General features: G+C 34.7%; 1 protein-coding gene and 1 pseudogene across 1 annotated transcript; both read left to right on the top strand.

Moving 5' to 3' along the window:
• Nucleotides 1-31,230: 31,230 nt before the first annotated feature.
• On the top strand, nucleotides 31,231-34,767 carry LOC149896055 (uncharacterized; annotated as a pseudogene).
• Nucleotides 34,768-67,198: 32,431 nt separating this feature from the next.
• LOC149896054 (uncharacterized) lies at nucleotides 67,199-70,256 on the top strand. The gene is made up of 9 exons (XM_090117792.1): nucleotides 67,199-67,856; nucleotides 67,934-68,003; nucleotides 68,087-68,199; nucleotides 68,421-68,497; nucleotides 68,848-68,916; nucleotides 69,003-69,181; nucleotides 69,274-69,467; nucleotides 69,783-69,849; nucleotides 70,117-70,256. Exons 1-8 carry the CDS (start codon nucleotides 67,668-67,670, stop codon nucleotides 69,825-69,827), a joined length of 936 nt encoding a protein of 311 aa, XP_089973918.1. The 5' UTR covers nucleotides 67,199-67,667; the 3' UTR covers nucleotides 69,828-69,849; nucleotides 70,117-70,256.
• The last annotated feature ends 1,833 nt before the right edge of the window (nucleotides 70,257-72,089 follow it).

The following is a 72,089-nucleotide window of genomic DNA, read 5'->3' as shown; positions in this document are numbered from 1 at the left end:
ATTAGTAGAGTTAATTTTCATTTGTTAAGTGATTATTCGAGAGAATAAATAAATTATTAAAAGGAAGGGATGCAGTGATTGTATCTATGGAATAGACAAATACATACATACAATATGTGGGAAACGGAACGGTGACGGGTGAAAGAGAGGTATGAGGTGTGCGACAGGGAAGAAAGGCTTATGGCGGAGGATGTAAGACGAAGTGTGCGTGCGGAATATAGTAAAATTATTTAAAGTATTAAAAGACGTATTTACAAGCAAACAACCATTTATTTATTTCAATCCCACAATTTTGGAAGCTCGTCCGGGATTGAAATTGTTGAAGAAGATTTATATTCCGCAAAAAGACGAACTACGATTGTGCCGGCAACGTGCTAACGCGCCATTGTAAGAAGACGACAGGACGCGGTGTGTTTTGCACTATTTTACGACGTATACACGGCAAGAAGACGACGACGACGACGACGACGATACATTGTTTGCTTTAAGAAGTATTTTTCAAGATGACGGAAGTAAAAACGACGGGTGCTGAACAAACCACGATGTCCGCGCTTTTCCTCGATGGCATAACCAAATTCAGTGGGGACGATAAGTCGGTGTCATCAACCAAATGGGCACAGGATGAAGACAATAGCGAGATTTTCAACTGGACGTCTCAACAAAAATTAATATTTGCCCGAAGGTCACTAGTAGGTACGGCGGATTTATGGTTGAAGAGCGAAAAAACATTTAAAAGTTACGATGAACTCAAGACGGCGCTTCAAAAGGAATTCCTTGACACCGCTAACACCAAAGAAATGCACGAAGTTATGTCGTCGCGTTAGAAACAAAAAAATGAATCATACTTTGAATACATGTTAATTATGAAGGAGTTGGGTCGCAGAGCTATATTCCCGGATTACGTTTCAGTTCAATATATCATCGACGGTATTAGCGATTATGAACCTAATAAATCGATATTGTATGGCGCCAACTCTTACGCTACGTTAAAAGAAAAATTATCATTATACGAAAAGATGAAAGCAAAGATGAAGAATAATGTACAAGAATTTAAAGATAATGTCAACCGACGTGTAAGTAGACCTCAATCATCCCGAAGGTGTTACAATTGTGGCGATTTGAATCATGTTGCAAGTATGTGTCGCAGTGGCATTAAATGTTTTCGCTGTAATAAGTTTGGTCATAAGGGTTTCTCAACCCCATAGAAAAAGGAATCGTGCCATTAGATACACTACACCTAGATCACGTTGACCTTTGACTCAAACTACGAAGCAGTACAATCATATACTCACCATAGTAGATGCATTTACAAAATTTGTATGGTTGTTCCCCACAAAGAGTACATCAAGCAGAGAGACTTTGAATAAGTTAGAAATCCATCAGCAGACTTTTGGTAATCCACGACGAATAATAACAGACAGAGGTACAGCTTTTACTAGTCACGAGTTTACAGAATATTGCAAGGAAGAAGACATAGAACATGTGAAGATTACAACCGGCGTTCCTAGAGGCAACGGTCAAGTTGAAAGGATTCACAAGATAATAATACCTATACTTACAAAGTTGTGTATGGAAAATTCTGGTCTTTGGTACAGACATGTCAGTCGAGTTCAAAGAGCGATTAATAGTACATATCAACGGAGTATTAATTGCACTCCTTTTGATCTTTTGATAGGAACAAGAATGCGAGTGAAAGAGGATATTAAAATTCAAGAATTGTTACAGGAAGAATACATATTACAATCATTTAATGAAGATAGAGAAGAATTGAGAAAACAGGCTAAGGAACAAGAATTTAAGGTTCAAGAAGAGAATTCTAAATATTTTAATAAGAATAGGAAAATCAGCTCGCAGTACAAAGTTGGAGATTTAGTGGCCATAAAGCGAACCCAATTTGGTTCAGGTCTCAAGTTGAAACCTAAATATCTAGGACCCTACAAGGTTGTTAAGGTAAAGAGAAATGATGGTTATGATTTGGAGAAGGTTGATAGTACTACTGAAGGGTCTATAAGTACATCCAGCTAAGCTGATAATATGAAGCGTTGGCCTTTATCTAATGAAGAATTGAGGGATGGTAGATGATGAATGATAAACTTATAACTTTACTTGTGTCTTACTTGCCCATTGTCATGGATTTATTTTCCTAATGTGTTGATTATATTAAGATGGTTAAACTTGTATTTGTGTGGTACTATTTACAATTTAGTACTTATTATTGTTTTGGTTGAATTTGTGTTGAGTACTGTTCAGAATTTATTATTTTCACGGTTAACCTATTGTTACTATTGAGTACTTGTTGTTGTAGCTAAAATATAAAACTAAGATTTGTTTCCTGAATAGATTAAAGATGAAAGGTTTGTTTTCTAAGTAGATGTTTATAAGAAGTGCAGAATTTAATAAGAAATACCTATTTTTGTTTATGGTTATTAAATATTAAGGTTATTTAGCAGTGTTTATTAACTTAAGATTTCAGTTTGTAAAATATGTTAAGAGAAGTGTTATGACAGATGATGTATTGTTTTGAATGAAGAAATATAATGAGCGAGGATGAATGTCTGAGGATAAACTTTTGTTTTGGTAAATAAATTAAATTAGCTTTTTCTTTTGTTTGGATGTTTTTAACATGATGTGTCATTGAAACCTAGCTATGTAATAGATGCCTACTTTAGAGGACAGACATTGTTGCAGGACGGCCGAATGTGGGAAACGGAACGGTGACGGGTGAAAGAGAGGTATGAGGTGTGCGAGAGGGAAGAAAGGCTTATGGCGGCGGATGTAAGACAAAGTGTGCGTGCGGAATATAGTAAAATTATTTAAAGTATTAAAAGACGTATTTACAAGCAAACAACCATTTATTTATTTCAATCCCACATACATTAATATTGAATATATAAATGATGTTACTTACTACTTTTGAGGGAGTTTACAATGAAAAATTATTGGTTAGGGATAGTGGATATTCTCAGACCAGATATACGATGACACCACTGCCTGAAAATACACCTATTACTAGATGTGAAAAATTCTATCAGGATAATTTATTAAATTAATTATCTCAAATAAGAACTCGTAATGTAATAGAGAGAACATTTGGTATTTAGAAGAGAAGAATTCCTATTCTTTCAAAAGGAATAAATGTTAAATAACGAAGATTGCCTGGTAAAACTATCTCCATACCTTAGCGGGTTGCAGACCAAGAGCTAAAATCAAATCAGCTTGGTTTGCTTAGCCGAGTTTTATACATTTGTAATTGCAGTCTGCTGCATCTATGTTACCTTGCTATACATTTTTTGACCTTTATTGAAAGGGTTACGAAATAATCTTATCACAAAAAATTTGAAATACTCCATGGATGGCCAAGAAAAACTTGCAGAGTGGGAAAACATACAATTATTATATAGAAACAACCCAACCTACAAAGGATTGAACCTAATAAAAAGATTGTCTGAGAATCACTGCAATAAATAAAATGAAAGTAAAATTTGCATCCCAATTGTTTAGCCAAACAGTTGGCAAAACCATGGGTTATTTAGCTGGTAAGCTATGTTTTATTTTTGAATATTTAGTATGATTCCTTCTGTTTTAAACAGAGAAATAATAATGTGTCCGACAAGCAAATTAATCTCCAGCAATCTGCGTCTGTGTGTGCGTAATTCTCAATTTTTTGTTGGTACTTTTATTACTACCCTTTTAAAAATGAATGAATACTGTTGCGATCTTTACTAATATTATAAACCTGTGTATTACGCTTCCATGGGAAAACGGCGAGTGCGATAAAATTCTATGTAGAAATAGATTGAAACCTGGGGTACATAGGATGGTTTTCATGCATTCGGGTGCATGAAGTAGTTGGATGCAATTAAAAATGTGGCAGTAGTGTAGCTTTTTTAAATTTTGTTGTTTTTTTTTCTTCAACATACAAGATACTCTTTACTGCAGTTAATAAATTAGTTGGTCTACTTAAGCTAATAAACTTGACTCATTGGGTAACTAAATATTTTTTCATCAATTTTTTCAGAGAATGGAATTCTTCCTGAGGATTACAGGTGGTATAAAAAGATTGCTGTCGACGTTCTGTTTGAAGTAGGTTGTCATAAATTCAGTTTATTTGTTCAATAAAATAATAAAAGTACGATATTACAGGCCCAAATGTGTATTATTATAATTTTTTTGGGTATGAACATTGTCCAGAAACCGGCCATACCAGCGTCGGCGCCGTCTACTTCACAAGCACAGCATTTTCTCAAACAACTGGAGAGAAAAGATGGCAAAATTACTAGACGTAGGTGTGCCGGATGTTATAATGAATTTCGCCAAAAAGGGGAAACATCAGCAGCTGCCAATAATAAAGCCAAAAGAGTTTCACAAATATGTAACATTTGTACCAAACCGTACTGTCTACAATGTTTCCAAAAAGAACATAATAAAATGAACATTTATTTTTTTCGGTACTTTTTTCTTTTTTAATAAATAGCTATTTTTCTTTACATTTTATGTTTTATTTTACACGTCCGTTATTTATTTAGCAGTGAAAACGCAAAACAATGTATATGGATAACTTTAGTTTTGATATAATTATTTTTTTAATCGCAATTACGATAAAACGGTACATCTGTTACCTATGTCCCTACACAATTTGTAATATATAGGTTATGTTCTGTCAAGTCCACGTGAAATAAACGACGATCTCTCCACGTTCACTGTTGTAAACAGCCTGGAAATCGTATGGACGAACAGACCACATATTGTCTGTGGACTAGTAGTGCTATATTAGAGCGGGCTCCAAGGAGATGTTCGTTTGCATAAATCGCGGACCTAAATCTGACTTCTGATATATATTGTATAGATCCCAGACATCCTATAGATAGATGTTGCCAACCAGTTTTGTGGTCCCCTTCCCCGTACCCCGGTAATTAAAAATGGCATACAAAGAAAAAAATAAACATTTCCAAAACATGCCGCGTGGGGTATCAAATGAAAGAGCTTATTGAGTAGATCATGAATATATAGCATACTATAACATTCCTTACACTTTCTCCAAGATTTTTTAGAAAATTTACGAAAATGGTCCATTTTTGAGTTAACTTTAAACCACTATGGATTGAAAACTCATGAATATATTTTTTAAATTATTATTTTAAATAATTAACAATAGTCCATTGTTTACGATTCAATAGTTCGTACAGTGAAATAGTTGCATGGGGGAGTGGGGGGAGCATTCAAAGATGGCGAGTATATTTTCAAGTTTATGCCAGAAATAAAGGCCTAATACAAAAATATCGGTGTCAGGGCTTAGAATAATTATCTCTGCACTGTCTTTGTGTTTGACTGAATGAAAAATATGGCAGAAAATTCTTGAATCAGCCTCTGTGTGATTAGATTTGGCATAAACTTGAAAATATACTCGCCATCTTTGGATGCTCCCCCCACTCCCCCATGCAACTATTTCACTGTACGAACTATTGAATCGTAAACAATGGACTATTGTTAATTATTTAAAATAATAATTTAAAAAATATATTCATGAGTTTTCAATCTATAGTGGTTTAAAGTTAACTCAAAAATGGACCATTTTCGTAAATTTTCTAAAAAATCTTGGAGAAAGTGTAAGAAATGTTATAGTATGCTATATATTCATGATCTACTCAATAAGCTCTTTCATTTGATACCCCACGCGGCATGTTTTGGAAATGTTTATTTTTTTCTTTGTATGCCATATTTAATTACCGGGGTGCGGGGAAGGGGACCACAAAACTGGTTGGCAACATCTATCTATAGGATGTCTGGGATCTATACAATATATATCAGAAGTCAGATTTAGGTCCGCGATTTATGCAAACGAACATCTCCTTGGAGCCTGCTCTATATAGTCTACAGACCATATGAGGTCTATGGACAGTGAACCTGTGGCAATTGTATTGTGGCAATTTACGACTTACAGACTGTGCTACAACTTCCATGAGGAAATATGTCTATTTTTTACTACAAATCCAAGCTTAATACTTTGAACTTTACTATTTCACAAATAGGTAATGATTAAACAGATTGTTTCTTTTGGTATGAGGGAGAAGCGAACCGCGGGGCTGATGAAATAGGATCTTGTGTATACAAGTTTATCGAAAATACACTGCTAAATTACGATGGACCCGGACTAGATCTGATATTCTACTCCGACAACTGCTGCGGTCAGAATAAGAATCGGTTTATTGTTTCTCTTTACTTGTTCGCATTATTTAAATTCCCTAAAATAAGATGTATTACGCACAAGTAACTAATAACAGGCCACACACAAAATGAAGGGGACTCCGTGCATTTTACAATTGAAAAGCAAATTCAGAAAAGACTGAAATCGGGTTCAATTTATGTAACCAGTCAGTACGTGGAAGCGATAAAATGCGCTAAGAGAAAGGGCAGACCCTACGCCGTAACAGAAATGGCATGTCGTGATTTTAACTCTCTGAAGCGTCTATCTGAGGAAATTGGAATGACAAAAACATTTAAAATTTCCGAAATAAAAGTTTTTAAATGAATGCAAGATGATTCTACCAAGCTATTTTTCAAAACTTCTTATAAGGATGATCAATATTCCGAAACAGTTTTAACACTTAGAATAGACGAGAGACTTCACGAGTGGCGCAGAGCTAATATTACATCGCCTTTTGCAAACGTAAAAAAAGAGTAATTAGTGTGAATAAAATCAACAAAAATGCTTCAGGATGATTTTCATTTTTAGTATGTATTAAAAACAAGCCTTGCTAAAAGATGAGGCTGTTAATAGGCATCTTCGGAGCTCCAGCCATAATGCGCTTTCAGCTTGTAGAACTGTGTCTCGTTCTACCTTATGTCGCTTTTCTACCAGGCCTTTCAAGTTTTGCAAAAATATATTTTTTGCAGTTTGAATGAATGAATGAATGAATGAATGAAAACGCTTTATTGTACACCATTACAAACAGGAAAAAGACATACATATACAGAAGAGAGACATGCACAAATGGCGGCCTTATGGCTTTAGTAGCCATCTCTTCCAGGCAACCAAACACAAGATAAAAAACATAAAATCATGACAGAGGGTTGTGGTAAAGCTGTATTAGATTAATAATTAAAAACAAATTCAAAAAACAACATACATAAACATACACATACATAAGTAGGTACATAAAAATTATTATAAATATAAACATACATACACACATACATATATATATATATACTAGCGGTCCGCCCCGGCTTCGCCCGTGGTACATAATATTTACGTTTTCTCTACATAAGAACCATCCTCGTACTTCAAGGAATATTATAAAAAAAGAATTATCGAAATCGGTTAAGCCGTTCTCGAGTTATGCGCTTACCAACACATTTTGCGATTCATTTTTATATATAAGAAGATATATACATAAAGCATATATTAAATAAATATCATATTAAAAATATATACCTAAATACAATAAGTTATCACTTTTTAATGTAATGATTATTCAGTAAACGTTTGAAAGTCTCGAAAGTTTGAGCTTTCAGCAGCAGTTTCATATTGGTCTGGCGTTAAATCCTTTTGGCATCTCTCGCCATAGTCGTTCCTTTCATTTTGAAACACAAGCTTTTTTTTAAAGCCTGGTCTATGGTTACGATTCCTCTTACAATGTCTCGACTCCAGTAGCTTAATTGATTTCCTCGGGCTTTTTGCAAAGTTTGATTTGTACAAACTGTACTGAGCTTGACCAGTATTGAAAGCTACAACTGCAGCGTGACACCGAGATGTATACGAATTTTTCAAGGAAAAATTTATGCGTTTGCCACCTACGTGCTTTGCAACAATACTGTTAAATTGTTCGGCTCTATTATTATTTAAATTATATAGTAAGCTTTTTGAATTTAGAGCAATTTGTGTTGTATGAACCATTACTTTTCTAAATAGTGTTTTCGCCAAAGAAACCGATTTTGCTCTTCTTTCTTATCATCTGTACAATAATAAGTAAGCAGAAAAATCTTTAAAAATTTTAAAACTTGTGAGAAAACATTATTTGAAAAAAAAAATGAAAAAGAAAAGATGTAAGTACATATATAAGTTGTCGAGAATTTATAAAAAATAGAAAATTTTTGTCGTACCCTAGTGCGAATATGACAATATTTTTTTCATGTTTACAGGATGTATCTTAATACTATTATAAAGGCGAAAGTATGTATGGATGTTTGTTACTCTTTCACGTAAAAACTACTGAACCGATTACAATGAAATTTAGCACACATATAGAGGGTAACTTGGATTAACACATAGGATAGGTTTTATCCCGGAAATCCCACGGGAACGGGAACTATGCGGGTTATCCTTTATAAACGCGGGCGAAGCCGCGGGCGAAAATCTAGTTAAAAAATAAAAGTCATATTGTAAACACAAACAATTACATTAAAACTTTGTTACATTGTGTAATAGCAGATACAAAATTGATTGAATGTCCAAATCATAAAAGAGATTTAATAGACTTCTTTTTTGATTTTACGTGCAGATTTTTTACATTTAGTTGGTGTAAGGCCACAAATAAATTATTAAGCGGTATCAATAAACACTTCGATTCTGAAGACTCCATTCAAGTAGAATCTTTTAATTATCGCAATAAAGTGTGTTTTAATTGTAATAATTTAAGAGTGTTTTAATTGTAATAATTTAAGAGTTTTTCATGGCTGGTATGATTGTTAATGCGTGTGCTGTTATCCACAATATGCGCATTATCAATCAACTTCAGCAACATGATTATACTAAATCTGCAGACGTTCCGTGTGAACGTAATGATAATTATAATATGGGTGCAAGTAACTCATCTTGAATTAAATGGTTATATCGAATTATTAAATAACTATAGTTTTTGTACTATTATGTAGTTGCTCTTCGCTCAATTTTGTATCTCTAAAACAGTAAGTAAAATACAAAGACTATCACTACATAGTATAAAACAAAGTCGCTTTCCCTGTCCCTTTGTCCCTATTTCCCTATGTCCCTTTGTACGCTTAAATCTTTGAAACTACGCAACGGATTTTGATGCGGTTTTTTTTAATAGATAGAGTGATTCAAGAGGAAGGTTTATATGTATAATAACATTCATTAAATAGTGGAGAAGTACTGTTATTTTTGAGGTTTCTAATGTGATGTCGTAAAAAATTACATTTTTTCCGCTTACATTGCAAACGCAGGCTGAACCCTACGAGTTTTATCAAAATAATGTACTAAGTATTATACACATTGAAAAGGTCTACAGAAAAGTCCGTGATGGTATATGTCTATCTCTTATGGATAACCCACAATAACTTTTTTTTTGTCATTTACTTTTTACGACAAATAATGACTAATTTTCGAAGCGATTTTAACCAATACAGCATTAATCCTTAACCAATTAAATACCTTGAATACATTGTTAATTTAATATAGATCTATATGGCCCTTTACACCGTATGATTTAAGTGAATATTTTCGAAGATATTACAGATTTAAAAATTGCGGGACGTAGCGTTTGCGTTTGCGTACCGGCCGGCCGCCCGGCTATCTATTTTATACCCATGCAAAGCCGGAGCGGGCCGCTATGTTTTTATATACAACGTTCACAGTTTTCTTAGTGTATTTAGTATCAGCATTGCACCCGTGCGAAGCCGGGGCGGGTCGCTAGTATTATTATATAACTTTATGTTGTATAAGTACTATGTTAATGTTAAATCCAAGCACTATCAGTATATTTGGAGGTGTATTTTGAAATATAGTTGGTATATATTATTTGGTAATAACGTAAAAATAGTTAAAAAATATACAAATCATAAATTTAAAAAAAATCTATTAATTATTCTTAAGCAGTTAGATTACGAAGCCACAGAGAACTTATTACGTTCATATATTTAAAAGAAATTATTATTCTATTACACACACATACATACACACACACACACACACACACACACACACACACACACACACACAAACATACATGCATGCAATCTTTTTTTTTTGTTTAAATTGTAAAATTATTTAAGTTGAAAAAGGCAACCAATATACTAAGATTGTGAGGGGATTCTAAAGCCTGTAACACAGTTTTGAACTAACACAGGCTTTAATTTCCCCAAATTTTTAACTGTATTATTTTGAAACTTTTTCAATAAAGATTTTTTCTATTTTTCTATTTCTATTTCTATATAAAAATTAACCTTAATGAAATAACTTTTAAAGGTATATCTGAGCTAGCTGTTGCGGAAGAAATACGCAAGACTCTCATTGAAAATCATTTTAGATAAGGTGATCGTATGTTAAAATTATCATATTTTATAAATAACTAGGTTTCCGTCCGCGGCTTCGCCCGCGCAGCCAAAGAAAAACCCGCATAGTCCCTTGGGATTTCCGGGATTGCGTCATTTTCCCGGGATAAAAAGTAGCCTATGACCTTTCTCGGGTATCAAAATATCTCCATATCAAATTTCATGAAAATTGGTTCAGTAGTTTAGGCGTGATTGAGTAACAGACAGACAGACAGATTTACTTTCGCATATATAATATTAGTATGGATGATACACTATAATCCTATTTATATTCGAAATATGACTTTAATGGAATATTTAAATTTTCAGATGCTGCAACATTTTTATTTTTTTTTTAATCTAAATGTAGAGTTTGGCTAACGAAAGATGAGACTGGCTTTTTATTTCGAAAATTTATATGGCAACACTTATAATTACGTACAATTGTTATTAAAACCTGAGTTGTTGATGTGTCAAAGTGAAAATTATTTCCGCGATTTTAGTGATTTCTAATTAGAGCAGGCTCCAAGGAGATGTTCGTTTGCATAAATCGCGGACCTAAATCTGACTTCTGATATATATTGTATAGATCCCAGACATCCTATAGACAGATGTTGCCAACCAGTTTTGTGGTCCCCCTCCCCGCACCCCGGTAATTAAATATGGCATACAAAGAAAAAAATAAACATTTCCAAAACATGCCGCGTGGGGTATCAAATGAAAGAGCTTATTGAGTAGATCACGAATATATAGCATACTATAACATTTCTTACACTTTCTCTAAGATTTTTTAGAAAATTTACGAAAATGGTCCATTTTTGAGTTAACTTTAAACCACTATAGATTGAAAACTCATGAATATATTTTTTAAATTATTATTTTAAATAATTAACAATAGTCCATTGTTTACGATTCAATAGTTCGTACAGTGAAATAGTTGCATGGGGGAGTGGGGGGAGCATCCAAAGATGGCGAGTATATTTTCAAGTTTATGCCAAATCTAATCACACAGAGGCTGATTCAAGAATTTTCTGCCATATTTTTCATTCAGTCAAACACAAAGACAGTGCAGAGATAATTATTCTAAGCCCTGACACCGATATTTTTGTATTAGGCCTTTATTTCTGGCATAAACTTGAAAATATACTCGCCATCTTTGAATGCTCCCCCCACTCCCCCATGCAACTATTTCACTGTACGAACTATTGAATCGTAAACAATGGACTATTGTTAATTATTTAGAATAATAATTGAAAAAATATATTCACGAGTTTTCAATCTTTAGTGGTTTAAAGTTAACCCAAAAATGGAGCATTTTCGTAAATTTTCTAAAAAATCTTAGAGAAAGTGTAAGAAATGTTATAGTATGCTATATATTCGTGATCTACTCAATAAGCTCTTTCATTTGATACCCCACGCGGCATGTTTTGGAAATGTTTATTTTTTTCTTTGTATGCCATATTTAATTACCGGGGTGCGGGGAGGGGGACCACAAAACTGGTTGGCAACATTTGTCTATAGGATGTCTGGGATCTATACAATATATATCAGAAGTCAGATTTAGGTCCGCTATTTATGCAAACGAACATCTCCTTGGAGCCCGATCTAAATTGAAAACGAGACGAAAACATTGAAATGCGACTTAAAAAAGGTTCTTTTTACTATTGTTCGGAATAGATAAAATAATTAAATGGTCACACTGATGCGGAACCGCGATGTATTCAATTGGCTAGTCGACTACATCACCTGGTGAGGGAGCTGCATTCATATTAATTGTTTGTAGCAGTCTATCGGGGTCCGCCAACCGCGCCGCTAGCGAGCAGTCTATCGGAGTCCGCCAACCGCGCCGCTAGGGTGAAGTCGTGTATTTAGTGTTTTATCGGCCATCTCGGAAGTTATTTACGCGCGCATCGGAGTGTGTCGTCGATTGTTTTACGTGCTGAACACGTAGTAAATTAGTAAAATCGGCCCGCGGAATTGTTAATTGTACTTTTTATTGATATTATTAATCACGCGCTGACCGCGAGTTTTATGTGACAAGTGAGGTGTAATGGCGTCGCAGCGAGCCTGGCAGAAGTGGTGACTATACACATCGTAAATTGTCTCTTTTGCATTATCTTTTATTCTCTATTATTCCCGTAAATATAGTTTTTCCTCCCCAAAGGGTACCCTATTGTTTTGACTAATTGACTGACCGACACACCACATATTATGTGCAGTTTATGTTCTACGCAACGTGGTAATCTCAGGTATGTATCTAGGTTTGATATTACTATTGTAGTATAATGGTAGCAGAGCGAAATAAATAACATACATAATTCGTACGTATACAGAGAGTGGTTCGGGTTTTTTGGGTATACGTAACAACTATGATTAGTAAATTTGAAAAGAAACAAGTTGAAAGAGATGTAGTTTTCAAGGAAAAACAAGAGTGTTTACGTGAAATATCTCAATGCATTGTTAATTGTGACTTTGATATTTTGATACTATTCATTTTGATTGCATTGTTTAATATTTATTATTTTGCAAGTAACATGGATGATACCAATAGTCCAGTTATAAACTATTCAAGCAATAATAAAAAAAAAATTGAATGATCTGTTTCGTTCAAAATGTTTAAAGACACAAAATCAGTATCTTGACGAGATTTCTTCTATGACCGGACCATGTTATTCGTGTTGGAAGATAGTATAAAAAACGAGATGGAATAACTGCAGAAATGGAAGGGTTCATAATAAGAGTCAGAGATAATGATAGTGATTCTTACTATTCACTCGCGGTTGAATTTTTAGATTCATTAAACAAAATTTAATTGTATTTTTATTGTGTTTTTTCTTGCTTTCATTCGGTGTTCTTTTTTGTATATCACTTAACTGTACTAAGTATATTATATAAAACAATATTATAAAGATGAAGAGTTTGTTGTTTTTTTTTGCTCGTAAGAGAAAATAATAAATAAAAGTATTAAAACTATATTTCCAACTATAACCTAAGTTGCCATATGTTGATTTTTTGAATTTGCCGCCTTTTTCCAGTCTCATCTTTCGTTAGCCAGACAATACCTACAAAATAAACACCATATTACAATTTTCTGTCATTTTATTTAAAAAAAAACACCAAAAAGTTTATGCTTTCTTTTTCTGTTCATCTGCTTTCATCATAGCACAAAATTTATTTATGTGCTAAGATTAAAAGTGCATCTCCTATTTTATTCATGGCTTCAGCGAATGAGGCGGCTGCTTCTGCCATTTTTTGAGTAGCATTTGCCAACGTCTGCAATAAGAAAAACCATTCCTTTATTTCATTAATTTTATATTTTAATATATAGCCAAAAAATAATAAATTGTCAAACACGCATACCCTCATTGCTTCTGCGTTTGATTTTGCGATGGATAAGAAATCAATCCGAGCTGCAGCGAGCTGCCGATTAATGCTGCGACGAGGAATGGCTCCTGAAAATCGCGCAATTCAACAATTTATTGTTTCTTTTTATCTCACGTTGCAATGTAGCAATTTTATAATTTCTGTATATGAAGATTTTTCAAAGGCGTAAGGCGTTTTTCCAAAGTGGCATAAGTAACTTTTTTACGCGGTGAAACATCCTATTCCTATAACAATTTCGTTTGACCAATGCGAGCACGTTATTCGCTTATTACTTTAATATTGCTCATATTATGTTTATACAATACTAGCTTACCGCCCGCGGCTTCACCCGCTTTGTCTAAAACCTAATAAATTATATACTAAAACCTTCCCCTCTCTATCTATTAAAAAAAAGATAATTTAAAGATTTAAGCATACAAAGGGACATAGGGACAGAGAAAGCGACTTTGTTTTATACTATGTAGTGATTGATGATAAAACTCACGATTCCTTTCATGGTTCTGACGTCTTCTAGAACCTGTAAATTTAAAAATTGTATATTATGATATATTGTTACAAATCTATACAGTTTTTCAGTACAAAACTACTACAATATAGTAAACAATATGCGAGACTCACGCACCTGCAGTTTCAGATCTATTATTATTGGCAGAAGTATTGTTTGGGCCAGCACTTGCATACAACTCATTGACTGAAAAACGTATTAGTCTTATATATAAAAATGAATCGCAAAATTTGTTGGTAAGCGCATAACTCGAGAACGGCTGAACCGATTTCGATAATTCCTTTTTTATTATATTCCTTGAAGTACGAGGATGGTTTTTATGTATAGAAAACGTAAATATGTAACACGGGCGAAGCCGGGGCGGACCGCTAGTTATTATAATGATTGTAGCAGGTAATTAATTAATCTCTGATTTTACCTTGGGGTTGCAAAAGCTCATTTTCTAAGTCTAATTCGATAGAATTGATGGAAGCAGCTCCAGATATATTTGGAGCTGCTTCCCCCTCTTCCTCATCTACTATTGATGACAGTGACAATTCTGCGCCCTCGAATAGATCTTCAGTCTGTAAAAAAATATTTATTAGACATCGTCTTGTTCCTTTGAGCTTATTAATTTGAAAATTAATTAGAACGCATCATGATTATCTAATACTAGATTTCTAGATTTTTAAAGGAAAACCCGCATAGTTCCCGTTCCCGTGGGATTTCCGGGATAAAACCTATCCTATATGTTAATCCAAGTTACCCTCTATATGTGTGCTAAATTTCATTGTAATCGGTTCAGTACTTTTTACGTGAAAGAGTAACAAACATCCATACATCCATACTTACAAACTTTCGCCTTTATAATAGTATATTAAGATTAAGATTGAAAATCAATTAGAACCTAATGAATAAGATAAAAGATTTTAAAATACACTTACAATTCGAGGAGATTGTACCACAGACATTGAATCGGGACAGCTTGTTCCAAAACCATAATCTGAACCGGTAATAGAGATAATTCTTCTTTCCAATTCTGTCAATGGATCAGAATTTATATCTCTATTACCGGTAGCTGTTCTTTCTCTGCGCAAACGAGTGGCTTTATTACATGTTTTATACTTAAGGTCCCTCCAAACCTAAAAAAAATATTGTTTATTTATACTTGTTACTTATAATATATATTATATATAATATTATAAAGCTGAAGATTATGTTTGTCTGTTTGTTTGTTTGAACGCGCTAATCTCGGGAACTGGTCCGATATAAAAAAATATTTCGTTGTTAAATAGCCCATTATCGAGGAGCGCTATTATATCATCACGCTAAAACCAAAAAGCGCGGAGCACTGCAGGTACAACCGCGGCGCACAGCTAGTTGACTATAACATTAATTACTTAGTCCCTAGAAACAAACAAAAAAAATTGAAATTTAAAGTGTGTATTTAATTTGACGAGCGATTATTTCGCTCGTTAGTTTTTCCATCGCATTTAAACTCGATATTATTAAAAAAAGTTACATCTACTCAAAGCAAGTTCAGCAAGAGAGGGCATAAAAAAGGATGTAGAAATGTATAAGAATGATGAAAATGTATGTATAATTTCATTTGATCTAATGAAGACCCTACCAACTCCGGTAATAAGTACAGGAATATGCTATTACAAACGGCAACTGTGGACATACTGTCTCGGTATACATAATATGAAAACAAATGATGTGTATAGGTTTATGTGGGATGAAAGCATAGCTTCTCGTGGCCCACAAGAAATAGGTTCTTGCATAATGTATTTCCTTAAAAACATTGCCAAGTGTGAGCATTTGATTATGTACTCTGACCAATGTGGCGGCCAGAACCGCAACATTAAAATGGCAGTTATATGCCAATACATTGTTTCCAATCCTGAGTTCACAACAAAGAAAATTGACCACAAATTTTTAGTAAGTGGACATTCGTACATGACTTGCGATCAAGATTTCGGTCTAGTAGAAAAACAAAAACGTTTTTTTAAAAACATTTATGTTCCTCAAGATTGGAACCAAGTGATTTTGGCTGCCCGGAAAAAAAAACCATTCATAATCATTAATATGACAAAAGATAATTTTTTTTCCACTCAGTCACTTGAAAGAAACATAACAAACAGAAAAGTTTCTGTAAGCAAGGGTAAAGTTGAGTGGCTAAAAATGCAATGGTTAATGTTTCATGAAATGCATCCATTCAAGTTTTTTTTTAAGTACTCCAATAATATTGATGTTCGCTTTGAAGAGGTTGATTTGAAGAAACGCAATTCTGTTTTCATCCAGAACCTAAATATTTTATAGCCTGATGGTCATGCCGTAAGTGATAAGAAAAAGAAAGATTTAATGGACTTATTACATTTTATACCACCTGTAAATCATTGTTTTTACAATGAGTTAAAGACATCAGCAGCTGAAATTGATATAATTTTCAATGATGAACCTATCGATGACTAGTATAAATTCCATTTAAGTACTGTTTAAATTAAAATGTAATTTTCTATTAATTTGAAAAATAAAAAGGTGATTTCATTTACATATTCATTTTATTGTTGGCCTAACCTTCTAGATAGTAGTGAAAATATATAGTTTCTTTAAATGCAAAGGTGGCCTATGCCACAAAAAAATATTAATTTGTGATTATTTTCCAAAAAAATCTTCTTCATCACAAAGAATGTACCATAGTAACTAAATAAAACACACCTGCAAACTAAATTCAAATATAATATAATTACTATGTGTTCAATTTAAATTCATTAAAATTCAAACCTCATTATCTCCATACTAACTATGTTGAGCTTAGGCCACTTTTGCGCTGACGGCCTCATTTTATAAGGAACATCTATAGTTATTTCTCCCGAATAACCAACCATACAATAATAATTTCAAACGGATCCGGCAGCGTCGGACTATATTGGTGAAAACTTATGAAAATTCGTTTAGTAGTTTTATAGTTCATGGATAGATTCGAGGAATGCAGATATTATGTCTGAAAAAAAAATACTTTTTTCCATTGGTCCGGTGTCTTAATAGCTCCATTCTGCAGGGAATTTAGACTCAAGGCCAATTCAGTCCAAGCAGCCTCATATCTTTGTCGGCCTTGTGGACCGCTAAAACGGCGAGTAACCAAAAAGGGCTGCACTTCAATATGGGCGATTATTTTTTTTATTTTATTTTATTTTATTAACGCTCATTAGCAGCAGTACATCGATTGTTTTACATAAAAAGTACACAAAAAATATAGGACATGATGTACAACTAATAAAAAATGAGCACTGCATGCACTACAAAAATTAATTACATTAAAAAAATAATATTAATATACACATTAAATACATTTTAACTTAATAAAATACATTTTAAAATAATCACTAGATAAAATTAAAATAACAATATAATAATCAAAATGGAATAAAATTAATTGAAATTTAAACAAATAAAATTAAAAAGTTACTTTAAAAATGACTACATATATAACATTCAAATTAAATTAATATAAAATGCAGAATTAATTCATTTTCCAACATAAATAAACAAAAAAATCATGTATAAAAGAGAGGTACCTAGTATAATAAATAATAATTAAACACTGACATGGTTGATCGCTTGCAACGTCTGTTTAAATTTTCCAATATTATCGAAATGTATATGTTAGAGCGTGGTTGTATTACGTAATTAAATACTGATATAATACTTATTAGACATCTTGACTCGACCAAAGTCGGTACAAGAATGACTCGCAACTGCAGACGACCGTTATTTATAGGACGACTATTCGAGTGGCGTGACTGTGTGAGTCAGCGCAGATGTTATTTGTGTTGTTTTGATCGTTATTTTGAATATGACATGTAATATTATTATTATTTGATAATTTAATGATTATTAATACTTTTATCCATTTGATTATTATTAAAATAATTAATTAAGTTCATCAATTGATTTACTTTTAAAATATAATTTTATCTTTAAATTAAACGCGCTAACATATATCTAGTGTATGATTTACTATTCGATTGTAATTTCTACATATTCGTGGTATGGGAGAGAAGGAACCCAAAGTGGTCCTCATGACAGGCACCGATAATAGTGGGATCGGTTTACGTGGGAATTTACTAGGCGTCCGGAATCCAATCAGAGAAAGCAATTGAGGATTAGGGCTTCCACTTGAGAAGGTGATGCCCTCGTAGGTCTACGACTTAAATTTATAGCAATACTAGCGGTCCGCCCCGGCTTCGCCCGTGGTACATATGAAAAATAGATGTTGGCCGATTCTCAGACTTACCCGATATGCACAGAAAATTTCATGAGAATCGGTCCACCCGTTTCGGAGGAGTATGCAGACTAACATTGTGACACGAGAATTTTATATATAAGATTATTGAAATATATAACACACAAAGTCACAAATAAATATAACTAAAATAACATATCATAATATATTATATTATGAAAATCATTAATAAATAAGTAGATAGTTAGGGTACTTACTTCGTAATATTATTCTCCGTCATATTATGGTTGGTATATTGATCGTTGACCAACAATAAATTATTATTTTATACAGCTATGAATTAAAATTATAAGAAATATATTATAATATCTTAGACAGTGCGCGCACGAGCAACTTTGTCTCCGCAACTATTTTGTCTCTCCCACCTATGGGCTAGTATGAAAGTGCGCGCACGTAGCGACGCAACTCCACATACAAATTGATGGGAGAGACAAAATAGTTGCGGAGACAAAGTTGCTCGTGTGCGCTGGCTCTTACTATATTTACTATTGTGATTGATAGGTGTCATGCGTTGATGATAGGAGTCAAAATTAATAAAAATTGTCGTAGATGGACTTTCTATTTCCACGAATAAGTAAATTATTCTAAAATAAATCAAAAATTTTACTTAAAAAATACAGAATCGCAATATATCAATATTAAACGGCCCGTTTATTATGCAAAGCATGTGATACCCAAATATTAAATAGTAATTATATTAATATATAAATATAAATCATTAATTTGCACAGGGTAAATTTTCCATAAAACTACGGTAAATTACTTAGAAAAACAACACTAAAAATTTTAGGTCCATACTATAGTTACTGAACATCGTTAGTTACCGACAGATTTCGGTCGAGATCGATGTCGATTAATGTGTCGAGACTACAGGTACTGGATGGTACTACTTCTGGACCGCGAAGCTTTATGGGGCCAATCGGTAAAGATTTAAAAGATTGTGAAATACGGCTATTAATAAACTATCAATCAATTAGTTGCATACTGCCAGATATTTCTAACGTACAAGATTTGAGCTCCGATCAACAGTACCTGTATGATATTTGTATGGCTATTAATTGCGGTCATTGTAGTATAAGTTTATCCAAAAAGAATCCTGGCAAAATTGTTCATTCCAGGTGGCTCACGATGGCAAACAGACTACTTAGATTATACGTTTCGACAACGTCTCCTACGGAAAACCTGATACACTTGGTAACATTTATTTTGAATGTTTACGCGCATAAGTGGTTTTTCATCAAAACAAAACCAACATGTATTTATGGTGCAAAACATTTGCATAAAACCATTATTCTTTCAAGGTACCTCCCCGAACACCTGAAAATGATAGTAGATCCAGTCATACAACGAAATGGTTTCTTTGGTCATACAGAGAATATTTTGTTGGCTATGTTGGCTGACGAAAGAAAAAATATAAGAGTTTTGGCACTGCGTAAAATCCTTAAGGCACGTGATTCAGCAGTTAGGGGCGTGAGAGAATTTAAGGTTCCTCAATTAAATTTCAATGCTGTTGACTACATTGACATGGTCATTTGGAATGATGTGGTCGTCACGGAGCCTCCAATTTTAAAAAAAACATAAGCACAAGCATAATACTCGAGTGCATTGAGACGCCTGAAAAAATTGATCATTTTATAATACCTCTTCTAAAAAAGTACCCTTGTCACACCCAAGCTACAGAGAGGTGTGTTAAAATAGTAACAGAAGCCTCTGCTGCAGTATGTGGTCCAATAAGAAGGGATGGATTCATACGAACCCGCCTTCTATCACGTAAAATTATGCCTGTTTTTGAAACAAAAAAAGATTACAAAACACATTGATTTTTTTATTTCTTGCAATTTTTTTTGTCGAAACACCAGTTATAATTTTCCATAATTTAGTTCCATGTTTTTATAATTATGATAATACGGATAGTTTCTAAGCTAATAAAAGTAATTTTTATTGAAAATTTACTGTTTTATTGATCTCCATCAAACATCTAAATATGTATTGTCTAAAAAGTGTATTTTCTCAAAATATCAGAGGGTATTTCCATAAATATATCAAGAAATTTAAATATACAGTTTTAAATGTAATCATATCTGACAACTTTTGGAAATAGTTCCATTTCGAAATTCCAAAAATAAAAATTACGATCCACCCTAGTCTATACCGATCACTATTAATATCGTGACGATTGCTTTTAGTAAAAAAAGGTCCCACTTTATATAGGCGCTAGCTTCCAAATAATCGGACATTCTAATTTAAGCAAATATTAATTGCACACGAAACACGTCCAAACCGCTATTGAAATGAGCGTTTTCCGCTCGACGCGTCACCCGCTCATACGCCCCGCCCGCTTTCACTGTAATTTCACACTTAGAGCTGGCGCACACGAGCAACTTTGTCTCCGCAACTATTTTGTCTCTCCCATCAATTTGTATGGGGAGTTGCGTCGCTACGTTACATACAAATTGATGGGAGAGACAAAATAGTTGCGGAGACAAAGTTGCTCGTGCGCGCTAGCTCTTAGTCTTAATAATGTACTCTGTGGTCGTCGTCGTTCGGCGAAGTGAGACGAACGGCACGTGTGCTGCTCCGGCGCGCTGTTTGTTTTATAAGGAACGAAATTTTGGTGAGCTATAAATTAAAGTATATCTTTATATATGTATATTGTATTATGTATTACATAGAATGAATGAATGAATGAAAAATTCTTTATTGTACACCATATAGGACAATTTAAAACACATAATAACTTATTTAAGAATGTACATAGCATGACCTTGAAATAAAAAAGCTATTATCTGACGTGACAAGTCAGATTTTAGTTTTTTATGACCTAAATTTATATTTATTTTGGCCGCCACAAGTAGTGAGTAGAAAATTATCTCCTTCACATTTGGTGGCAATCTATTGCAAAAGTGCCACAAACATGATCCAATTTGATTGAAAGAAGAAAGAAAGAAAGAAGAAAGAAAAGAATGATTGGCTCCTCGAGCTCCTATGGTCTCATCCCACATGTAGCATGTAGGCTCAAATTGCTTACTAGGTCATGGATGGTTAAATTGAAGGACCAAAGCTGTCGTTTTTAAAGGATACCGAGGTTGTTAAATAAGGCGTTGGCAAGCATTGTTAAAGTTCAAAAGTAACCCAACCGAAGAATCATTCTTAACTTAACTCTGTCAAACCTTTTTTTCCCTATAAGCTTGTTCAGCTCGAGATTGATGTTCGGCTAACTCGGCAATCAAATTTATTTTGTGATCGCCGCCTGCTACTTTAATTTTGGCATTGAAGGCATCGCATGTGTTGCAGGTGTTTTTTGAGGGTTGTTTAAATGAGAGATTTAGGTCATGGAAGCATTTAGCATATAGTATCAAAGAAACAGGATTTAACGTAGATTTTTTATATTCCCTATGTATTTTTGCAATCGATAAATCGGTAGCAAGGTATTTCTTGCCAGTGCATTTCCTGCAATAGTGTCTTTCGTAGCTTGGGAAACTGGATTGTGGAGTCTTACAACCTCTCTGATCACTGTCTATGATGCCCGTGAGGGAATGTTTTTTCTTTTCGACTATCACATTCAGGGGCGCCGGGTTTTTAAAATTCTCGTGGGTGCTCCTGGAGCTGGAGTCCAGCTTTTTAAATGACATACCTAGCTTCTCATAATTTTGTTATATACCTAGGTGTCGCCATTTTGTATGGCGATCAATCCATCGAGATTCGAGAAGTCAGAAGTACTTACAACGGAAGACTAAATCTATGAAAGCGAAGCTGCGTACGGTAGTCTAGCTAGTAATTACTAAATGGACACAAGAAAATACAAGATTATTTAGAAAAAATAATTTTTAATCAATGCGATGCGAACTGTTAGTTTGTGGTGTATTTGTGTTTAAAAAAAAACACAAAATTAGTAAAAATTATTTATTTTCACAACACAACTTTTATACACACACAATATACAGGGTTACTGGTAATTAGACCGGATCCTTTTAAGAGGTGGTAGGGGAGGTTATTTGCAACAATTAGTCTGTATATTGTTATATCCGAAAATGGCTCATTTTTGAGATATTATTTTTTTAATATTTTTTTAAGAAAATCCAGTTTCACTACTTTAAAATTAAATTAAAAAAAAAATTATGAATCGATTTTAATTTTCTTTACAGTTTTAGAGAAACCTTGTTATAGCTCTTAATAATAAATAATAATAGCGTACTAATGTGGATCCATCTAGAAACTAGAGGCGGTTTTATATTTTTTTTTTAATAATTTTCGGAACTTGGTTCACAAAAACATTTATTTTCTCCAAAAAAACGCTGACAAACTTAGTCTGCGTTTTACTTAAAAAACATCTACAATTCTTCAGCTATCCAACGACGTAAAAAAATTGGCCCTTTGTTGCACAGTTGCAGAAATAATGCGATAACAAAAGATTCAGGTAGAGACATTCCGAGAAAGGGTTATCTTTGTTGAATGCGCCGTTTCGCTCTCGCTTTTGTTTGTTGAACGGGCAATGAGAACCCAGTTTGCTCAGGCGCATCGTACTGTTCAGACGCTCTTTTCAACCCTCTATTACGATAAAACTTCGACCTTGATAACGTTATTGGACTTGTGTGATTTCTTTTTTCTGTGACTTGGCTTGTGAACTGGACTTTGTGATTGATTGCTTACCCGAAGACTTGGCTTGTACTACCTGATCATGGCTGCGGAGCCCCACGACCATCTACCTCGTCTTCGAGAATTCACAAACGAAGAGTATGCAGACATACTATTTTGCTATGGTTTTGCCAATGGCGTCGCTACTCATGCTCGAACGGAATATCAGTCTCGATTTCCACAGCGCCGTTTACCCCATGTGAGTGTGTTTGAGGGAGTGTACCGGCGACTACGAGAAACTGGTCAAGTTCAAAGACGGCAAAGCGATGCTGGAAGACCTCGTGTTTACCAGTCGGAGGAAGAGGAACAGATAATTCACATGTTTGAGCTAGATCCGACGACCTCAACAAACATCATTGCACGACGTCTTGGCATGTCACAGTGGAAAGTATGGAACACAGTGCACCGCTCAAGACTCTACCCGTATCATTTGACACCAGTACAAGTAATTCATGCCGGAGATCCTGCACGCAGAGTCGAATTTTGCAGGTTCATGTTGAACGCCGATATGGAAGATGTCAATTTTTTATTAAAAATCTTATGGACCGACGAGTCTAAATTTGATCAAGATGGAATAACAAATTATCACAATATCCATTATTGGGCCCCAAAAGTAGACGGTAATCCAGACAAGAAAAAAACACAAGGATCACAAAGAAGGTTTTCCCTAAATGTGTGGATGGGCATTATTAAGAATAAATTGATTGGTCCTTTCTTCCTACCCAACAACCTTAATGGTGAAGCATATGATTTTTTTTTGAGAAACGAACTTTATGAGCTACTCAGTGAGGTACCCCTTGAAAACCGCAGAAACATGATTTATCAACATGATGGTTGCCCCGCACATTTTTCTTTAAGCGTCCGGGAGTGGCTCAATTGTCACTATCCCAACAAGTGGATTGGCAGAGGAGGACCCATTCCGTGGCCGGCCAGAAGTCCCGATTTGACCCCCGTCGACTTCTACGTATGGGGTCACATGAAAAGCTTGGTGTATGACGAGACTCCCGGACCTGTGGCAACCATCGAAGAATTAAAACAGCGCATAATAAATGCAGTAGAAAAAATGAAAATTAATTTAAAGACAAGCGTTGTTAAAAGCAATTTACGCAAACGTATGCGTCTCTGTATTCAAAATAGTGGCTCACATTTTGAAAATAAGCTGTAAAAGTAGTAAATAATACAAATTACAACTTCTAATCTTTTATTTATTCAAAATAAAATAAGTCACATTCAGAAAGTATTTCTTTCATAACAACCTCTCATGGATACCTTTCTTTAGACAAAGTAGCCCTTTCTCGGAATGTCTCTACCTGAATCTTTTGTTATCGCATTATTTCTGAAACTGTGCAACAAAGTGTCAATTTTTTTACGTCGTTGGATAGCTGAAGAATTGTAGATGTTTTTTAAGTAAAACGCAGACTAAGTTTGTCAGCGTTTTTTTGGAGAAAATAAATGTTTTTGTAAACCAAGTTCCGAAAATTATTAAAAAAAAAATATAAAACCGCCTCTAGTTTCTAGATGGATCCACATTAGTACGCTATTATTATTTATTATTAAGAGCTATAACAAGGTTTCTCTAAAACTGTAAAGAAAATTAAAATCGATTCATAATTTTTTTTTTAATTTAATTTTAAAGTAGTGAAACTGGATTTTCTTAAAAAAATAATATCTCAAAAATGAGCCATTTTCGGATATAACAATATACAGTCTAATTGTTGCAAATAACTTCCCCTACCACCTCTTAAAAGGATCCGGTCTAATTACCAGTAACCCTGTATATATTTCACTTTACGATTCACAATATAGAATTTAACGAATTCTATAATATAGAATAGGGATTCGTCCCCTGCACCCCGCCCGGTTACTGATACTGGTGCTCCTCTCAGGCTAAGCCGGTGAAACCGTAGCTTAGGTGGTTATGCGACCATTAAGAGAGAAGCCCCTAAAGTAAGAAATAAACGCGTTATATACATACAATATTGCTGACACCGCGATATAGGCCGGTGGGGTTTATAGCCCAAGTCAGCAATATTGGACGGTGTAACAGAACGTATTTTGACGAACTACTGCTCTCTTAATAAATATGTCTGCAATATTTTCCAGTTCTAAATCATCTGCTATTTCTCTGTTTACATGCACTACCATGTAACTATTCAGTCTTTGCTGAGTCATAGTACTCCTCAAATAAGTCTTTATTCTTCGTAATGCGGAAAATGACCTTTCAACGGTGCATGTCGATACTGGAATAGTTAAAATGATTTTTAATAATTTGATGACTTCTGGTATCATATCTTTGGTAGATTCGCAATTAGTAGTTATAAAAGAAATAACATCCTCTACACCAGTGGTTCTCAAACTTTTTTGGTGACGGAACCCTTTTGGGAAGCAAAATACTTGGTGGAACCCTACAATAAAACAATAGTTTTTAAAAGTGTATTCTTTATTAACAAGCATAATAAAAGTACAATGTAACAGTTAGGTACTAATTATTACTTACTTTACCACATGGCAAATATAATAATAGAAAATACATATACATAAATTCTAATAAAAAAGAAAAAATCTATCTAATGGGAGGTATGAAACTGTTTTTTATTTTTCATCAATTGGTTGATATCAGGTTTGATAGAAGAGTTGAAGTCTTATATCATGTTCGGCGTCCAGTCTATTCCGATATTTTGTTTTCGTGGCTGCATAGATTGAGAATGCTGTTTCGCACAAATAGTTTGTTGGGGACGGGAGAAGAATTTTCAGAGCCATTTTGCCAAGCATTGGATATTCATCACGGATTTTGCACCAAAAATCGTTGTGAGGCGTCGTTTTGAACAGTGACTCCATACTTGTGTCTGATGACATTTCTAAAAGAGATTCATATATCTCGTTTGACATACTTTCGGGCTTTTGCAAGTCGGGTAAAAAAGGATTATGAATCCATGAATTCAGTTTCATTTTTGTATTCTGTTCTTCGGGAAAATACTTTTCAAAAGATGCGCTTATTTTATTGTTCGTAATTCGTAAATAAAAATAGGTACTGGATCCCTACTACAATTTAATATTTTCTTGTGTTTTTTTCCCAGAATTTACTACGGAGTTGTGTCGCCGAGTTTGTGGACGTTATAGAAAATAAAAATACCGTCACAAATACGAATAAAGCCAAAAACGCTGCTTGGAAGAAAATAACAGAACGGTATGTATTACAACAACAATTTATATTCTGTTATCTAGGCAATGAATAGTGATTGCTATGTGTTATAAGCAGAAACGAGTCATCGATACAGCAGTCTGAGCGCTGAACTGGGTGTGCAAAATGAACAGAACATAAGGCTAAACTGTAATGAATGAAAAGTTTATAACTGTGTTTATTCTTTATTGGCTGATATTCCAGCTTCCTTCATATGCATTGCGTAGACGCACCACAATAGGGAATGTATAAATAAGCCTATGTGTGTACAATGAAATATTTTAATCACCTGTTTTATTTCAGATTTAATGAACTTAACAACAAGCCTCGTACTATTATAGAAATAAAACAGCAGTGGCGGATAGCGAAATCAGATGCAAAACAAAAGTTTTCAATTTATAAAAATGCACGTAGCGAAACTGGAGGTGGACCGAAACCGCCTAGCCCAGACCCTGTAACTATTCAAATCATTGACATGATACCTAAAGAGTTTGAAGTAGACTTTAATCACTTTGATAGTGATGCAATCATAGTGGAGTTACAAGTATGTAACAATTAACATTACAGTTGCTAATGTGATACTAACCATATTTTAGTTGCACTTATTACTTGTGGATAACTTTTTTATATGTAATGATTTGTTTGTAAATTGAAACTTGACATATTTTTAATAAAAGGTTGCACAATCACATAATTAATGTGTATTCGATTGCAGGACATTATAAAGGTGCATGTGAAGCACCCATCCTTGAAACTGGAGACAGTGTTCCGGGCTGCAGTAAGATAAACAATCAAACCCCCCAACAATCAATCAACAACATCAAGAGAACAGTAAAGAGAAAGTTTCCATCTGTGGTAAGTACTTTGAGCTTTTCTTTCTATGAAATGTAATATAAGATCTACTAGATTGCCGCCCGCGGCTTCGCCCGCGTTTTCAAAGGAAAACCCGCATAGTTCCCGTTCCCGTGGGATTTCCGGGATAAAACCTATCCTATGTGTTATTCTGATGTATAAGCTATATTGTGGTAAAGTTTCATTCAAATCCATTCAGTAGTTTTTACGTGAAAGAGTAACAAACATCCATACAAACTTTCGCCTTTATAATATTAGTAGGATGATAAAATAAAATTCAGTGTAACTACTGCATTTTATCTTGACTTTCAATGAATTCAGACTTGTTTAATTTTTTTCAGGTTAATGAATCTACAAAACAAAGAAACCAAGCGCTGATACATTGTATGGAAGAAGAACACAAATTAAAGATAGAGCAGATGAGGGAGTCCCACGAATGGGCTAGACAAGAACACGAATTAAAATTAAAAAATTTAATATTAAAAAATAAATTAACCCATTAGTGCATAAAGTTTATTAGCGCCTTTTTCATTATGATCACTATAATATATCATCTTTTAGAGTGTCTTTAATGATTAAACGACCTAAAATATTTAGTTTATGTAAAAGTTCAGATTTTATAGCCCGTCCGATAAATCGGACGTTATGCATCATGCAAATGTTGTCATGTCATGTTAAAAAGAGGTTGAAATAAAAGTACGGATTTTATGAAGAAATTTATTATAAAAAGCAACAGAAGATAAACGTATTATAATGTACGATGTGATATGCCATGTGGTATTTCGGGTGAAGACCTACATCACATTTCTGACACTGAAATTTACTTTTGCTCCACATTGGTTTGCACACCGACGTTCAGTACTTATTGGGACCAGCCAATGATCTTTACCGTCGTACCTCATTGTACATAATGGCTGGCTTGCGACCTTGATGTGGTGGTGTGCCATGTGACGAAAGTAAGCGTATAGCGTAAGAGTATAGCTGCTCTACACTATTGAGTTTGCAATTTTTTGTTTGCGCGATATCTAAAAGCATGTTTCGATGAAGAATCAAACGATTTATATCAAAGTCATCTCCATAAAAGATTTTCACATAATCGCTGCTTGTGTCATTATTTTGCTGAGTAAGAAATAGTTCCATGTTACTAATGCTGGCCATACACCATACTTCCTATCGTCCCTTCGGAATGACGCTACCGATTGGATCAGTTAGAACTGACCATGTGTGGGAGTGGATTGGCATTATTTGGCATGATAGTTATACTTGACGGAACAATCGAATTTCGATTCTTTTGGCTTGATCATGGCGATTGGATCATGTCGATTGGACCGTGTATGGCGGTATGCGATCGTCACTTCAGTCTGGTCAATTTTCTGGTCATTTTTCGTCCAAGCTGAAGCATAGGCGCTTCGCTCGCTTGGTGTATAAATATGAAAGTATATGGATGTTTAGATGTCAACGGTTACGGATTTGAATAAGATTTGTTTGGGAGATAGATGAAGTACCAGATTACTTAACACATTGGGTACTTCTCATTAAATAGGTACATATATATTACAATAATCTTCCTAAGCTTCCCGGCATGTAATCCTTTTTTTGTTTCATTTTTACGAATAAAACGCCCAAAACGGCTAAAACATCGTCGTCTGTCACCGGTGACGCCATGGCTTCAACTGAACGTTGCTGCCGATTGGACAATTCAAACGTTGTGTGTGTGGTCTCTATGGACAAACTGCAGATTGGATCAAGCTACAGCGTCATGCTGATTGGACGATAGAAAGTATGGTGTATGGCCAGCATTAAGTGAGCCATAGTATCTATAGTAAAGCGCTGTTCAATTCAGCCTATGACTTTATCTAACACTTCAAAATACATTTTTCTATAAAAGTCAACTGGACTAGAAAAATTGTGCGGTTCACTTGGTGTTGGCTCCGTATTCTTGGTGTAAAACACCAAGAATACGGAGCCGGTTCTTCGTTAAGTTTAAAGTTGTCATTAATAGAGTATAAGTAGTTAAAGTTATGTAAATAAGATACATATACAGGGTGTCCCGCTTTCGGTATACTAAGCGCGAAGGGACTTGTAGTTTTGCATACACTGATCACATAAAAAATACTTAAATAACAAAATTACGCGAAAAATTTTTTGCTAAATTTTTCCTTAAAATCCATGTATTCGTCTCTAGCTTCGCGCAGCCGGCATATACCGCTTCGCTAATGTGAGTATTTTGTCTATGAAAACATAATCTTAAACGATAGCTCACATGCGGGTGGCAAAGTTGGGCGGTTTGCTTGTTGGGGGTGTACACATGGAATTTTAAGAATTCCTCTATTTTAAAAAAAAAATGCGTCTGGAATTTTATAATTATTTTTTACGTACTCAGCGAATGCAAAACTACAAGTCCCTTTGCGCTTAGTATACCGAAAGTGGGACACCCTGTATATTTAATAATAAAATAATTTTAAAAATTAAATCATAATTTAGGTTCAAAGTACAAGTGCAATTCAAAGTAAATAATGGCCGCGCAGTATACATGTATCAGATTGTAATTTACTTAATGTTATGTATTCTAGTATAAGATCAAAATAAAAACATAAACACAATATAAGGCGACTATATGGACACATTAAAATGTAACAAAAAACTATATTATAAGTAAAAAAAAAGTAACACCTGACAATACAATATTGCATGTTATACTTATAGTTATAACTAAACAAAATTTAAACTTATAACTCAGTATATTATAACCGATAAAGAATTTGTACAATAGGTCTCGTTGCACAAATAACAATTTTAAACAAGAACATAAAGACAATATAAGGCGACTACATGGACACATTAAAATAAACAATAAAATATATTATAAGCAAAAAAAGTAACACCTGACAATACAATATTGCATGTTATACTTATAACTAAACAACATTTAAAATTATAATTTATATTATACAAAAAAACCGTGACACAACCGATATAGGATTTGTACATTAGGTCTTGTTGCACAAAAAACAATTTTAAGCAAAAAACTTTCTGACATCTTGCACCGATCTAATTATATGCATCTCAGACGTACTATCTCGCCTAGCAAATATACGGCCTTTTTTTGTCCACACAAGTTGTTGCTCACGTGCTAAGTGGAACAGTTTGCGATTATCATAGGTAAGTCGCTCGTTAATGTAGATGCGCTTTGTTGGGCCGCCGATACCTGTCCCCACTGTGTCCGCGCCGCGCCGCACCCGCGCCGCATGAAGCAGCTCGTCTCGCATGCTGCGCCGCGTGAGGCGGACCACGATCGGGCGAGCTCGCGCAACACTCCCCTCCTCCGCCGCGCGCCGTGCCCCGCGCCTTTCCGCGACCACGATATCATTTGCAGATATCGTAACGCCTACTTTTTGTGCAAGAGCAACGACGATGTGCATGACATTTTCGCCACTACTTTCAGATATCCCGGATATTTCCACATCATTGAGTAATTTTTCCTGCTCGGAGTCGTTTAATTGTCTTTTTAATTCTTCGACCGTACATATAAGTGCCTCATTGTGCTTTTGTTGTGTCTGTATAGATGCGGGAAACTCTTCCAATTGCGTGACTCGCTCTTCAATACCGTCCAGCCTCGAGCCAAACTCATTAACCAACGCCGATAAGCGCGTCATCTCCTGCCGAAAACTGGAGAGCTCAGTCCTTAGTAATTTTATTTCCTGCACTAGAGAGAGCGATTCCCGTTGTTCGGTATCCTGGAAGTCATCGTCGCCATCGTCGCGAGAACGTTCGCAGTCAACCGGTCGACACAGCTTTGGCTTACATGACTTGCAGATCCAGTGTTTATTTGTTCGTGCGTCGGGGCTTAGTTTGTGACATAGATGGTGATATGTAACATTGCACTTGTTGCATTTAACGCCATCAGCGCTAGCGTAGAATTTGCCGCACGATTTGCACTTATTCGTCATATTTATTAGGTTATGTATATGTTTCAAAAAGTATCCTTCAATATCACAAGGAGGAACTATTATATTTTAGTTTTATTCAATCTTTCTTTGAATAGTAATTACAATGTTGCAGCGATTATATTATCACAGGTTATTTAATATGCACAGAATTTTTACTGTTTAAACAATGGTTAAACCTTGGTTAAAAATTCACCGCGATCACAATATGGCGGGTAGATCTGTCAGCCGTTCTTTTGCCGTGCACTTTAAACTGATTATTTGCACTGATACGAATATATTAGACGAAGATAACACTTTATGTGGAAGTCTTGCTATAGTTACACAATATTTATTAGTTTCCGTAATACTTTTCGAACTTTATGAATTTAAATTTCAATATAATTGTGAATTGTGTACTGTTCCAAAGAACGAACTGTCACCTTCACCACACATTGAGATTATTTTCTATTCTGATAACTGTGGTGGACAGCAGAAAAATAAATACTTACTATCTGCCTATGCTTATGCTGTTGTTACTAAAAGAGTAAAATCAATAACACATAAATTTCTTATATGTATATTCTCTTATTAATTTCTTATGTGTATATTCTCAAAATGAGGGTGACAATGTTCACAGCGTTATAGAGAAACAGATCAAAAGACACATAAAATCTGGCCCAATATATACCCCGCAACAGTATTGTACTTTGATTCGGACAGCGAAAAAAAACCGGAAGTCCTTACCAAGTAGAATGGAAGTAGTTACCAATAAAATTTAAAACAAAAATTTGTTTCTTTTCATTTAAATACCAATTTATTATTTTTAACCAAGAGGGAAAAAGATCCTTTACAATTACAAAAGGATTTATTTTTCATTTTGGAAGACCTTTTTTTATGAGATTTGATTGTCCAGTCTCGTTATCAAAACTTACCAAAAATAGCATGCATAATATAATAAAATGAAAGAAACTTGTTCGAAGAAATTCAAGGATGTATTAGTTGGATCCACAGATTTGGTTGAAGTACCAAAAGTAGACAGAGGTCCACTAGATGCAAATAGTATTACGGGCATTGTATTAGATACGAAAAACAATTTATTTAAAATCGGTACTTCAGTTGGCATCTTAAAAGATTGGCTTCCAAGAAACGCTCTTCAATTGTCTACAGTTACATTAACCGATTCAGTTCCATCGACTACGCTGAGTTTGCGTGAAATTGCAGGAAAATTATCTTTATTTGGAGGAAATCCGGAGCTGCTACTTCAAATACCAAGCCTTACAAATTTCATAATCAAATGTTATTTTTGAAAAAAGTTGTCACCCCTGGTGAAACACACGAGAACGTCCCAGATAATATAAATGAAACAAATAAGTCAGACAACACAGAAACAGAAGATATTAATAAAGAAAACGAAGAAGAACCTGATCAAATTATGGAACAAAGTATTAGTGACAGACAAAATTTAGCCCCTCCGAAAACGCAAGGCAATCAAAAGAAATTTGAATGAAGTAGATACCAAAATGATTGAATACATGAATGATCAGTTAAAAAAAGGTAGAAATGAGCCTGAAAATCCGAATCTATCTTTCTTCAAAGGTATTTTGCCGCAACTATCTTCTCTTAATGAAGATCAAATGTTAGAATTTCAGTCTGGAGTGTTAAATCTTTTACAAAATATTAAAAGTAGGAGATATGGTCAGTCAAAATACATATATCATGTGAGCCTGCGGCGCACGATTGTAGGAAAACAACTCATGTCATCGAAAAAGAAGCAAATTTCAGTGATCAAGAAGAATCCTATATATGTATGGTTAGAAAATTTATGGCAGAGCGACATAACACTTCGCGTAATGAAACCATGGCTACAATTAATCAACAAAAAGAGTTTAGCGACGAAGAATATGAAACTATATCAAGTAGGCCAAATAATAACAAAAATAATGAAGGAGTTTTTGATTCACGCAAAAAAATACGAAGGTAAACTTGACGAACTGTGGCTTCGGAGTTTTCGCGGAGTGAATATGCGAAGAAGGATTATCCACGACATATGGGAAGCTCCAAGCGATGGATTGGGACGAAGGTTTGAACGCGATATTATTCGACCATTATTCAGAAGCAGTAATGGAGTTGGAGAATCGTCAACAAGAAGCAGAGGACGAAATGGAATATTCATCATCGGCGAACATGAAAGACATCTCCATGTCATCCACGACTGCCAATATTCAGGAAGCACATGCAGGTGCATCCACATCCAAAGGCTCAGAGATTATGTCACTGAAGACATTGAAGAAGAACGAATCTGGATAACGAAAACGAAAAACAAAGTAACATTCCAGAAGGAGAAATCACCCTCGAAGAGGCCGAGGAAAGTGAGCAGCGACGACGAATACACTCCGGGATCTCTATTTCAAGAAGTACAACAAACACAAGGGAGTGTGGAGGAGGAAAGCGAACCCGATGTGGATATATGTCCAGAAATGCCGAAGAAGAAAAAGAAGGTTACATGGAACAACTCGGACTCGGAGAAAAAGGATGTGGACGAAGAAGAGGATTACGCTTGTATGGTCGCAAATCTTGCTCAAGCTCATTCATTAGTACAGACTACTGGAAAAATCTCGCAATCTATCTAAGTAAAGGATGCAGAAGGTTATATCAATATAACGTCGCCGGGAGAGCGTGGGTGCATGCTGGTGAAATTAGAGCTTTACCCATTCAAGGACTGTGTCAAATTAGCGAAAAATCAATATTGGACGAAGCGAACCTACAGCTCGCTAACAGTGATCTCTTCGCCAGAATCCCCTGCATACGATCTGGTAATGAAACTGAGACGCCAGATGACAAAGGACGTTATGAAAATCAAAAATGTAAAGACCGAAAAGAAGGTCGCCACCGGTTGGAGAAGTGGCTAGAGTCGTTTATTATAACGCCAATGAAAAATATTATATATACCGGGCATTGGACGAATGGTCCTTTTAAATATCTTCCAAAAAATAAGCAAATCCTAACAGTATGCTTTCATAATATTCAACAGAGACTAGTTGACATGACTTATAGAGAACTATTTTTAAAAACAAGAGAGATCTATGAATAAATTGATATATGTAGCACCATGGAATGCTGTATCAGATTATTATTATGATGCATATAATAGCGTATCTGTTTTAGAGGAATTGTTAAAATTTCAATTTGAAGATGATAAGTATCGTATATATAATTTTTTAAAATCTTTATATTATCTTATTAATAAAAAGGTTCCTAAAAAAATTGTATTTGTATTGTTGGACCTTCGTGTAGTGGTAAAAATTTCTTTTTTGATTGTGTTCACAGTTGTATTAATTTTGGACAAATTAGTAATTTCAACAGGTATGTTAGGTTTTCTTTTGCGGGATGCGTTACAAAGACGCATATTACTTTGGAATGAACCAAATTTTGAACCTGGTTCTGAAGAGATATTAAAAATTCACAAAGTTCTAGCACTCTTCATTACCAAACCCAAGGTTATTTTAGTAGGCCACATCATCTTGACTCTACACCAGCAGTAGAAGGTTCGCCATTAGTAGAATCCACAGTGAGCCAGGAGTCAGACTTCCCAGATCTAAGTAATTTTTAAAATAAGTCTTTGTTTTTGTAAAAAAATTGTAAATAGTAAAATGAATATTATACATAGTATAAGTAACACAGTGATTACTTATCCTTCACGGGAACTCATATTGATGGAATTTCACTTATTTCGATGACATTTAATTTATTTTGAAATAAAAAATTGCGTATGGCACCTATTTAACAACGAAAAAAAGGTCTTGCAATAAAAAAATGTATGTCTGATGGATTTATCTAAAGGCGAAAGATTAAAAATTACGCGTTAATTAAGGATATTTTCCTGTGCAGATAAGATGCGCACTAATAAACGCAACCACTGCAGCCAGCCAGACAGCCCGGACTCTAACCGAAATAGGAAGAGAAACAGTATATAAAAGAACCAAGTATTCTAAAATTCTCTCTTGTCAACTTTGCTACCTCCTACACGATAAGGGCCGATTTTTCAATGCTTGGATAAAACTTATTCGTCGAATAATGTATAAAACTACCATTTTAAAAACGTATTCTAATTGCCCGTATTTGACAGTTTACGTGACATATTAATATCATCGTGTAATACTTTATTGGTAAACAAAAGCACGAAGCATTTTTTTTTTCTTTTTACAATGACAAATAAACATAAGAAACCCACATTTTGAAAAATCTCACGTGAGATGGGGGTTCAATAAAATCTCATGATATCTCACCAGGGGGGGAGGGAGGGTCAAAAAATAGACAAAAGCACCTCACATAATTTATGGACGCTCCCTTTCGGGATTTGTTTTATTTACTTATTACAACAGGTTTGTTTTTTGCACTGACACAGATGAAGAGAATTAACTGGGAGGTCACGAGACATCGCTCAGCTAAAAGGGTTCTGGAGGAGAACTAAGTTGACAGCAAAGAAGAACGTGTCGGAGCACAAGAGGGCTGTACAATCCACTGGTGGGGGACTTCAGCCCCCGTCTCCGTCTCAAGAGGATCTAATAATAATGCAAATATGCCCGACAGACTTCACTACATAGTATAAAGCAAAGTCGCTTTCTCTGTCCCTATGTCCCTTTGTACGCTTAAATCTTTGAAACTACGCAACGGATTTTGATGCGGTTTTTATTCATAGATAGTGTGATTCAAGAGGAAGGTTTATATGTATTATAACATCCATTAAATAGTGGAAAAGTACTGTTATTTTTGAGGTTTCTTGTGATGTCGTAAATAGTTACATTTTTTCCGCTTACATTGCAAACGCATGCTGAACCCTACGAGTTTTATCAAAATATTGTACTAAGTATTATACACATTGAAAAGTTCTACAGAAAAGTCCGCGATGGTATATGTCTATCTCTTATGGATAACCCACAATAACTTTTTGAAGTGAAAACTTCTTTAGCGGCGTTGGGTATAAAATCTTAAACTCGCGTCAGGACACGTCGCCTAATCGAAAAAGCGTAAGACGGATTTTTTTTTAGCCCTTATATTCCATGCGTAAGGATACCATTCCAAAATATCAAACATGCTGAACGTTAATAATCAAGTTTTCATTTCTGCCGGCACTCCCGGAGTGCAACCCTTCTTTTTTTTAGAAGGGGGTGTATGTATAGTGTGTGTTATTATTCGCAGTAATCGAATATCGTAAATTCAGCGGTTTGTGGCGCGGAGAATGGCGACACTCCTGCGAGAGCCAGTCGCCTGCCACTCGCCTACCTAAGTGTAATAAAATATAAATTTATGAATGTAATAAAGTAGTTCAGCATATCCGGTATTTAATTTAATTCGATCAATCAATAATCGATCAATCAATAATCGATCAATCAATAATCGATCAATCGATCAATCAATAATCGATCGATCGATCAATCTTTCAATATTTATAAGTCGGAGATTCCCCCCCCTGATATTACCGAACGCAAGCGCATGACTCACGAAGTGCACTTGGACATGGCCGTGGTAGCGGACGGGCATTCAAGTGTTGGAGCTCGTGCCGAGCGGACTTGTCTGTTCGAGTCTATATCAGTGTCTATATTAGTTTGAGTTTAGATTCGCTATACAAAGTATTCATTTCAGTTCATAAGTGATTGTCAGTGTTAGATTCCGTTTGTGTCTTTTGGATCTCGAAGTTACCCAAGACGCCCAATGTAGAGGATATAACCAGCCCACATAGTTTTAAAATCCAGCCGTCGCCGATATATATATATTATGTAAATATATTGTTTACAATATTAAATAGTGAATGGATATGAATGTGATTTTTGTGTATTATGTAATATTATGCTCATCTATCTATACTTTCTATAATAATAATATTATAAAGCTGAAGAGTGTGTTTGAACTACTGGTCCGATTTGAAAAAAATAGCCCATTTATCGAGGCTGCTATAGGCTATAGGCAGTAGGCTATATATACATATATAGCCTAAAGCGCGATGAGATTATCATCGCGCTATAAGACAGACAGGAGCGGAGCCACGCGGGTGAAACCGCGGGGCACAGCTAGTTGTGAATAAGTCAAACAAATTTGATAGTGATGGAATTTCTCATTGTTACTTAAAAATAACAAATAGGTACATTATTTATTATATGTGTAAAAAGCATAGTGAACAATTAAAACCAATGTATATATTTTATTTTACAGGCTCCCATAGAGATTATAGAAAATGAGGCACAGCAAAACAACACTATATTATTATGGCATGTCACATGGTCGCACAACAGTCGCTCGGACTGCATACATAAATGCTTTCCCGGGCAGCATACCCTCAGCTCGAAATTTTCAAGAGATTCATAGGAGGCTCTCCCACATTGGACTTTGTTTGGCATGAGATCGCCGTGAGCAACTAGCTGTCGTTATTGACAATGCGATAGAAGAGGCCATTTTAAACGATCTGTATGCTGACCCTACAACAAGCATAAGACGATTAGCGTTGCGTCATGGCATATCGAAGACGTCAGTCTGGCGAATTTTTAAAAAGGAGGGATTGCATCCTTTCCATTACCAACGAGTACAACATTTACACGAAAATGTAGATAATCGTCCAAGATACGTATTGTCGACGTGGATTCTAAGAAAAATTAGACCTGACCCAAATTTTGCCAAACGCATTTTTTGGATGGACGAAGCGAAATTTACCCGATACGGCATTACAAACTGCAGAAATTTGCACCAGTGGTCCCACGAAAATCCACGATTGAAGCGGGCATCTACTTTTCAAGTAAAATTTTCAATAAACGTATGGGCAGCCTTAATCGACGACATTTTAATTGGTCCAGTCATTTTACCCACAACCCTAAATGCTGAATGAACGTGTTTTAGAATTACTACAAAGTTTACCCATTTTGATGGAAGATGTTCCCCTGGCTACGAGACGGCGTGGGCATAGGGCATGCACAACCGAGTCCGGTTCCAAGTTTCTGAAACCCGGTTCCAAATCGAGCTCAGAACCGGGTAGAACCGGGTTACCCGGTTCTTTTATAATACTTCGGAAAAAATACGAAATTAAACAAAAGTAACTGTAAAAGTAACTGATGGGCCTTTTATTTTACGCAGCTTGTGTCTTATTTTATTAAATTAATAAAGAAACAAAATTTCAATACTTTTCTTTATTTATCAGTATTATAAAAGTACCTTGTTATCATAATATTACATATAAACTTAAACCTTATTCATTAACTGCAAACTATAAAGCAAAAAACCGGCCAAGTGCGAGTCGGACTCGCGCTCCGAGGGCTCCCAACAAACCTATTTTTTATAATGTTGTAACATTAAAATTTATGTTTCTAGCAATTTTTCCTTTATCTGTGTTATAAGACGCTACTTTTACCAAATTTAAAGGCTCTGTGTTCATGAAAAGTACCCAGCTGTAGGTTTTGAGTCTCATGCGAATGTCGAAATTTGCGAAAATTTTCAGCATTTACGGCTGTATATTTTGATGCGTTGGCTTGTGAGTTTGACTTTTTCACATAAAAGAGACCGAAGACTTGAGTATTCGATATAAACAGCTTGATACCAAAAACAAAAACATGACTGGATCATTATATGAAACAGTAAAATCAACAGCTTTTCAAATTCACGACAAATCGAATAAAAATATTTCTGTAGCCTAATTTTTGTCATTTTCGAAGCCTAATTTTTTTTTGGTAATACAACCGTAGGAAACTTATAGAATCTAAGATTAGACAACCAATCAGAGCCACCATCAGAAAATTCGCGATGCACGTGAGTCTGACGTTGCCAGATACAATAAATTTGTTAAAATAATGCAGCAAAATATAAATAATACTTTATATTTTAATATTTTGGTCGGAACCGGGAGAACCGGGTTTCATACTTTTCAGACCCGGTTCTTAAGATCATCAAAAAACCCGGGTTTACCCGGGTTTTTCGGAACCGGGTAAACCCGGGTGCATGCCCTACGTGGGCATATGTATCTCCAAATGGATGGATGTCCTGAACATTATGGGCGGGAGGGTCGGCGATTTTTGAACGAAAATTACCCGAACCGGTAGATTGGCCGAGGAGGGCCAGTAGGCTGGCCAGCGCGTTCACCTGATCTGACACCCCTAGATTATTTTTTATGGGGTGTCATGAAGCAAAGAGTATACAGCACGCCAATAAATACCGAGGCACAGTTGCCCGACCGAATAATTCAATGCGCAAATGACATTAAAAATGATCCAGGATTAATTCGCAGAGCCACTAACAAAATTAATATTCGTGCAGTTATGTACTTGCAAAATCGAGGAGGCCATTTTGAACATTTAATGCATTAAATAAAAATGCAAAATTCTAAATTACGGATAATTTTATTAATAAAGTTATTGTGATTAAAATCTGACTTTTATTACCTACTAAAATGTAAATAACTCCTACCTAACCAATTTTTGAGTTATAACATTTTTTTTTTTTTTAATTTGGAAGCTAAAATGGTAAAGAATAAAAGTAAGCAATAAAATTACATAGTTATAGGGCACGCTTTTTTAGTAATTTGAAGTTTTTTAAAATAAACGTCTCAAAAAATCATTTTTTTCATAAAAATACATTTTTTACCCAAGATAGTTACTTTTTTGCGGACTATTTATTATTTCATGGTCATCGCCAGGTATTAGGCATACTGTTTTTTTATTCCAAAGAAATAGACCCATTATTTTGGAAGAAATCAATACTTTTTACATAGAGTCCTTAATGAAACATGAAAATCTTAAAATACCAATAAATCCTACAAATTTTTTTTTATTATTTTTTTTATATTTTTCTAGTCAATGATTCATGGTCTAGTTTCATCCCCTTTCGGGATTGCACTTTGTCCAGAGACACACTGTATATGATATAGAATTAAATGAGGTAAGGTTTGATATGAATGAAACAAAATAACTACAAGCTTAATTCTATCAAATAAGCTAGTTTATATTTATTTTATATTTTCAGACTGTTCACAACAATGAACTAGAATTTGTGAATAAAATTATTACAGTGGCAGATGTACATAATCCTGAGGTAAACTTTAAAATATACATGTAGGTTCTGTAGTTACCCTTTTATTAGGGACTAGCTGCTCCGCGCGGTTTCACCCTCGTGGCTCCACCCCTGTTGGTCGTAGCGCGATGATATATAGCCTATAACCTTCCTCGATAAATGGGCTATCTAACACCGAAAGAATTTCAAATCGGACCAGTAGTTCCCGAGATTAGCGCGTTCAAACAAACAAACAAACAAACAAACTCTTCAGCTTTATAATATTAGTATAGATGAGTTTATGTACCGATATGTATGTAACTCCAGAACATTGGTAGTACAGGTAGTATAATGTTTATCTTGTCATTTGTATGATTAAATAAATACCTTCTGATGTAGATATTTATAAATTGGTCGCATTATGATGTGCTTATTATTTCCACAGGTCCAAATAAAAACACAACTTGATGAGGACAATCTGGATAAACAAAAAATGAAGGTGAAAACTAATAAAATCAAAGTTTATTCTGATGATGATAAGACTAAGCATTGCAAGAATAAGTATGTATCCTAGTAATCTATCAGTTTATTATGTAGTGCCTTTTTTCGGGGCTTCGTGTTAATGTAGATTTTCTATCCCTCTTGGCAGTACTTTTTTCTGGATGAATGAGCATGCAAAACTAATAAATAATAATGACCGACCCATTGAGTAGCAAAGGCCTGAAGGCGTAATAAACAAACATTCTCACTTTCGCATTTATAATTTAATAGTTAAAAATTTAGGATCAGGTACTAATTTCCATTTTAAATTAGATCGCTTCTTTATATTACGTTGTCGTTCCACATTTCAGAACCAGCCACAAAGAAATGATTGTCACCAGTAATACAGATTACAAAAAGCGTAGCTTGCAAATGCTGGAGGAAGAGCATAAAATAAAAAATTAAACACACACAGTAGCTTATTCATACGCGCTGCGCCATAAAATTGAAATAGACATTTTATTACTAGAGAAAGAGAAGAAAGAATTAGAAATAAAACTGTTGAAATCTTAGATTAGTTATTTATTGTAATACTTAATTATAAGTTATTTTAATTAAAACTGCTGATTAATAAAATTATTTCTTATTAATGCTCCTCTCGTCGTATCTCTTGGGTGTAGTCTTTGCCTTTGCCGTTGTCTGACATATCGAACAAAGTCAATATGCTCATTCATATCTATTGCTATATTGTGTAGATCAGCCAAGGCTACAATAGTTGTTTTGGCTGTACTCAACTTCATGTACATTCCTCTCAAAAGACACCAAAATCTCTGCTTCCATAAGCCAAAGCATCTTTCAATCGTATTTCTTGTTCTTATGTGTGCTTTGTTATATGCTTCCTCTTTCTCATTATTTGGATGTAGTAGTGGAGTAAATAAATTAGGAGTACACGCATACCCGCTATCTCCTAATAGTATGCCATGAAATTCTGAATTATCAAACCTCTCTTTTATAGCACTCTCATTAAAAATTCGTGAATCGTGGACACTTCCTCCATCGGGCCACGACGTCTCTAATCCTTAGGCTTGAATCGCAGACTACTTGGACGCTCAAAGAGTAGTACCCTTTTCTGTTAACATACGCTTCACTAAGGTCACCTGAAAGCCTTTTAATTCTTATCTTGACTTCGTCCGTAAGCGTATTTTTCAGTTTTCCTATGCGTTGCGGATGTTACGAAAGGTGGCTTATGAAAAAACAGTGCTTACAGCATATCATGGGTATGTTGCATCCCGACTAAGATATGGCATAATTTTTTGGGGAAATGCCTCTAACATAAAAAGCCTATTTATAGCCCAAAAAAGCTGTATTCGATCAATGTGTGACTGAAAGAGAACTGAGAGCTGTAGACCCTATTTTAAAAAATTAAAAATAATTGACACTGACATGTATGTACATCTTTGAAATAGCTCTCCACGTAAAACTTCACCCTGAACTATACACAAAGGTGTTAAGTGAACGAAATCGTGACCAGTTGCAAGTACGTTTCAACGTTAAAACTGCCTTATACCAAAAAAGCGTATTTGTTACTCTAGCAATTATTTATAATAAATTACAACTTAACATTAGAAAATGCACCAGCTTGACGTCCTTCAAGAAAACTCTTTTTGACTATTTAATCGAAATGACTTTCTATTCACTTACAGAATATTTTAACAATTAATTAATAAGTAAACTGACATTACCTACATTTTCTAAAAACCCATGACATTTACCTATTTCAATTTTAAATATGGACAATTCAATAATACTTTGTGCTTTTTGTTTTGTGCTTGGTAAAAACAATAATATAATAATCCATACTAATATTATAAATGCGAAAGTAACTCTGTCTGTCTGTTACTCAATCACGCCTTAACTACTGAACCAATTTGCATGAAATTTGGTATAGAGATATTTTGATACCCGAGAAAGGACATAGGATAGGTTTTATCCCGGAAATCCTACGGGAACGGGTTTTTCTTTGAAAACGCGGGCGAAGCCGCGGGCGGAAAGCTAGTAATGTTATAAATGTATAATCGGTTTAATAATTAATAATCTGTATAAAACATTTTTAAAAATTGTACGCCACATGGCAGATCACAGCGGATCACCTAATGTAATAACTACTACCCATAATACCTGTGACTCACAATAAATAATTTTGAATTTGAAGAAATACCGAAGGAAACTATCTAGCCGATGATTTACACTATACTTTTTACATTTACACAAGAATCCCAAGAAGAACACAGCTTATCCATCCCGACTAACTGAATTCGCAGAAACAGTAATAGAATACATAGCAGGATTTGTCGTAAGGAAAATAAAAAAAGTGATTTTTTGTCACATTTGCTTAGATAGCTTAGAAAAGTATAGTCCAAACAACACCCTGACTTTGATTAAAAACAAAGGTAGATTTATTGAGATTTATCAGGCAATTCATAATAATCCGAACATGTATTTAAAGCTGTTATTTACTATTGAAACTTGTATAGTTATCATCAAACAAGTAAAAGCTAGATTAATCTATAGTACAAAATTAATATCTAATGGCGTCGAATAATATTGCAGCCGATTTAGACTCTTACAAGATAAAATGTCATGCCGTTTCTAACATCGATTGTTGTAAATCATTCCTTACAAGTGACTATAATTTCAAAGTACTTTCGTTCAATATACGTAGTATTAACAAAAATTTTGATAATTTTGTAATTTCTTTGCAGCGTTTAAAACTATTATATGATGTCATAATACTGAATGAATGTTGGCTTAGTGAACATTCTCAAATTCCATTATTGCAAAATTACACAGCATATAAAACTACTAAAATTATTAATCAAAATGGTGGTGTTGTGATGTACGTACGGGATGGTCTTTGTGTCACAGTTTCAGAACCTCCCATCGACGAGGCAAACTGTTTACAACTTATTGTTGACAAAAAGGTGTGTATACTCGGTATTTATCGCTCCCCTTCATTTAGAAACCCCTCAATGTTTCTCACATCGCTGGACAGGCACCTCACTAGTCTGAATAATCAATATATTGTCCTAGCAGGTGACATTAATATTAATATTTTGGAATCGTCTGATAGTCCCTGGTGGCAGGAATACCTATGCCTAGTCTCAGAATTTGATCTGGCGCCTGCAATAACACTTCCGACTAGACAAGGTTCGTGCCTTGACCACATCTTTGTAAAATCCAATAAAGCAGTAATTGGCGTAGTTTGCGAATCTGACATATCAGACCACGATATGGTTATGGTTGGGATGAGACTTGGTAAAATAAAGGTTCGCAACGCAAAACGTTACTTTTTCAAAAGAGATATTGAGCTTATAAAGTCTGACTTAAATCTTGTAAACTGGCAAAGTATCCTCGATAAAAACAACTTACACCTTATAGTGCAAACTTTCACCGATACGATTCTATCAATAGTAAACAAACACACTCGCAAATATCCCTGCCGCAGGTCAAACACTATCTTAAAACCTTGGATAAGTCCTGGCTTACTCCGTTGTATACGACACAGAGATCGACTCCATACACGTGTTAGAAGAAATCCTCTTGATACAATGCTACTGCACATTTACAATCGTTACCGTAACTTTACAAATAATTTACTGAAGAAACTTAAGCGTGAATACGAAGTTTCCCTCCTGAGTGATAGTGCGGGCAATCCAAAAAAAACCTGGGAAGCCGTAAAGAATATTTGTAATTTATCTATTTCTAAAAGAGAACCGTCAGAGCTCTTGAACATCAACTGTTTAAATCCTTCTCAGTCCCTTGAAGCATGCAACAAACATTTTACTTCTATTGGAGAATCTTACGCAACACAGATATTAGAGAAGATTAAAGTCACTCAAGAAGATTTAGCTTCTACAATTTGTTTTAATAATTCTCCCGTAAACTCATTCTTTATGACACCAACTAACATACATGAAGTGGAATCTTTGATAATGCAACTGGAGAACAACAAAGCTCCGGGTATTGACGGCCTGAACAATTTACTGGTTAAGCGGATCCGTCAAGAGATCCTCGGCCCCCTAACGTCAATATATAATCTTAGTTTATCACAGGGAATTTTCCCTGATAGTTGGAAAATTGCCTCAGTATCCCCAATTCACAAAGCGGGGGAACGTGACAACCCGAATAATTACAGGCCTATTTCTTTATTGGGTGTCTTCTCAAAAATTCTCGAAAAAATAGTAAATTCTCGTTTGGTTAAATACTTAGAGAGTAATAACCTAATCTCAAGCCATCAATTTGGTTTTAGACGGAAGAAAAGCACAGCCGATGCAGTCTCCCTCCTCACGTCAATTGTTGCTTCGCATTTAGATTGCAGAAGAAGCTGTCTTTGTGTATTTCTCGACCTTGCAAAGGCATTTGATACCGTTTCTATTCCATTACTGCTTAGAAAGCTTGATGGATGCGGTATCAAAGGCCACGCACTTCTGTGGTTTGAGAGCTATCTGAAGGGAAGGCTTCAGTGTGTTAAAATTGGAGACCAAAGAAGCTCAACGAGAGAGGTCAATTTTGGAGTCCCACAAGGTAGCATCTTAGGCCCCACCCTTTTTATACTTTATATGGACGACATTCACAAGGTCCCTCTATCTAACGCGGATATTCTCTGCTACGCAGACGATACAGCTGTCATATTCTGCGGTGAAAATTGGGATGAGGCTGTATCTACCGCTCAAAAAGGTATGACTCAAATTAATGCATGGCTCGAACGCAATTTACTAACACTAAATGTAGATAAAACCAATTATATTTGTTTTCATAAAACTTCAGTTTCGGCACCCTCTTTATGTGACATGATAGAGTTTCCTCAAACAGGGACGGCTAATCTTTCAATTAAAAGAGCTCAAAAGGTAAAATACCTGGGTATCATGTTGGATGAAAATTTGAACTTTAAGAGTCACATACATCTGCTCTCTGATCGTGTCCGTAAAATTTCAGGTATAATAAAAAAACTTCGGAATTCTGCTAAAACTGATCTGCTTAGGAATGTTTATTATGCTCTTTGCCAATCCATTATCACTTATTGTATTAACTCTTGGGGCGGGGCTGCGAAAACATCACTTATCGGCCTTGAAAGAGCTCAACGAGCGGTCCTAAAAACAATGTTATGCAAGCCCTTCAGATACCCAACCTCTGAACTTTATAAAGAAAGTGACGTTCTGACGGTGCGGCAGCTTTTCATCCTCTATAGCTCTCTTTCCACCCATAAATCTATCTTTAATTTAGTTGATTACAAAGATCTTGTAAAAAAGCGTGTCTTCAAAATACCAAACATAACTACACACTCAACATTCGCTAAGCGCATGAACCCATATATTGGCATCTTCATATATAATAAAATAAATTTAAAATGTAACATTAAGAGTTTTTCTATTTTTAAAGCTAAAAAAGTTATTACATGCTATTTAAAATCATTAAATTACACACAAACAGAAAAGCTTCTTGTCTCAATACATTGAATTAATATAAATTATTGTTTATTTACATTATATTGTATGTATCATATAATTTTATTTATTTTAACTTTAATTTATTTACTTATTTAACTTATTTTATTTATTGATATAGTTAGGTATCTATTTATTTATATTTATTTTTTAAATTTAGTTCATTAGTTGTACTCAATTCATATCTTATATTTAAATTAGTTATTTTAAATCTTTTTAATCAACAATTACGGTACCACGAGCAAATCCATTCTTTATAATCGTACCAGCTCCCACGACACAAGTTCTCTTAGTGTGGGAGCTACAGTCAATAAGTATATTGTATAATAAGTGACAGCAAAATATGATGTTGTTAAATTTTGTTTTGTAACATACTGTGTTTTTGCTGAAATAAATAATTTTTCATTTTCATTTTCATTTTCATTGCTGTGAAGCACATGATGTAATAAAAGTATGTAAAACAGTTGAAAGAATTTTAAAACAATACTTATCCATTGAAGTTAAACAAATAGGACTTCCTTTATATAATTTGTTAACTATTTTTTAAGCAAAACACTAGCTAGCTGCGATTATTTATTTGGAGATTTATCTCAACACAGTATTGGTCAATGGAATGTAGAATCACAGAAATTTATTGATAGCCGAACACTATTTAAAACTAAGAATTCATTATATTATGACTAAACAGCTGAACTAGGGTTTGGGTCCCGGGACGTCTCGTGTCTCGAAGTCCCGGGACTTTTTGTAAATTTCGTTGTCTCGTGTCCCGGGACTTTTGGGTCGAGACTCGAGACGAGACACGATAGTCGTATGTATTGTATTAATTTTTATTTTTAAAGCATTGCATGAGCCTAGCTAGCGCCATCTGTTACTGTAATGAATAATTACTTGGTCTACATACTTCATACATAAAATTTAGAACTACTTTATAAAGCCTTAAACTAAATTAAACCGACTTCTGTTGAAAATGAGAGAGTGTTTTCCTTGTCCGGTGGCGTTATTACAAAAATCAGAAGCAGATTGTCGGACAAAGCTGTTAATGCTCTGATTTTTTTAAAAGCCTATTTTATAAAATCAAAGTAATTTTATTTTTTTAACTGATTAATAATTTGAAAGACTGATTCAAAAGTCTGTTTTACAGATAAGGAAACAAGTCTGTGATTATAAAAATTACCAAAATATGATTAATATGATTATGACATGATATTAAAGTTAGTATGATTGTTACTAAGTTTCTTTTATTATAATAATATTTAATAATTGTTTTAAATTAAAAGTTAATCTGTGATTATAGGAATAAACATATCAATTATTTGACATATTAAAGTTATAACTATTGTGATTATATTTTATGTTTAATAAATGTTGATTTAACCGATAATTAATGTTGATTTAAAAAAAATCCCTTTTTATTAATACGTTTCACCAGAAATCAAAGTTCAAATTTTATAATTAACAAAAGTCTCGAAGTCCCGGGAAGTCCCGGGACTTTGATCGTAGCCTGTCTCGTGTCCCGGGACGTTGAAATTGTCGAGAATTCCCAAACCCTAAGCTGAACCTACTTGGACCTGGCGTCCCCTATACGAGACCTTTTTTCTAGTATTGCCCTCTAGCGCCTGTTATAGTGCAACTTCCTACATTTGTTTAAATGTAAGCGACATTAATGAAAACAAAATAATAACTATGTTTAGAGCTCATTTTTGTAACTTTTTGACAGCTTGAAGTTAGTGGTTGAAAATTTCTGCAAAAAATAGCTGCCCAAGGTAATTTTTTTATTGATTCGAGCGATAACGAAGTTAACGCGGTAGCGGAAAGAATTGAAAATTCATACTATGAGGAATTACGCTATAAAAACAATATTTGTGAAATAGCGAATACTGCAAAAAAATGAACCGGAAATCGGAATGAATGAGTGGCACAGAAGGTTGGCGCATCAGAACATTAATTACGTAAAAGACATTTTAAGGAAAAATAATATTGAATTTAAACAAACAACAAAGCCTGAGTGTGAGAGTTGTTTGGTCGGAAAAATCGTACGGGGTAATCAAACTCTCCGATTAGACGCTGGCGCGATCACTGCCATCGTCAATTTCGTCCTAACATATGGGTTGAATCATAATTGGCGTCCATCCAGTGATAGATCTATCAAAAGCGCCATGCGGTATGAGTTGATGTTGGCTAAAAAAATGAGCTCAACGGTATGATGTTTCCATTTTATAAAGGCGAATACAAGAGTGCCAGGACTTGTGAGTTAGTTCATGCTGATTGTTCGGAATAGATAGAAGTAATAATAGGTAAATAAAATAGCGAGAGACGCGATGTATTCACTTGATCGACGGAGCGGGGTTCGCATTCGGTTATTGTTCTAGTAGTTGTCCTTCGGCCGCCACGGAAGATAGTAGTCTGCCGAGCGCCTCGGGAGCGTAGTCGCTTGTTTGTTACGTGCGGACCACGTACTTAATTAGTATTAAATCGACCCACGGAGTCTTTAATTGTATTCCTATATTGATAGTAATTTCGCGCTGACGACGTAATGGCGACGTAGTGTGCCTGGCTGTACAGTGGTGACATACATACATCGTAAATTGTATCCTTTGTATAATCTTTTGTCATCTATTATTCCCGTAAATATAGTTTTTCCTCCCCAAGGGCGCCCTATTGTTTTTATACTATTTGACTGACCGACACACCACATATGCACTTATATTCTACACAACGTGGTAATCTCAGGTATGTACCTAGGGTTTGATTTCGGTAATATTTAACTTAAATTCATCTGCAACGTGGTGGGTTAGTAGCTGTCTCAACAGACCTTGGTGATGTCATCATGGGCCCTGTATTTTCGTTAAGTGTTATTAGTGAAGAGGATGGTAACTTGAATGTAGGACTCTCTCTCGCTGAAGCGGTTCAGCGTTTTTGGGAAATTGAGGAGCCCCCTACAGCCTGCACGCCGTGATAACCCAGAGCATCTGGAATGTGAAGTTTTCTTCCAGAATAATACAGGTCTCTGTTCGGGTAGGTTTGTCACGAGGTTACCTTTTCTACCGTCTCGTCCTCCATTAGGTCAGTGTAGAATGTTAGCTGAAAAAAGGTTAGCATCATCATATCATCGACGTATGAAGAGGGATTCGGCGTTTTGTACTAAGTACGTTGAGTTAATGCAAGAGTATTTAGAGCTCGGTCATATGTCTATTTCTAATTTTGATTGGAGGTCGCAGGAGCACTACTTTATTCCACATCATGCTGTGTTTGAGGGTGGTAAAATAAGAGTAGTTTTTGATGGCTCTGCGCCCAGCTCTAATGGCGTATCATTGAATCAATGTTTGCATTCGGTCCCTAAGTTGCATCGGGATATTGGTGACATTTTAACAAATTTTCGTAGGCATCAGGTTGTATTTGTTGCGGATATTAAAATGATGTTTAGGCAGACTGTTATTCATCCAGAGGATCGTCGTTATCAGTTGATTTTGTGGCGAGAGAAGGAATCAGATCCTATTTCGGTTTTTGAGTTGAATACTAATACTTATGGACTTAGGTCGAGTCCTTTTATAGCTATTCGTTCTTTATTAGAGTTGGCAGAACGAGAGCATTTGCGTTTTCCTAGAGCTGCTGATGTTTTAACTAGTGATGTATTTGTTGATGATATCTGCACCGGTGCTGCTAATGAAAAGGAAGCGTTGATACTGCGCGATGAGCTTATTGATATTCTCAAGGCGGGTGGTTATGAATTGAGGAAATGGTTGTCGAATTCGCAAGCTGTTCTTGCAGGTTTACCTGAAGACCACCAACAGGATCCTTATATTTTTCAGAATACGGATAATCCGGACGCCATCGCTGTTTTAGGGGTTCAGTATAAACCTATTTCAGATGTATTTACATTTAGAGTTCAAGATTTGGATGTTGTTAAAACATGGACGAAGCGAACGGTACTTTCGACTGTTGCTAGGATATATGATCCTAATGGTTGGTTGGCTTCAACAAAATAAATAGATATGCTAAGCAAGTTGTCGATGCTAAAACTGCAGCTGGCACTTTGAAAGCATCATCTCGTTTACATCGTTGGGTTGACACCAATGTAGACGAGTTGTATTTGTTTTTTGCTATTTATATATTCATGGGGATTGATCCGCGTACTTCTCAGCACGAATATTGGAAGGTCTACAGCTATCTGGAAATGCCAAAGTTCAGACAGTTGATGACATACAACCGCTTCATATTGCTAAGCAAATTTCTGCATTTTACGGACAATTCTGATGTGAGTCAGGATTTGCCGTTAAGTGAAGGAATACAGCTTTCAGCAAAGTTGCGGAAACTCGCACCAGTAATTTCCCATCTAAATTCAAAATTCGAGTGTTTGTACAATTTAAATCAAGATATAGCTATTGACCGCGCGATTTGGTATTAAATCTTTTGAACTTTGCGAGTCTTCATCTGATTCGTCTGAAATAAAAGATATTTCAACAATTGATATTCTAGACCTAGAGCCAGGTCCGTCCAAGTCAATAATCCAAACAAGTCGCATGCGCAAGCTCCTAGCGTGCGTACGTGCGTATTGTTGTAACTAAAAATAAAAAATGGTACAGTGTAAATTGTCGTTGATCCGAGTGAAGCGTGAAACAGTAAAATGTAAGGGGTCATGTGAAGGTGTGTTCCATAAGAAATGTGCAGTAAAAATCAAGGCATTTAAAGCAAAGGTATCAGCATCGACGATAGACTCATTTTTGAGTACTTTGCACCAACAATCGATGGTGTAACACCTGATGGAATCATAAATTATGATGAAACGAATTTAACCGACGACCCAGGAAACAAAAAATACATTTATAAACGTGGTGTAAAATACCCAGAACGGGTAACAAATACATCAAAAACGGCTGTTTCCCTCATGTTTGCTGCCACAGCCGAAGGTCAGATCTTACCGGTTTACGTGGTGTACAAAGCTGAACACCTATGGGACACCTGGACAGAAGGAGGTCTTACGGAGGAATTACGCTATAAAAACAATATTTGTGAAATCGCGAACACTGCAAAAAATGTACCGGAATGAATGAGTGGTACAGAAGGTTGGCGCATCAGAACTTTAATTACGTAAAAGACATTTTAAGGAAAAATAATATTGAATTTAAACAAACAACAAAGCCTGAGTGTGAGAGTTGTTTGGTCGGAAATATCGTACGGGGTAATCAAACTCTCCGATTAGACGCTGGCGCGATCACTGCCATCGTCAATTTCGTCCTAACATATGGGTTGAATCATAATTGGCGTCCATCGAGTGATAGGTCTATCAAAAGCGCCATGCGGTATGAGTTGATGTTGGCTAAAAAAAAGAGCTCAACGGTATGATGTTTCCATTTTATATAGGCGAATACAAGAGTGCCAGGACTTGTGAGTTAGTTCATGCTGATACTCGCGGTCCCATGAAGGAAATGTGAGTTTACTTTTTTTTTAGAATTGACACCAATAAATCAAACTGACGATGTCTGTCAAAATAAATATAATATCGATTCAAAGGTAGTATGAAGTTGCATTGCGTTGTTATTTGGGCTTTATCCAATCAACCCGGAACGACCAAAGTCACGGCTGCCACACAATCATGGCATGCTACCCGAGGAAATTGAAACAGCTACTACTTCACTTGTCATAGAACATCTAAAAGAAATGCGGAGGCTATCGGCTTCAGACGAGCCCAGAAGACGTAAAAAACGATGTAATGTTCCAGCAGGCCAAGGCATCACAGCACGAGACATTGAGCAAATAAAACCTAAATAATCAAATAAAATGACGATAATAAGTTAAGTGTCAATCGTGAAGTTGAAGTGTCTTCATCTGATTCGTCTAAAATAAAAGATATTTCAACAATTGATATTCTAGACCTAGAGCCAGGTCTGTCCAAGTCAATAATCCAAACATTAGACGCTGGCGCGATCACTGCCATCGTCAATTTCATCCTAACATATGGGTTGAATCATAATTGGCGTCCATCGAGTGATAGATCTATCAAAAGCGCCATGCGGTATGAGTTGATGTTGGCTAAAAAAAGAGCTCAACGGTATGATGTTTCCATTTTATAAAGGCGAATACAAGAGTGCCAGGACTTGTGAGTTCATGCTGATACTTGCGGTCCCATAGAAGAAATGTCAGTTTACTTTTTTTTTTAGAATTGACACTAATAAATAAACTGACGATGTCTGTCAAAATAAATATAATATTGATTCAAAGGTAGTATGAAGTTGCATTGCGTTGTTATAATAAAAAGTTGTGATTGAAAGTTGTGAAAATTCTGTAACAGGTATAAAAATATCGAGCTAAATCCAATATACAGTAGGTAGTAGTAGAAAGAGGTTTTTGAGTCTATTATTTACGATACGATAAAATCAATCATGTAACTTACTTGTACAAAGTGTTTATTCCTGGTTGTAACTTCACATTCCAATATGGAATATGACACCATGATGGTATATTTATGAATTAGTTTTTAGGATAACCACAAAAATGAACAAATTAAGCATTGTCGATAAAAATTTATATTCTCAATAAACATTGACATACATGTACATAATTCGCTGTCTCTTTCTCTCTCATGTGGTTTGCATTCTACTAGGTTTTTTAGCTCCCACGCTTTGTGTATCTTTAAGCGTGGCGAAATTCAAATTATTTCTGGAAATCATGATATATTAAAAGGGGAGCATAATATATATCATATAGAAACATAAAAATATACAGTCGTCTCCAAAATCGAGAAAATTGAAAGGCAGCATTGAAAGGTATGGTAATTTTCCATCAATTGTGTTTATTATAATTATATTATCATAAGCATGAAAAAATTGTTTATTAATAATCTATGTAGACGATCTGTTAATTTTTGCTACAAATGAAAGTGAGGTCACAAAGGAAAGCATATAAAGCATATTATTTTAACTAGTGAAAATATGCCTCCTGAAACCGTTAAATATAAACAAAAATATTGCCACCAATGGGAAACGGACCCTTTATTGAAAGGTATGTGCTATTAGAGGTGCAATTCATGTCATCTTTATTCTCATATTCTTTCATTATTACCTAGTAATCGTGTAATATATTCCACTGTGACAGTGCCTACATTTGAGCGTGCTGTGAGCACTATAATCGTGATTTGGACCGCGGCCATAATTTCACATTCGGTCTCGGCTCAGTGTTACCAAGTAAATGACATTTACCCAAATATGGGGAAAATTTGCTAGTTTATATTAAACCAGTTTTTTTTTTAGATTGGATTGCTCCGGATCCTGCTGGAGAAATTAATGCATACTGCAAATACTGTCATGTATCCTTAGTCCCGCATAAAAAGAGCCTTCTATATCACGCTCAGAGTAAAAAACATGAAAGAACTGTTTCTTTTAGTAAAACAGCAAAATCTTGTAAACAAATAACATTTAAAAAGTTAGTACCCGATGAAAGGAAAATTGCTGAATTGAAGATAGCTGCATACATTGTCGAACATTCTTCAACAACAAATGTTGACCATTTGGGTGAAATGCTCCCCAAACTTGACCCCAAGTCCGAAATCTTAAATAATATAAAAATGCATAGAACTAAATGCACTATGTTAATAAAAAATGTTCTGGGTCCATGTATGTTTCAAGACCTACTGGAAGAAATTGGAAACTCTCCTTATTCTATAATTGTAGATGAGACTACCGACATAACTACCATAAAGGTGTTATGTATGATGATTCGCTTTTTTTCAAAGAAGAAGGATGATTTGGTTACAACCTTTTATAGAATCGTCAAAGTTACAGATTGCGACGCTACATCTCTGTACAATTTAGTGACTGAGAGTAGAAGTGTGGCTTGAGCTATTTATGCAACGACATCCCATTTTGTCTATAACGATTGCCTCAAGCCATTTTTTACGCTTTACGATTTACGATTGCCTAGCATCGCTCGTGCTACCAGTTTCAATAAAGATAATGTGGCAATTTTGTTTGAAAACTATACAGAAGTTGTACTGTGTACATAAATATAAACTTCAGGCAAAAGATATATGGAACGTCGACGAAACAGGCATTACTACTGTGCAAAAGCCTGACAGGATAATTGCTCGACGCGATGAAAAACAGGTCAGTGCGATGACATCAGCAGAAAGAGGAACCTTAGTTATGTTGTAATAGGCAAATATTATAATCTGTATTTTGGTTATTGTATAGTCTGTATGGTATCACTGTAAACTGCAATTGTCTTTGCCTTCCTCTCTGTCTCTGTGGTTCGTGGTGCAATGTCGTGTGCGCACAATGTAGTTTGTAATAAAGTATTATAAAATAAAGATAATTTATCAGGATCCACAAGTTGTGTTTAAATATACAATTATTTCAACATGGTAGCAGAGCGTGGTTGATAAATTATGAAAAAATATCAACATCACGAGAAGATTATGAAGATACGTAAAAGTACAAGTTACACAAGTAAATTGAATATAAAAGGAAAGGTTGAAAATTGATCAAGATTATTAGAAATATTGAAACAATGGCTAAGCAAGCCCGGATTGAAGATATTACGATACCTATTTTTGATGGTGCAAATTATTCAAGTTGGAAATTGAGGTTAATGACCTTGTTGGAGTATAAGGAATGTCACGAGCCCGCCACGACACGTGTTCCGGTAAAAGATGAAAATGTTATGAAGAAAAAAGATTTAAAAGCAAGGACTATTATAATGAGCACAATTTCAGATCGTCAACTAGAATATATTAGTGAATGTAAAACAGCTTACGAAATTATTAGAAAATTTGACAGGATGTACCTAACCCAGTCTACTGCAATGCAAATATTATGCAGAGCAAACATAGAAGAAGTAAAGTTGAATAATTATAATACAGTAGAAGATTTTTTTGTCGCTTTTGAAAAAACAATCAACACTTTTAAAGACGCCGGAGGAAAGATTGATGAAACAGAAAAGTTGAGATATCTTCTCAAAGCGCTCCCACCAAGTTATAGTTATATTGGAGATTTCCTTGATGTAATACCAGAAGAACAAAGGACTGTTGATTATGTGAGGACTAAAATTAAAGAGAAAAATATTACTTCATGCAATTCAGAAGGTAGAAATAATGTGAGTACATTTAATATTAAAACAAAACTTCAATGTTTTATTTGTGGAAAGACTGGCCATTTCAAGAAGGACTGTTGGCAGAGAAAGAATATAAATCAACAACGTAAGGAACCAGGCAGATATCAAACGCATTACAATCATCGAGGACATTTTAGAGCAACCTATAGAGGTCAAAGCCGAGGCAGAGGTCGAGGTCATGCCAGAGATGACACTTCAAACAATTTTTCACCGCAGTCATGGACAACTCAAGTATTAAACCCGGAAGTAAAACAGGTATATTTTGATAACAATAAGAATAAAGAATGTATGTATAATAATGAAATAAATTTTCTTTTAGATAGTGGATGTACGGATCACATAGTAAATAACGATACATATTTTTATAAATGTGAAGATTTAAAAATTCCAGTCAATGTAAAATTACCAGACGGCAAAATATTAAGTGCGACCAAGGTAGGTGATATTCAAATTTGTTTTGAAAACTTTTATAGTAAACAATATGTAGATTTAAAGAATGTTTATTTTGTAAAAGGTATTAATCAAAATTTGTTGAGTTTTGCTAAAATAACTAAGTCTTCCACAATAGTAGCTAAAGGTGACAATGCAAAAATATATAATCAGTCTCGTGAATTAATAACTGTTGCTCATAAAATTAACAATTTATATTATATGAAAGGTTTTGCATTTAACAACTTGAAAAATGATGTGTATACTCATTCTGTAAAATTGACTTATAAAGAGAAATGGCATAGGGCACTTGGACATGTAAATTTTCAATATTTAAATAAACTAGTTAATGATAAATTAGTTGATGGTTTGCCGGATAGGATTGAAAGTGTAGACATGAAATGTTCAAATTGTATACAAAGTAAAATGGCTAATGTTCCTTTTGAAAATAATAGAACTAAAACTAAAGAGATTTTAGAATTGATTCATACTGATTTAAACGGTCCACATAATACAACTGGTTATGGTGGAGAAAAATATTTCTTGACATTTATTGATGATTATAGCAAGTGTACTAGAATATTTTGTATTAAAAGTAAAGCTGAAACTGCTAATTGTTTTATAGAATTTGTAAACTTAGTAGAAAATAAATTTAACAAAAGAATTAAGAAATTACAGTGTGATAATGGGAAAGAATATTTAAATAAGGATATTATTAATTTTATTAAACAGAAAGGTATAGAGTTATTACCATGTCCACCATATGTTCACGAATTGAACGGAGTAGCTGAAAGATATAATAGATCCGCTATGGATATAGGTAGGTGTTTATTGAGGGAAGCTAATATTCACAGAAGATATTGGCCGGAAGTTATTAAAACGGCAGCTTATTTAAAAAATCGAACTATTGCTAATACTTTAGAAAATAAAACTCCTTATGAGATATTTTTTGGAATAAAACCAGATGTAGAACATTTAAAAATTTATGGAAGTAGAGTTTTTGTAAGAGTTCCTGAAGTTTTAAGAAAAAGTAAATGGGATGATAAAGCTAAATTAGGAATATTAGTGGGGTATAATGAAAATAGCTACAGAGTTCTTTTGAATAATAGGATAGTTAATGCTAGGCATGTTCAGGTAGTCGAAGAAAATACTAAATTAATTTGCTTAGAAAAACAACATGATCAAATAGTTAAAGATAATGATTTAGAATCTGATACAACATTGAATGTTTCAAATAAATTATGTAATACTGAATATGAAAATGATACAAACATAGATGAGAATTATAAAAATACTACGGAACACCTTGTAAACAATGATAATCTTGATGACGATGAGAATAACGAATGTGTAGGAGTAGGAAAACTTAAAAGAAAGCGAATTCCAGTTTCTAGATATGGTAATTCAGTTTCACACTTTATATATGTAAATTATACTGATGCAAATGTACCAAATACTTATGAGGAAGCAATGAGCTCAATTGATCATGAACTATGGCAAAGAGCAATGGACTCTGAAATAAATAGCTTAAATAAAAACAATACTTGGCAAATTGTTGATAGGCCCAAAGACAAAAAAGTTATTGATGTTAAGTGGATTTTTAAAAAGAAAAGTAATAATGTTTACAAAGCAAGATTAGTTGTAAGAGGATTTCAGCAAAATGATTATATTGAAAATGTAGTAGGAAGAATGCAAACATTAAAAATTTTATTGTCATACAGTTGTAAAAATAGTTTATTTATTGAACAGATGGATGTTGAGACTGCATTTTTAAATGGTTGTGTTAAGTCAGAAGTATATATAAATCAACCGAAAGGTTTTGTAAGTTATATAATACTCCAATGGAAACTAATTTAAGATTAGAACAAGCTAAGGAAATTGATGAAGGTATTCACTACAGAAATTTAATAGGTGAATTATTGTACATTAGTAACGGCACTAGGCCAGATGTAGCGTATAGTATTAATTATTTGAGTAGGTTTCAGAATTGTTACAGTCAAACACACTATAAATATGCAATAAGAGTATTAAAATATTTGTTTAAGACTAAGGATTTAAAGTTAACATACTATGGAAATGTAGACACTGAAATATTAGATTGTATGGTAGATTCTGACTATGCTGGAGATAATGTAGATCGGAAATCAACGTCAGGTTTTGTTATTAGATTGTTTGGAAACTTAATTTTTTGGAAAACACATAAACAAAATGTGGTTACTAAATGTTCAACTTTTGCAGAGTATATTGCTATGTCAGAGGCAGTGTCAGAAGTACTTTTTATTAGAAACTTGTTAAGTGATTCATTTGATTTAGAATTTTGTAAACCGGTAAAATTGTATGAAGATAATTCAGGTGCGATTGCAATAGCTAAATATGGTAATTTTACAAAAAATTCAAAACACATTGAAGTGCAGTATCATTATATAAATGAGAATTATGAAAGAGGAATTATTGATATTGTTAAAATTGATTCAAAATGTAACTTAGCAGACATGTTAACTAAAAGTCTAGATAAGACAAAATTTTTGAAAAACAGATTAGAATTAAGATTAATTTAGTACAGTTTACATCTAAGTTCAAGTTATAATATTGTATAAGTAAAAGTTCAAGTTCAAGTTATAATAGTGTATAAGTAAAAGTTAATTAGATTATAAATTGGGTGAAGGTATTATATTGTGTTTTTAAGCATTGTTAGTAAGTAAAGGTAATATTGTTAAAGAAAATAAAGATTATAAATTTGAGGAGGCGTGTTGTAATAGGCAAATATTATAATCTGTATTTTGGTTATTGTATAGTCTGTATGGTATCACTGTAAACTGCAATTGTCTTTGCCTTCCTCTCTGTCTCTGTGGTTCGTGGTGCAATGTCGTGTGCGCACAATGTAGTTTGTAATAAAGTATTATAAAAATAAAGATAATTTATCAGGATCCACAAGTTATGTTTAAATATACAATTATTTCAACAAGTTACACTAGCTTTAGCTTTTAAATGCGATTGGTAATTATATACCACCTATGTTTATATTTCCTCGGAAACGATTCCAAGACGATTTTGTCCGGGACGGCCCAACTGGTTCAATAGGAACAGCTAACGGCTGTATGGAAGAAGATGATTTATTTGTTTTTCTTGAGCATTTTAAAAATCATATTAGACCATCAAAAGAGCATAAAACTCTGTTGCTCCTTGATAATCACGCCTCGCATATAGCTCTAAAGAAGTATATGCGAGGTAGGGGACTACTTAGGGGACTAATAAATAAAAATAAATAAATAAATACTTTACGCAAACTTTAAAAAGCAATAAGCTTAAAGACATTTTATAAAGCATTGTAAGAAAAATGAAAAAAACTACATGTTTAGAAATTATTGCAACCGTGAGCGATCAAAGTTCCCCAAATTAAACAATCCAAAAATTAACAGTTTACGGACACTTCAAAAACAATTTTTTTTTTGATGATTTCCTATACATTAATAAAAAAAAGTAATTATCCCTTTATACGATGCATCCCACTTACTTAAAGGGGTAAGGAACAATTTGATAAATAAAGAATTAAAATATATTCACGAAAATAAACCAAAAAGCGTCAAGTGGGAATATTTCCGCCCTGGTCATAGTACGACTACAGCCTTGATCAAGGTGACAGACGACATTCGTGCTGGTATTGACAATAAGCAGCTCACAGTTCTGGCTCTTTTAGATTTCAGTAATGCTTTTACTACTGTCGACTTCGATATACTGCTGGGTTTGCTAGGTGTTATTAATTTTTCTCCTTTGGTAACTGACTGGTTCCGTTCCTACCTTACTTGTCGGAGGCAGCGTATCATGATGGGTTCCAAACACTCGTCTTGGTGCGGAGTCTCTGCTGGTGTTCCACAAGGGGGCGTCTTGTCTCCTCTCCTCTTCTCCATTTTCATCAACTCCTTATGTTCCCGTTTGACGGCTCCGTACCATATGTATGCAGACGATTTACAAATTTATACCCAGTCTACTCTCGCTGACTTACCTAAGGCAATTGACTTTTGTAACTCTGAATTGGCAACAATACTTAAATGGAGCAATGAATTTGGACTAAAAATCAATCCTTCCAAAAGCAATATCATCATAATCGGTAGTCCTTATATGATTTCAGAAATCGACTGGGGTATTTTACCAAGCATCAAAATCGGTGGCGTAGTCTTGCCTTACCAAAAGGTAGTCAAAAACTTAGGCGTGCTGTTTGATCAAACGCTCTCCTGGTCCAATCATGTCCAGGAATTAAGCCGCAGGGTTTATGCTGCTTCATCTACGCTCCGGCGGCTTCGTAACTTTTTGCCCATTCCCACGAAGATTATGCTAGCGCAATCCCTTCTTCTTCCTATTCTTGATTACGCTGATGCATGTTATCCTGACTTATCAGTTGAGCTTACTGAAAAACTTGAGCGGCTCCAAAATTTTTGCATAAGATTTATTTTCGGCCTTCGGAAATATGATCATGTCTCTTTCTATAGAAAAAAGCTCAAGTGGCTCCCCATCCGTTTTCGCCGGAATCTGCATTTGTTGCATTTACTTTTCCGTATCCTTTTTGACCCTTCCGCTCCTACGTACCTTAGAAACCAATTTTCCTTCTTGCGCAATGAAAACTATACCCTTCGTTCGGTTGACAGACTTACCTTATGTGTCCCTGTGCGACGTACCAACTTTTTTGGGAAATCTTTTACGGTAACTGCTGTTAATCTTTGGAATGCATTGCCACTACCAATCAAACAAGCTAAGAATTTATCATGTTTTAAAAACCTCCTTCGTCGTCACTTTCTGTCATCCGCTTTCAACTCGGCATAGTAACTTTTATTGTTTTAAATTTTTATATTAGTAGTGTATGTATTATATATGTATTATATGTATTATTTAATTATATATTATATGTATATATATTTATGGTATATTTGTATAATATAAGTAGACATATGTATATTATATATTATATAAGTATATTTTTGTATGTACTGTAGTGTCGTATATATGTTTATGTACAGTATATAATTTATAAATTGTTATGTGTTTTAATCTTCTTATATTTTATTTTGTTTACAGTGACATCATTATCATAATTATTATTTTTTTTTTCTTTTTTCTCTCGACCTACCTTTACAACTTAATTGAGCTGATTACCTTCTGCCCTGGTTGCCTGGAAGAGATCACTTCTAAGTGATAAGGCCGCCAAATACACTAAACTGCTCCTTGCTTTTATTTTTGTGTGTTCTAGTATGTAAGTCTGTTTAGTTGTATTAAAGAGTAAAATAAATAAATAAATAAAAATAAATTTCCAGCAAGTATTCGAAGCGCACAGGTCGCACGGTGAGTTGCGTCTTTTGCCTAAATTAACAAATGAACACTCAGGCCAATAAAATAAGGAAAATGAAAGTGAAAAATGCCGCTCAAGTATTGAGCTAGCATGGCTGTTGCAACCGTTGCCAGACAAAGCGTTGCTAGCCAATGTACCAATTTAATTCCATTTGTTTTATTAATAGATAAAGTGTTTGATTCACTTAATGCATCTAGTTTTTCAGTGCCCAATGGAAAAAGGGAAAATTCCCCTGGCTTACTTCTTGGCACACACAAATGTTAAAGCAGAAGATTTAAAAAATGCCATTTATAAAAACAGTGTTGCAAAAATGCATAGAAATTTAACTACCAAAGGCGACAGTATGTGATCAAAGTACCACAAATATAAATGCACTGAGACAAATAGGCGTAAATGCGGACACTCCATACTTTTATATGCAAGACTCAAATTTTTTTCCATATTTGATGTGCCTCATATTATCAAAAATCTAAAAAACAATCTTTTTACTAATAACTTTATGTGGGATGGAAAATAAGTTAGTTTTGAAGATGTCATAAATCTTTATAATGCAGACAAAAATAATAAAAGCAAAAGTATAAGAAAAATATCCCCTTCTCATTTGAACGTGAACTCTTTTGAAAAAATGAAAGTGAAGCTGGCAACACAACGTAGGATTAACAATCGGAGGTTAACGTTCAACCCCTAGACTCACATGAAAGGAAATGGTAATTTCAAAACTTCAGGCAACACTGTTTACTTCTCTGGACATGAGACTGATAGCAGAAATGGTGTAGCTTTTCTGATTCCAAACTATCAAACTGTGTCACCGCGTACAATCCAGTCTCAGACAGAACCATCACTATAATTTGTATAATTGGGCAAAGTACAGGTAAACCAAAAAAACAACAACTTAAAATGATTGAAATAGAAAAACAGAAAATCCAAACATTTAATGCAAAAAACGACATACCAGACGATGAGGACATGTTGTTTTTAAGAACATTAGCGCCATATTTTAAATGTTTAACAACTGTACATAAACTCAGACTAAAAAGTAAAATTCAAAATATTATTGCTGATGAAATTTCTACTAATACTGCTTCAACATCGTCACCAAGATCACAATCTATATTGCCCTCTCCGGTAAAGGCGTCATACACTAATTTGTCGTCGGTACGGCATTACTACGATACTGATCCCTAAATCTACAAGAGTACGAAACCTCAACAAATGACTCAACTTAATAAATGTAGAAATAAAAATAAAACAGGTGTCGACTTTTCTGATCAAATGACCGCATACTACACGACTCTGAAAAGAGGTATTAAATGGTACAGAAAATTGATGATGATTATTCTTTTTGGGTACTTGTTTAGTAAATGCATGGATAGTTTTTAATGAAAATAATGAAACAAAAGTAAACTTACTGGATTTCACTGAAAATGAAATATAATATACACACAAAAAGAGGGGTTCTGAAAAACTTTTGACCTAATGTAGACTTTCTGAATATAGATTTATCAGATTCTTTTCCATAATCACCAACATTAATCGTTGTAAAACAACAGTTTGCATCTGCCAGAGGCATTAACAAGATGGAGAAGTATTTCTTATAATTATAATAATCGAATCACTGTGTGAAGGTGATTTTATTCTGACGTGTATACCATCTATTGTCCCAGCGCAATTTGGAAAATTAGTTTCGAAAGGACCTCATTTTCAAATGTAACTTCTCCTGAAAACACTGATAACGATGACAGTAATATAACTGGCAACAACGACGATGAAGATCTTGATGAACAATTCAGATCCACAGAAGCGGACTCACCACTGTATCAACCGCCTACCAGCCAGCCAGTGTCAATGCAAACACCTGTATACCTAAATCAGCCGTCGATGTCAAAGCAGATAGTGTCTTCGCAACCATCTGTATCCCTGAACGAAAAATAAAAAACAAACATTTACACTGTTTCAAGAATCTCTTCTCAAAAAGTTTGATAATGTTGATAAAATTCCTAATCGATATTTTTACTATCGTTTTTGCCGGAGATGTCCAAAATGACAGAAACAGAATTTCGAATTTCGCATGGAAGTTATGAAAGCATTAAATAAAATCAAGCATCAAATTCCAGAACAGCACACACAATCAAACTGGCCTCATTTTTCATCGCCCTTTTCCGATTCCCACAGCAACAGCAGTAATCAATACTGCCCGACACCAGTAAATAGAGGATACACAACACAGGCAAATGAATATCACTCCAATGAAACAAATGAATATGATGAAACATAGATCACTGTGCAGCATGTTCATTAATCTTTATATTTAAGTACTTTATAAAACTTTTATGTGATGTAATAATTCTTGAAAAACATGTTATGGCATATTATGGTAGTACTTTTTAAACATATCTGGATTTGCGCATACACGTTCATATAATGCATGGAACTGTCCACATAACAGCCTCTCACTATTACGAACACTCTCATCTTACGAGCTAGAGAAAAACTTGAGAATGGACTAATTTATTAGCCAAATCCCCTCTTTTGTGCATTCCTTACAGTTAACGAAGTACACAATAAAATAGATGTGTTCTCTTGTACTTTTATTGATTTTTCAAAGGTTATCGGGAGAAATGTTAATTCTATTGATTAAGATTATAATTGTTAAGTAGTATTTATTTTTTAATTTTAATGATGTTGATGTTTGAAAGATGAGATTGGTTTTGTTAATTTATAAAAGAACACTGTCGCATTAGGTTTGGAATCCTGTAATGCTAGTAAGTTCTATGTGATGTAAATAAATAAATAAATAAATAAATATTAAAAGCATTAAATGAGACTAATTTTAATGAATAATGAAACTTTGCATTGTCTTGTCCCATCACTCAAAAATTTAACCGCAGATGAAAAACTCGATGCTAAGATTAGTATTCCTAACGTATTTTAACAGATAAGACTTGGTAGGCGTGTTCAGCCTCCTTCTCAACCAACATACACGGTATTGCAACAACCCATAAACTCTCTTCCTGTTAACTAACGAGGGACTAACATCTTGCCGCCACAACAATTACAGGCTTATGCATCCGGTTCTACACCATCCCCACTTTCTTGCCGCCACAACAACAATCACAGGCTTATAAAGGTCGTCCGCCAAAGTATTTTCGACTTTGAATTTGAATAAACGGCGAGCGGGATATCGGCGGAGGGGGGAGGCGTATTCATTACACTTACGCGTCATGGATCGTTGGTCGGCGGAGCATCCTGCTGTTATATCCCAAGACTGTATGTACTAATGCATACAGCCATCCCCTAACTACCCTAACAGCACATTTCATTCCCGCCATGATTCCTACGCGTCCCTCATCCAGTCAGTCTAGATCCAACATCCTCAGAGTACGGTTGCCGGCAAATTCATTTAAGTTAAATATTGTATTAATTCCATAAGTTCAATTATTGTGTTTTAATAATAAAATTATTTTTTAAAAAGAGGTTTTATTCGCCTCGCAAAACAGAGCGTTTGCTGTAGAGGCATATTTTAAAAATAACGATTCTCCCATGGCAGCGCGCAGGGTATTGGCAAGACATTTCAATATTCGGCGTATACGGGATTGTCCTAGTAGCAACGTATTGGCAAGCGGGTGCAAAGTTTTTGTGAACAAGGACCTGTAGTGGGACACGGGCCCAGTGTATCGCGAACTGTGAGATCTGACGAAACAATTGAAGCAGTTCGTCGTGATGTTATTGCAAATCCACGTCTTTCATGCAGCACTGAATTTGAAAAAAAACGACTGTGCACAAAATTATTAAGAAAGATTTGGAATTTCATCCTTACAAAATTTAAATCACCCAAAAAATTTAACAAAGTGACTATGGATTGCGGTTGACATACGCTAGAACTTAGAGTATAAATACTATCCATAGAGAGCGAACAACCACGTGGGAACAGTAGGCACAGGTGGGAACAACACGACGTTCCCGCCGCGAGCGGTCGTAGTCGTGGTTGAGTGCTGACGAAGTGCGTTGCTCTGGAATTTTATTCATATTTACGAATAAACATGGTGAAATGTGCAGTTCTATCTTGCAAAAACGATACTAGAAAAATCACAAAATTTAAATCCAGTATCACATTTCATCGGTAAGTCGATTTTTATAATTATTTTTATGAAAATAAATCTAGCATCGCGGGGGTGAATGGGAGGTGGGAGGCGGACACGCGCAGGCTCGCTCGCGCGCCTCACTGCCGCCACGTGATCGTAGTGATGTGACCTAGACCAACGCTGTACTCGTACTAGAAGAACTATATTTTAACAAATTATTTATTTAACTTTAATATTAAAACTCTTTTAAAAATGTAAGTATTATAAATAAATTTTTTGTGTGTTTTGTATTTTGTAACTTTCTAATATTATGAAAGTATGTAATGTTACGATATATTTTCTGAACCGCTAAATTGATTTTGAAGATTTTGATAGTAGAATGGATAAAATTTAATAAAAAAAAGACGGGTTGCACTCCGGGAGTGCCGGCAGAAGTGAAAACTTGATTACTAACGTTCAGCATGTTTGATATTTTGGAATGGTATCCGTCTTAAATATAAGGGCTTAAAAAAAAGAACATCCGCCTTACGCTTTTTCGATCAGGCCACGTGTCCTGACGCGACATCTAAAATTACATACACCATGACAAGCCCTTTAGGGTGCACTCACACACATCAGTCACCGTCACGGCACGTCACCGGACAGGATTAAAAAAAAATATGTATCAATAGTTCTAGTATGACTCTGTTCCCACACGACAGTCGCCGGCACGAAATCTATCAGTGACGTCACCGGTCAGGCACGTCAAATAATCTTTCCATACATGTATCATACTTTTATCCCCACTCACCCGGTGCCGTCACGTCTCAGTTCAGTCAGCGTCGTGCTACCGTCAATTGCTACATGTTCTCTAGCGTGACACACGTCTAATCACTGACTAACCTGATGTATGTGTTCAATGATTCAGTCAAACCGGCGACGTGACTGACGGACAACATGACGGTGACTGGTGTTTGTGGATACGTACACGAACCGTCGCCGATCAGTCATCGGTGACTTGACGGTGACTGATGTGTGTGAGTGCACCCTTAATAATAAAAGTTTTACACACATAATAAGTGTAATTATTAAATTTTAAAGCAACAAACAATCAGTTTAAATCCAATTTATTTTTCACAGTTCTATTGATTGCCGGCTTGCCCAAACATTGAACAAGGAAGTACCGGCTTGGGAGAATATCATGTGGTAGTGAGAACTTCAAGTTGGGGGATTTACACGATTTATTTACACGATTCTTCTTAAATCAAAAGGTTTGAAGCCTTTTCTTGGAACAACCCGATGTAGTTATGTTAATTTTGCATTTTTAATATAGGGGCCGTTCAAGTATTACGTAAGCACCAAGGGGGGTGGGGGGGTCTCTGTTTTGGATGACATGGGGGGTGGGGGGGTCTAGATGATTGATTACGTCATCGTTAGCTATTTAAGTTTTTTCGGGGATTCCCGCAAATAATACATATGCGTAGGCACTCGCTTTGAGAACTGATAAGGGAAATTACCACAGATCACATAGATCTCTATGGAAATTACCGTGCGCTATTCACTTGTCTAATAATTCACTCTCGTGCCGGCCGGCTGCAAGTGCGCATCTATCAGTATTCAGTATTGTTTTGTTTGGATTCTAAACGTATTGTAAGCATTGAAAGTTATCATTTGTGTTTATGTTGATGCAATTAGCCAAAGTTTAACGTTTTAATTATTTAAATTTAAATATCTTATTAGAATGTCATATCATATAGACAAATCCAAGTTATACCAAAAACTGTTCGAAAGTTTAAAAAAATCTCATAATAGGACGAAAGTGCAAAATCTACAAAAGTTAGTTGGCGAAGTTTGGCGAAATTATAAATTACAAGCAAAGTCAGATAAGGAACTATATAGATATTATTGTAAGAGAATTGAAGAAGAATTGCAAGCGGCGACTAAAAATAAATCCAATCTGCTTCATTTTTTTTCCAAGATGAGTAACAAAAAAGTAAACACGCCCACACAGGGAAAAGTTAGACCTGTAAGAGTCACTGCTCGTCGTGCTAATGAACTGATGTGCATTATTCAAAATTTAGAGCACCAAGATGTTGAATGGCTCGATGAGAGTGACGTAGACATTCCAAAATCGGATGAAAGTGAGCAGACTCACAACACTGAGCAGCAATCCAATGTCGTCTATAACTTAGAATCATGGATTCAGGGCCCCAAGTCTGCTATTTTTTATAAATTCGTCATTCCAACACGATCCCATTGTCATTTTGATAAAAGTTTGTAATCTGCTAAATTCATAATGGTCGATCAGTGGTCGGTCAGTGGTCTCGTAATGGAATCGTGGCAGAATGACATTGTCGTATTGCCATTATTATAAAACCCGGTAGTAGAAATGATTTTCGAAAAACTACTACTAAATTTTAACATTTACTCATGCCAGATTTCATTTTTAAACATTTTTACATATTATTTAATAATGTTATAAGCAATCTGAAGTAGTAAGAAGTTCGTAAATAGCAAAAACATTAAAATGTGTAACGCGGATAAAAGTGAAACTCAATAATGTTTTATCTGTTTAGCTGTCAAAGTCAAATGTGACATTACTACTTGTTTACAATTCTAGCGGCCGGTGTTTAGCTATTTATTTTCATTGTGTTTTATTTATTTATAATATTGAAAAATGGTGCTAATAGAGCAAATTTCGGCTCTAATTGATTTTTTGGAAAACCACCAAGACCTGGCGCTTGGCTACTGCAGCCGCACCAATGAAGGGCGAAGTTTAAGCAAAAGATATTGGATGGAATGCGCCCAAATTTTAAATTCCATATCGGTGGACTGCCCCAATAAAACTCCCGCAGAATGGCGCACAGTAAGTACCTATATACAGTATTATTTAATAATAGGTATGCAAAATGTATCATTAATATAATTTTTGCACTTTTTTAGTTCTACAATGAATACAAAAGCAAAACCTTAAAGAAAATTAAATCACAGAAGAGTGAAATAAGTGCAACAGGTAAGCAATTCTTTTCTTCTGGCAGCCTTGCTGAATTATAGTGGAAAGCATATAGTAATAATATTGTATAATTTGCATTTAAGGTGGTGGTCCTGCAAAAAAAATATCATTAACCCCACTCCAAGAGCGCTTATACTCAATATTAGGGCGAGATGTAGGAGAGCCACTTCCAGGTGTCCGACACAACCCACTCACTGTAAGCATTTGGACATTGGTTTTATCTTTTATCATCCATAACTGTTGTATTGCACATTATGAAGTACTTCTAACTTGTGAACAAAACTAATATGTCACAGTCTGTTGTTTAATATGTGCTTTTTTATTTGCATGCTTAGGTATCTATATTATTTATTTGTTCACCATCACATTTTGTGGACTTGCTTACTGTTTTAACAACTGCTTTTTTTTGTTAAATAGCCTTCTATCACGCTTCCTGTGGTGCCTGCTAGTCCTACTACTAGTACTAATTTTCAATTTGAGAACAATTCTTTCTCGTAAGTAGTACTACCTTGGTAACTACTTTCTTAACTATTTTGATTTTTATTTATTTATAGCCTTATATCAGAATGCAAAGTGTATGACATGTTATAATGTTAACAGTTTATTTCATACTACGGTAACTGATTCTGTGTGCCTGCGGGCAAAGGCCTCCCCCATTCTTCTTTATAGTGTGGTAGTCTAGTCCAGGTTTTCGTCTTACCAGCCATTTCAATAATTTCATCAGCCCATCTTTTAAATTGCCTACCCTTATTTCTTTTGAAGCCTCTAGGGTACCATAATGTTATAATTTTGCTTACATTGATAATCGCTAACTATTTTGATTACATTGTTTTTATTATTACAGAATATTAGACAATTACGAAGTGCCTGTGACAATTGTCACAGATGAGCTTGGGGAAAATGTAGAAATAAGGTATACTTACTACAACTTTTTGCAAATGGGTCTAAATAAATAGGATAACATGTAGACTAATGTCATTGTAATTGTTTATTTTTCAGCATGGAACAGGAAAATTTGGGTGAGCCATCTACCACCGACCAGCCTTTGGGTCAGCCATCTACCACCGACCAGCCTTTGGGTCAGCCATCTACCACCGACCAGCCTTTGGGTCAGCCATCTACCACCGACCGGCCTCCAAAGCGACGCCATCGCCCTGCACGGCGTTATGCAGCGGAAGGTAAAGATCTTGCAATTATTTGTTTTGACCATTATTGCCGCGCTAGGGCAAAGTGTGTTGCCTGATGTAACAAAATAAATATTTTTTTATAGATAGAGATAGAGACCATACAGCTCTCGAAGCTGCTCAATCAAGGCTGGAGGCTATTGAAGCCAGGAACGCCGAGGCTACTTTAAAACAGGCTCAGGCAACCAACAACTTAGCTGCAGCCATTGAACGACTGAGCTCCACCACAGAAAAGATGGTGGACCTTATAGGCCAACTTGTGACATCTGTGCCAAAAAAGGTAATTACTGTTGATTTATAGCTAATTCATCTTTATGGTTTCACCCAAAATCTGAACTTCTACTCATCATGTGTGCTACAAACATACCCACAAAAGTATTAAGGAGCATTGAAAACAATACAATAAAAATTATAATAATTAATATAAACCCCTCCAGCTAAGCTTAAAAGCTTGTGTAATGTGTGTAGGCTCACTTCAGTAGTAGGATTGGTCAGAATTTGACATCTTGATTGTAACTCTGATACTAAACACTAGGATACACATGCTGTAAACGAAGTTGCATCTTTTGTATTAAAGTTAAATTTGTTTTCACAGAAACTCCGCAAAATCCTGATATCATCAGATTCTGAATCTGACTAAAGCAGAATGAAGTATGCAAGAGGTAATTTTGGCAGATTATTAAAAGATAAATGAAATCTATTTTAGGAGGAGTCTATGTCCAGCAGTGGATTCCAAATAGCTATATATTAAATGAAACAGTGTTTACAAAAAGAGAATTTATTTTAAATCTGTTTTGTGCAATACTGTGGATCTGTAACAAAGAGTTAAATCATTTTAATAATAATTAGAGCTTTTTCGTACTGTACTAGAATATTGAGGTGGGTTTACATTACATACCTGCTAATTTAATTTATGCATTTCTCCACAGTCTGTCAACAAGAGCCTGCTGCAGTGCCCGACCTTCAAGAAGATCCCGGTTCACCCTTCGATGGTCTTGATAATTAGGTGCTGCATAATTATTTTCCTCCTAAATTAAAAGACTGATTAGTGATTATCATGTTATTCTTTTTATTATAATAATATAAGGTGAAATTTGTGTTTATTAAAATATTGAAGATGTTTATATTTTGTATGATATGAAGACTGATTATTGATTTCTTATTATTATTACAACTTGATATTGTAACTTGGATTTTATAATTTAAATGACAAAATGTCTTTTTGGTTTTAATATAGTATATATCTATAGATAAGTATCAGATTTTTCAATTGGTTTGAAAGTCTAGTTTAATATTATAAAATAAATATTTAGTTTATGAGAAATAAAAAGTATTTTAAATGTTGATTTTTTAACATAGTAGTTTTATTTAAAATTTCAACTTCATTATATTTCAAAATAGTGGAATAGAGATCACATACCTGTTGCAAGCGGAGTGCTTCTGCATAAACTTCATCAGGTGGCAACGGTGCTCTTGCCATGTTTGCAATATTGTGCAATATGCAACATGCATTCACAATCTTGCCTGCAGTTGTTGGGCTATAATGTAAAGTACGTGCTACAAGCAAACACCTGCAAAAAAATCAATTTACCTTTATACAGCCCCATTTAACTAAATGTCTTAATAGATTTACTTTTATATGCTTACTGTTCTTGACATTTACAAGAACTATTAAATCGACATTTCTAAAAGAAGAAATTCATACAATATAAAAATAGTCACTCTTTTTGAGCCTATAAAACAAATGCCTAGAAATGCTCTTTACCTGAAACGTGCTTTTAATACACCTATGCAACGCTCCACTGTATTACGTGCAGTCACATGTTTCACATAATAATGGTGTTGTGGTGTCCCATCTATAGTATTAAGGATTGGAGTCATCATTGTTTTCCTTAGTGGATACCCACTGTCACCTGAAAATTATAATCATTTTTCCAACAAACACTAACACATGAACATGATAAAGGTCATAGGATAATATTCATCAAAAAAATATTGTAATACAAACATAACAATCACGCCTTGTTTCCCCAAAGGGTTAGGTAGAGGTGTACCTATAGTACACCCACAAAAAGAATTGTAATAAATATGTACCTAATAAAAATACTTGTTCATTAGTATTTTCTGTAATTTCCTTTAAGTGGTGACTGAGTGGATGATTCTGCCATACAGTGGAATCATGTGCAGAGCCTGGGCTGCTTGCGTCCACACATAAAATATTTAAATCAGCATCGCAAATCTGTAAATGAATTAAATATTACATATAATTACTTATTATTATATTACATATTATAATTGAGGAGGTGAAGAACAAAACCTCACTTTTCCATTTATAACAAAAATGTTTTTTTTTAGTGGATGTGCAAAATGATGTTAAATTGAATAAAGCAAATAAGTAAAACCTTATCAAAAACACCTCTTTTCTTATATAAATTTTCATTTGAAATAGAGAGTTTCGAACAAAACCACACTTTATACTTTAAAAAAATCAGTCTCCCTTGATTATTTTCAAAAGCTCACTTTATTGGAGTAAAATTCAATGTTATCACTGAGACTTCATCAAAACCACATAAAAACGTTGAGTTTACGTTGAGTTTAGAATAAAGGTGTTAAACTTCTAATGCATGGTCTTTTTGCTAAATAGTTTATGGTAGTTTTATTAGTCTTAAGTGTGGCAAAAAAAATTCAGTTAACTTACTTTTCAAGTTGTCAAAGTTTTTCGGATTAGAACTTTTTGTAGTCGGTGGTTTATCTAAGTGATAAAGTGCGGTTTTTACTGTTATTTTTTATTGAAATGGATGAAGACGGGACTGCTGAAGTTGTAACCATCAATAATAATTGTGGCACAAAAACAAGGCCACGGCGAGGACGTACACGAATTACAATATCAGCTTCCAAGTGA

This window comes from Colias eurytheme, chromosome 29 (assembly GCF_061535395.1).
Source record: "Colias eurytheme isolate Ceu_HAF_F1 chromosome 29, ilColEury1 Martin Lab GWU primary, whole genome shotgun sequence".
Lineage (NCBI taxonomy): Eukaryota > Metazoa > Arthropoda > Insecta > Lepidoptera > Pieridae > Colias > Colias eurytheme.
Note: the sequence above shows the minus strand (reverse complement) of the source record. Positions and strands in the feature narration are given on the sequence as shown.

Excerpts from the sequence above, each read along its gene's own strand:
- LOC149896054 (XM_090117792.1), top strand. The coding sequence starts at position 67,668 with ATGGTGCTAATAGAGCAAATTTCGGCTCTAATTGATTTTTTGGAAAAC. Across the intron at positions 67,857-67,933 it reads CTCCCGCAGAATGGCGCACA|TTCTACAATGAATACAAAAG; the intron begins GTAAGTACCTAT and ends GCACTTTTTTAG. Across the intron at positions 68,498-68,847 it reads TTTGAGAACAATTCTTTCTC|AATATTAGACAATTACGAAG; the intron begins GTAAGTAGTACT and ends TTATTATTACAG.